The sequence below is a fragment of the Tenrec ecaudatus genome, chromosome 4 (genome assembly GCF_050624435.1).
Source record: "Tenrec ecaudatus isolate mTenEca1 chromosome 4, mTenEca1.hap1, whole genome shotgun sequence".
Classification (NCBI taxonomy): domain Eukaryota; kingdom Metazoa; phylum Chordata; class Mammalia; order Afrosoricida; family Tenrecidae; genus Tenrec; species Tenrec ecaudatus.
In genome coordinates, this window is record NC_134533.1 from 11897925 (window position 1) to 11970013 (window position 72089).

At 45.4% G+C, this 72089-nt stretch overlaps 1 pseudogene; it reads right to left on the reverse strand.

The window, feature by feature from the left end:
• Positions 1 to 28994: 28994 nt before the first annotated feature.
• LOC142446265 (cytochrome c oxidase assembly factor 3 homolog, mitochondrial pseudogene) lies at positions 28995 to 29330 on the reverse strand (annotated as a pseudogene).
• Between the last annotated feature and the right edge of the window lie 42759 nt (positions 29331 to 72089).

A 72089-nucleotide genomic window follows, 5' to 3' on the forward strand; every position in this document is an offset into this window, starting at 1 on the left:
GATTGGACTGGAAAACGCTCCTAAGGGCCAACAAATGATCCTTGAACTAACTACAAGCTTTTCTTTTGTGATGTGTTTTGTTTTGGTCTTTGTCAGTGGTTTGTTTTTGTTGTCTTGTTGTCTGGTTGTATACTGTTGCTTTGTTTTCCTCTGCCTTGTTTTCGTGCATGTTACGGTCTCCACAGGTCTGTCTGAATAGGACAGGCTGGATGAACTATCTGGAGGAAAAACAACGGGACCGACAGTTCCAGGGGGACTTGGGGTGGGGGAGTAGGGGGATAAGGAAGTGGTGTTAACAAACACAGGGATAAGGGAACAACATGGGACCAAAAATGGTAGTGAGGGGGGAGTGGCAGGCCTGGTGGGGAATGATCAAGGGTAAGTTTGCGTAGAGAAGAGGTATAGCTGTAGCCCAGGTGGGGACGGAGCATGGTAGTGGGGCAGGAGGAAAGTCAAGGGAGATGGAGGGAGGATCTGGAGTCAAGGGGCATTTATGAAGGTCTAGACAAAGACATGTACATGCAAATATATATATGAGGAAGGGGAAATAGATCTATAGGTCTATATTTATAGGTGTAATATTAAGGTGGCGGAAGGACCTTGGGCCTCTACTCAAGCACTCCCTCAATGCATGAATACTTTCTTTTATTAAATTGGCACTCTACGATGCTCATTCTCCCGACACAACTGCTGAAGCCAAAGCGGGTGAACAAGTAAATGTGATGAAGAAAGCTGATGGTGCCCGGCTATCAAAAGCGATACTGACTGCTGTCATAAAGACTTGAAGATAAACAAGCGACCATCTAGCTCAGAAGCAACATAGCCCACATGGAAGAACACACCAACCTGTGTGATCGCGTGGTCCCGAAGAGATCAGTTATCAGGCATCAAAGAACAAAAAATCATATCATTGGCTGCACACCTCCATGATACGATCGCCAAAGACAAACGGGTGCATAAGCAAATGTGGCGAATAAAGCTGATGGTGCCCGGCTATCGAAAGAGATAGTGTCTGGGGTCGTAAAGGCTTGAATGTGAACAAGCGGCCATCTAGCTCAGAAGCAATAAAATCCACATGGAAGAAGCACACCAGCCGATGCGATCACGAGGTGCCAAAGGGACAGTATAAGGCATCATACAAAAAAAGAATATATATATATATACCATAGTGAATGAAGGGGGAAGTGCAGTGTGGAGACCAAGGCCCAAATGTCGACCACTGGAGATCCCCTCATAGAGGGGTTTAGGAGAGGAGATGGGTCAATCAGGGTGCGATGTAGTACCGATGAAGAACACAGCTTCCCCCCAGATCCTGGATGCTTCCTCCCACCAACTACCATGATCCGAATTCTACCTTGAAGGACTGGATAGGGCAGAGGTTGTACACTGGTGCATATGGGAGCTGGAGGCACAGGGAACCCAGGGTGGATGATACCTTCAAGACCAGGGGGGTGAGGGGCGATGCTGGGAGAGTGTAGGGTGAGTGGGTTTGAAAGGGGGAACTGATTACAAGGATCCACATGTGACCTCCTCCCAGGGAGATGGACGGCAGAGAAGGTGGGGAGGGAGACTCCGGATAGGGCAAGATATGACAAAATAACAATCTATAAATTATCAAGGGCTCATGAGGGAGGGGGGAGCGGGGAGGGAGGGGGAAAAAAGAGGACCTGGTGCGGAGGGCTTAAGTGGAGAGCAAATGCTTTGAGAGTGATTAGGGCAAAGAATTTACGGATGTGCTTTATACAATTGATGTATGTATATGTATGGATTGTGATGAGAGTTGTATGAGCCCCTAATAAAATGTTTTTTAAAAAAAGAAAACTAAAAAAAAAATTATAAAGGAATATAAATGACTCAGTGCAACTCACTCCCGTGAGAGAGTTTTGAGACACTGGCAATTCTTCAAATCTTGAAGGCCGCCCGGGAGTCCTTTGTAGAGAGAGCTAGGCTATCCTAGCACAGGCAGCAAACAGCAACCATGTCACCAACTATCATCCAGGTCACCGACCATCAATCCCCAGCTCCAGAAATGTAGATTCCAATTATCTGGTGAGGCAAGTCTTAAAGGGACCTCAAATTAAAGCGGCACAGTTCACAGGTTAGGTGTCCCACAAGTAGTATAGCTTGCAAATTCAGGCACAGTACAAGCAAGGCAGCCACACACTTGTCCAATGATCAAAGAGCAGAGACAAGAAAGGCAAGGCTTTTCAAGCCATTTATCTCTCCGCCCTTCAATTAAGCCCACATGTGCTTATCGGCCAGGTTGGCACAATAAACTAACTATCTCACCATGTTTTGGGGAATAAAGATCGAGTTCACCATTAGAATTTTCAGTAGCTATTCCACATTGGCTCCTCTGATACTTCCACCAGTTTCTTCTTTAGCTAATTAACCTTTATATCTGGGTACTCCAGAGTTCAAACTCACTGCCTTCAAGTCCATGCTGACTCCTAGCGACCTTCTAGGATAGGGAAGACAGCTCCCATGGGTTTCAGAGACTGTCACTCTTTACGGGAGTAGAAAGCCTGGTCTTTCTACCTAGGAGCGACTGGTGGTTTTGGACTGCTGACCTTGTGATGGCCAGCCCAGAGTCTAACCCACTGCATCAGATCTCCTGCTTCAGAGTTAAGGTGCAGCAATAGAGGAGAGACAAAAGCATATAGAACATTCCTAATGAGCCACAGTGTTTTGTGCTTGGTTCAGTTTCTTTAAGTCTGACAGTCTTTCTTTCTTGGGACACTTTCAGTTTGCCATTCAGAAATCCCATCTTAGTCAAAACAAACATGCAAATAAGATACCCCAAACTCACTGCCAGAGAATTAATTCCCACTCATAGGCGCCCTGTAGCACTGTCCTAGTGGATGTCAGAGAAGGTCACTCCCCCCCCCCTTCACTGATGCCCCTGCCATTTTTGAAGAGGCCCAGCTGCTGAGACATTTGCCCCTTCCGGGAGTAGAAAGCCTCAATTCTGGTGCATTAAAAACACTGAAAGAATGCCAAAGGGGGTTGGGGGATTGGGGGGAGGGGGAGGCATGATAACAGCTGCAGAGATTCATAGACCTATGGGAAGAGAAAGTTCAGCCAGCACATAAGTCCTATATGTGCACAGAGGAAAAGGTAAAGAAATGCAAGCTATGAGAGAGGAGACAGGACCCCATGATACCTACCTAAAAGAACTTCAGAAGGAGAAACGTAAACGATGGTGGTGAGAAAATCACCAAAGAAACAATGCAAGAGAAATGACCAAAAACGAAGATTGTGAGATGGAAAAGGGGCCACATTCTTGCGTGTCTTTCCCCACAACGAAAACATCAGGGTTTCAAAAATAGAGTTGGCGAGAGAGGGGAAAACATGGCCATCAGATAGGACTCATCTCTCCAGAGCTCCTGCTGCCAGACCAGAAAATTGGAAGATAAGGCAAAGGAAATGGGGAGGAGGTGTCCTGAAATTAGAACTAGGGTTCCAGGGTCTCTCCTGAACCCCTTTTTGCATGGGATTTCCACTCACAAAGCAAGCCAAGAACGGTTTAAAGCACTCTAGTGTTGGCGAGCCCTCAGGCGCCAACTGTACCATTGCCAGATCAGTGATTCCTGCAGGCAGATGGTGGAGAGGGGACAGAATCCCAGACATGAGGGGAACCACATTCTGGAGCCCTCTGTGCGGTTGGCTGCCTTGAGCTCACAGCCAGGGGAGTGGTAGCGGGTAACCATAATTTAGAGTAAAAGAAAATAGGCGGAAATTTGGGAGTCCAGGGAGCAAATTTAGTTCCAATTGGCCGAGAAGGAAACAACCCCCCTGATAAGCTGGATCTCCCCTGTGGGGGTCAGCCTGACAGCCCCCAAATCGGAACACATCACAAGCAAAAACAGGGTGAAATATATATTTTTGGTTTAAAACTCAAACCCAAGTCTGGTTGCTCAGCGACAAGGAGCACATAGGTGGAGGCCCTTAATTTAAATCAGCATAAGAAGCAACCTAGCTAAGGAATGCCAGAACTCAGCTACAAGGCCTTGCAGCTTTTAGCATAACAAAGACCTGCTGTGGCAAGCTTCAGCTTCAAACAGCAAGGAACTGCAGCCTAGTGACTGTGAGAGACAATTTCATTTTATTATACTCTAGCTGGCCAGGGAGATAAAAAAATTAAAAACAAATCCTCTGATCTGTGGAGGCCCTACCTGTCCTGGGGACCTAGACAGAGCTGAGGGAACACCCCAGTTCCCCCTTCCCAGCACCTGCTGCAGTGCTATATACAGCACAAGGCAGGTACACTGGGAAACTCCAGCACCCAAGTGACCCCTGGCCACGGGCGCGATCTTGTTTTTGAAGTAATTCCACACAGCATCTGTGGAACCCTACATCAAACTGGTACACCACCCCACTACCTTGAGGAAGAGTTGGAACTCCAGCCTTACTAACGAGTGATCAAGTTCCAGCTATCTCCTTACCTACTACTCTATCTCTTCTCTCTTTATCCAAGAGCCCTTCTACCTTTTCCACCGCACTCAGTCTCAACGAGCTCAGGGTTGTGTTGGGGTTTTATTTTCTCTCTTCCTTCGTTATCCCTCTTTTTCCCCCTCTTTCTCCTTTTCTCTCCCACTCTCTCCTATCATATGCCACTACTGGCTTTCAGGTCACTACCCTCCGCTTAGGGCAAATCAACCCAAATAGCAGGAAGGACTCCAGCCTGCCTTCCGTGGCAGTGCTGTACACCACACAAGGCAGCTGGGACAAACACCTACACCAAGCTGCGCTGCTGAGGAAACCTCCGTCAGAAATCTAAGGCGATCTCGTCAACTAGAACATGTCTGGTCTTGGCACAAGGAACTCCATTTTGAGTCCGGCGCCTCCATCTTAACTCTCAAAACTTACCCCTCACCAGCCTCCCCTCCCTTTGCTTAACTGAAAATTCCTGCAACCAGATGTTCCCTGAGCCAGGATGTGCTTTGAAGATATGTTTACTCAACCCGTTCCTGACCTTTAGATAAGTTTAACAACTGTTTCCCTTCTTGAAAACCCTGTGTGCGCACTTCCCCCTACCCTAGCTTGCCTGAAAGCAGGGGGTATAAAAATGCCGCCAGAATTTCCTACTGCGTGGCTTCAATAGCTCAATACCCTGAGTTGCTGAACCCGCCCTCAAGCTCCTCAATAAAGCCTGCTTCTAAAAGCTCGTTAATTGGGTCTTTGGTTCTGTTTCACGCCCAAATAAACTTAATATTTGGTGTTGAAACCTGGGAAAGGCGTGTGGCTCCCCCCTTCTTTGGGGGGGTCCCCTGAGCGCCCCCCTATCTCCCCTAAATCTCCAGGACCTTTAGGCACGGCGCTTAGCTTCAGCACTCGGGCGCATTCAAAACCAATCTACAGCCGCCCTGGTGAATCTCTCTCTCTCTCTCTCTCTCTCTCTCTCTCTCTCTCTCTCTCTCTCTCTCTCTCTCTCTCTCTCTCTGTCTCTTCCCAGGCTTGGTTTCGGTTTCTCAAGCGCCTCGACTGGAATTCTCCTTCCATTGGCCCCAGGGGCCTTAGGGGAATGATTGTTCTTGAGACGTCTTGCCAATCCCTCCCTCTGTCCTTTACTGCCATCCCAGCCTGAGTGCCTCCTGTCTGGTCCTGCTCACCCAGAAGCCAAAGCCTTGTCTCTGTTCACTTCCTCTCCCTCTTCCAGATGGCCTTTTGTCTGACGTTCCTGCCACTGACGGGACTGTTGGCATTAGGCCTCGTGGCAACTGCCCCCTCAAACTGGACTAACTCTCAGAGGGTTAGCCCAGGTCTGTTTTACCTGGCCGTGTGTTTCCTATTCGCACTTCTGCAGTGCCTGCAAACTGTATCTCTTTATCTTCTCCTCCCTCTTACCCTCACCATGGGTGCAGGACAGTCTAAAATTAACCCATCAACTCCACTGGGCTGTCTTTCAAAAAATTTTTCTAACCTGGGATACACACAGACCTTGCGAAAGAAAAAACTTGTTTTTCTCTCCAAGGTTGCCTGGCCCCAGTACCAGCTTGACAACCAGTCACATTGGCCTCCGACTGGCACTTTCGATTTCAATGTTCTATAGGACCTGGACAATTTCTGCAAGAGGACTGGTAAGGATTCTGAAGTCCCCTATGTGCAGGCTTTCTGGGATTTGTGTTCCCGCCCCGACCTCTGTAGCCACTGCTCCACCCGCCAAATACTGTTAGCCCAGTCTTCTCAGCAAAAACAGACTGTCATCCAAACCCCTGAAGAACCAACTGAACTCCTCAGCGCGCCGCTCCCGCCGCCCTACCAATCCCCTCCACTCACTGCGCCATCTGATACCTCTCCCTTGTCCTCCCCAGTCGCTTCTCATACCCGCTCCCACAACCCTCCCGCTGCTCTTTGTCTGTTAAGAGTAGTTGCGGGAGTAGAGGGACTCGTTTGAGTGCATGTCCGTTTTTCCTTACAGGACCTGTCACAGATATAGACCCGCCTAGGCTCCTTCTCGGCAGACCCCTCTAAGTTTAATAAAGAATTTACTTACCTTACCCAAACATATGACTTAACCTGGAATGATATCCAAGTGATCCTTACTTCCACCCTCACCTCCGAGGAACATGCAGGCCACCAGTTGGCAGACAAAGACTATGCTATCGACTCAAATGTCCCCTTGGGGGCGCATGCCATTCCACTAGAGGACCCCGGTTGGAATTATCAGCCTGGCAGAGGGTCTGACATCCCCCAAAGAAACCTAATGCTCAGATACCTCATTAGAGGTCTGGAAACAGTCTCTAACAAGGTCGTCAACTATGACAAACTAAGAGAAGTCGCTCAAAAGGCAGATGAGAACTCTGATCTCTTCTTAACCGCCTCTAGAAGGCACTCACAAAGTACACTCGTTTAGACCTAGGGTCTAAAAGTGGGGCTTCTATTTTGGCCTCTCACTTCATCTCTCAGTCAGTCCCTGACATCAGAAAAAAAGCTTCAAAAGGCTGAGGAGGGCCCTAAAACCCCTGTACAGGATCTGGTATAAATGGCTTTAAAGTTTTCAATGCCCGGGAAGAGATGGCTGAAGCCACTCACCAGGCGAGGGTCCAACAGATGGTTAACCTCCATTCCCAAGCCCTGGCAGCACCTTAAGGCCGGCAGGTAATCCCATCCATTGCTTCGCTCTCCAGGGGAGCCAGCACCTACCGCCAGAAGCCTGCTTCAAATGTGGCCGAGACGGCCACTGGGGGAAAAGTCTGCCCCAACCCCAAGCCTCCTACCAAGCCTGGCCCGCAATGCAGACAACCGGGCCACTGGAAGTTGGACTGCCTGACCCTGGCTCTGCTCCCAGCTCTGCAAAGCCGAGGCGCCGAGATTCAGGAAACTCCAGACACAGAGTTGCAAGGTATGGAGTTGTTAGGGTTCATGAACTGAAGAGGCCCTGGCTCCTGGACTCCCGTAACCTTTGCCGAGTGCAGGGTCATGCTCCAGGTAGCAGGTAAATCTGTCTCCTTCTTGGTGGATACGGGGGCTACCTACTCTGTTATCTCCTCTTACTCGTGCCCTAACTTTCCTCCCCAGATCTCTGTTGTGGGGATTGATGGGCCCCCCTCAACCCCCAGGCAAACCCACCCCTGTTTTGCACATGTGACAAAACTCCATTTTCACACTCTTTTTTAGTTATCCTCTCTTGCCTGGCCCCATTATTAGGCAGAGATATTTTGTCTAAATTAAAAGCTACTATTTCCTTCTCTAACCCCCTAGCCTCCTCTAATCTCCTTATGGTCATGCTTAACAGTTTTAACAACCAGAGCCCTGTTGTTTGCACTTCACCACCCCCTACTGTCTCCCACTTACCAGGAGTGTCACCAGAGGTATGGGACACCAGTGCCCCCTCCATCACCTCCCATCACACCCCAGTATTAATTAAGCTAAAAAATCCTGAAGTTTACCCCAACCGACCACAGTTTCCTATTTCCAAGACCCACCAACTAGGCCTCAAGCCCATAATAGACAAATTATTAAAGCAGGGTCTGCTCACCCTTGTAAATTGACCCTGTAACACCCCTTTCTTGCCAGTAAAAAAACCTAATGGACAATACCACCTTGTGCAGGACCTCCACCTAATTAATGCTGCAGTAGTCCCCATCACCCCTGTAATCCCTAATCCCTACACTCTCCTTTCCCGGATCCCTGCAGGCACTACCCATTTTACCATCCTGGATCTCAAGGATGCTTTTTTTTTTAATATTCCTATGCACCCAGACTCTCAGTTTCTGTTTGCATTCACGTGGCATGATCCTGTTACAGACTTAGCTCAACAACTTTCCTGGTCCATCCTCCCACAGGGTTTCTGGGACTCCCCCCACCGTTTTGGACAGACTCTCACCAAAGATTTGTTAGTGTCCCTTGCCTCTGTCGGTCGAATTACAATATGTAGATGATTTACTGTTATGTTCCCCCCTCTGAATCTGATAATGTGTCCGCCGCCACTGCTCTGTTAAACTTCCTAAACTCCAAGGGCTACAAAATCTCTCCCTCCAAGGCTCAAATAACGCTCACCAAAGTCACCCCTACCCACCGGGCAATCACATATGACAGGATCAAGGCCATACAAGCTCTCCCCACTCCCCGGTCTACATCAGAAATCTCATCCTTTTTAGGTCTAGCAGGATTTTTTAGGCATTGGATTCCTAACTTTTCGTTTCTTGCCAAACCTTTGTACCAGGCAGCCAAAGAATTCCCCGTGGGTCACCTTGCCTCCCCTCAGACTGTACACCGTGCGTTCCTTTTGCCACAGAAAGCTCTCTGTACCGCTCCCGCCCTTGCGTTGCCAAACCCCTCTAGACCTTTCCTTCTGTACGTGGATGAAAAACAGCAGCTAGCACTGGGAGTCCTAGTGCAGCCTATTGGCTCTTCTCCCATCCCAGTCGCTTACCTCTCCAAACAATTAGACCCTACTGTTTGCGGGTGGCCGCTGTGTCTCCAGGCTCTTGCGGCCACCGCTGAATTAACCATTAAAGCTAGGAAAACCAATTTATTACAACCTCTCACCGTATTCTCCACCCATCGCCTTGCTGACCTTTTGTCTCAACAGACTCTCCCCCACTTGGGACCCTCTCATATTCAACTGTACCATCTACTTGTCCTAGAAGACCCCTCACTGTACCACTGTGGATTTCTTAACCCAGCTACCCTCCTCCCTGCTCCAGTACAGACCCCGCCACACACACTCATTCATGTGTGGAGGTTATTCACACTTTCCAGTCGCCCCGACCTGATCTCACAGATCAACCTGGTTGCTGAAATCACCCTGTTTGTAGACGGAAGCTCGTTACCAAATAATTCTGGAAGCCAACGAGCAGCCTATGCAGTAGTAATGCTTTCCAAGATAGTAGAGGCAGCCCCGCTTCCCTTAGGCACCATCTCTCAATAGGCAGACCTAGTCGCTCTCACCAGGGCCCTCACCCTATCCAAGGGACGAGTTGCCAACATTTACACCGATTCCAAGTATGCCTTTCTGACAGCACACACACTGCATGTTGTGGAAAGAAAGAGGCTTCCTTACCACAAAAGGAACCCCTATTATAAATGCGCAGCTAATCGCTAAGCTATTACGGGCTATCCTCTTACCAAAAAAACTAGCCATCATTCATTGCCGGGGACACCAGGCCTCTAGCGATCCCGTGGCCAAAGGCAATGCCTTCGCTGATCGTACTGCTCATTCTCTAACACAAATCCCCTCTCCCACTTCTAGCTCAGTATGATCTTTATTTCCCACTTACACTCCAGCGTACACTGATCAGGAAAACACTCAGTACTGCTCCCTTCCTCGACAAGAGGAAAGGGCATACAAAGGTAACTTGCTCATTCTCCCAAAATTACAACAGAAAACAATCATCACCAATATCCACAATTCTCTACACATCGGGCCAAAAGCTTTATACAAGTTTCTGAGCCCCATATTTCACCCCACTGGACTGTGGAACACTATCAACACAGTACATGCAAAATGCAACATCTGTGCCCTCTCCAATAGCCAGGGAGCTCAACACCCTCATAAACAGCTCCACCAGATGCGAGGGCATCTACTGGGACAGGACTGGCAGATAGACTTTACCCACATGCCAAAACATGTGCAGTTTAAATATCTCCTCACTATGGTTGACACATTTTCAGGATGGACCGAAGCCTTTCCCACCTCCTCTGAAAGTGCAAGTATAGTTGCTGCTCACCTTCTCCAAGACATCATTCCTCACGTTGGCCAACCTGCTTCAATCCAGTCGGCTAATGGCCCAGACTTTATATCTAAGGTTCAACAGGCAGTTAGCGCTTCACTGGGCATCTGCTGGAAACTCCACGCAGCCTACCACCCCAATCTTCTGGTAAGGTCAAGCGAGCTAACGGTCTCATAAAACAATAGCTTACCAAACTCTCCCTAGAACTGCGACTTTCTTGGCCTCAACTATTACCCTTCACTATTACTCACCTGCGCGCGGCCCCCCGGGAGCCTTCCAGCCTCAGTCCTTTCGAAATACTCTATGGACATCCTTTCCTTTTCTCGCCTCTTCCTGCAACTGATTGCCCTCCGCTAGCTTCATACCTTCCATACTTGTCCTTACTCTGCAACCTACTTAAACAACATGCCAACTCTGCTATCCCCGAATCCTCTCTGACCTCCGCTGATCACCTAAAACCAGTGCATCCTGGAGATGCTGTGTTAATCAAATCCCTATCGCTTAAACCTTTAGCACCTTGGTGGGAAGGCCCCTACACTGTCATACTTACCACTCCCTCAGCAATCAAGGTACTTGGAATAGATTCCTGGGAACATCTGTCCCGAGTCAAGGCAGCAGCAAAACCTAACCATGAGCCCCAGTGGTCTGCTCAGTCTACTGGTCCTATGTCTCTCCGCCTCACTTGCCTCACCAACCCAGCCAGCTAAATCAAGTATAATTTCTCCTTTTGCCTGGCGGTTTTACTTAACCGAGAACTATACCAATTATGACTATTTGCTGGCCACTGTTGACTGCCCACCCACAGGGTGCAGAACACCCATATACTTAAACTTCACTGAGTTTAAGTGGAGTCAAGAAAAAGCTGATCCCATCATTTGCTTCCTGTATGACCAAGAGCCACGTACTGGGTGCACAAACAAGTGGATACAAAAAAATGTAGGGTGCCCTTGGTCTTCCTGCAAAATACACTACCTTTCCCATAGTCCCCAGGGACGATTCTATTACCATCAATCAAAATACACTCTTACAATCCCAGACCCCTGGGATAATCAATGGAGGTCTCCGGTTCCAGGGGCCTGGTACGCCACTTGCCGAGACAGATATCTGGAATCCAAACTGTATGTCTGGAGATCCCTTGTGCAGGTTCAAACAGTAGTCCACCACAACATACCTACTCAAGAACACCAACTAACTCAGCAAATAAAAAGGCCCTCTGGCTCTCCATTTTCCTGGCTAGCGCTTTTAAAGCAAGGCCTTCAGTTAGCCAATTTTATGGGGCTGGGAAACCTTTCTGCCTGTTTAATGTGTGCAGCCCTTGAACGACCGCCACTCACAGCGGTGCCTGTTTCCCACATCCCCAAACCCTCTAATGCCTCGCTCCCACGCTCAGTCACCATTGAGAACGTCCCATTACATATCACCCTTGAATCCACGCAGTTTCCTCTGTGCTATTCTAATGCTACTACCCAGTTGTGCAACTCTACCAGTCCCCTCACGCAAACTCAAGCTGCCCCAAAGGGATACTTTTTTTGGTGCAACTGCACTTTGTCCAAAGTATTGTACCCCAACATGACAACTCACCACTTTTGCCTTCCTGTCTCCCTAGTCCCACAACTCACTATTTACACCTTGGCAGAATTCCAAGGAATATATACCCAAGCACACCTTCCCCCAACAGGAAAACAAAAGAGCCATTTTTCTTCCGTTAGTCTCAGGACTATCACTCGCCTCCTCAGCGGTAGCCTTGGGACTTAGTGGAGGGGCCCTGGCACATTCAGTTCTAACCACAGACAAGCTAGCCATGCAATTCCAACTGGTAGTCGATGCCTCCGCCGAGTCCTTAACCTCCCTGCAGAGACAACTAACCTCTGTTGCCCAAGTTGCCTTACAGAACCACCATGCTTTAAACCTCATCACGGCTGAAAAAATGAGGAACTTGCCTCTTCCTCCAGGAGGGATGCTGTTATTACATTAATGAGTCGGGAGTTCTGGAAACTAGAGTCCAGACCCTCAACAAGATAAGCAGTGAACCCCACTGAAAGAAATTTGCAGCAGAGACCTCTTCCTGGTGGACATCCTCCATGTATTCCCTCCTAGCCCCAATATTAGGGCCTATGGTTCTTCTTTTCAAGTTACTAATGATTGCTCCCTGCTTTCTCAGATTCTTACAGTCTCGTTTCAGGGAAATCACCCAAGTTACTGTTCACCAGATGATGCTACAGAAATACCAACCTCTTCGTCCTGTGCCAGACCAGGACTTCCAGTACTCTGCCTGATAACCAACTCCCCCCTGCCCCACTTTTTTTTAATCTTTGCCCACAACCAGCAGGAAGTAATTACCAAAGAAATTTATGTAGCCCTTTTTCCCTATATGGCAGAGTCTGGAATGTCTGGTCTTGGCCCAAGGCACTCCATTTTGAGTCCGGCGTCTTTATCTTAACTCTCAAAACTTACATCTCACCGGCCTCCCCTCCCTTTGCTTAACTGAAAATTCCTGGAACCAGATGTTCCCGGAGCCAGGATATGCTTTGAAGATATGCTTACTCAACCTGTTCCTGACCTTTAGATAAGTTTAACGACCATTTCCCTTCTGAAACCCCTGTGTGCGCACTCCTCCCCCAACCCCCAGCTGTGCCTGCCAGCGGGGGGTATAAAAACGCTGCCAGAATTTCCCACTGCGCAGTTTCAATAGCTCAATACTCTGATTTGCTGACCCTGCCTGCAAGCTCCTCAATAAAGCCTGCTTCTAAAACCTTGTTAATTGGGACTTTGGTTCTGCTTCGCACCCACATAAACTTAATAGGGCAATTCTACCCAGCACCACTGGGTCTGAGCTTTAAAAGGGCACACCAACCTACCATTTGGAGGCAAGGTATAAACCCCTCTGCCTCTCCCCATCCAAGGAATCAGGGATCAGCTATCTTGTTATTCTCTATTTCCTCCTTCTCTCTCTCCTCCCTCTTTACCATCACAGTCAATCTTAGTGAACTCAGTTGGGTTTATTTCCTTCTTTCTCTTTATCCTTTTTCTTTCTTTCCTCTTTCTGTCTTTGCTCTCTTCGCCCTTCTCTCTCCTTGTATGATTCTCTCTGCTTCCTCTCATTCCTTGCACATACCACTACTGGTTCCCAGACCCCCTACACTCAGCCTATGGAAACCCTGTCCTCCCAGGGGGCAGCCTGACCCCTAAGACAGTGCTGCACAAAGGAAGAGTCAGTGCTACACACAGCACAGCACAGTCAGCTATTTCTTTAACTATTTTTAAAATCCTCTCTCCTTCCTTTTCTCTTCTCTCTTTTTCCTTTCATTACACTCTTCTTACATGTTTTCTTCTTTTCTCCTCTCCTTCAAGTTCTTCTCTATTGTCTACCACAGCCTCAACAGATTTAGTTCTCCCTTTTGGTGGTTTTCTTCTCCTTCTTCTATTTATACTGTTTTCACCTTTGTTTACTCTGTGCATTTTAGTTGTGCGTGGGTGAGTGGGTGGTCAGTTTGCTTGGCATTATTGCCCCAGTCTGTGTCTTCCTCTTTCTCTCTTTTTACTCTCCTTACATTCTCTTTCCTACCACAGGACACTTGCGGCCTCCAGGCCACTCCCCTCTGAATAGGGCAACTCTGAAGGCCCAATTGTGGGAAATACCACCCGCATTTATTGGCGTGGCAAGCAGCTTGGGAGTTCACACCAGTCCTCGCTCACACCTAGCAGGAGGGGGTTCTCACCTAAAAAAGTGGGGGCATCCCCTGCCTAAATCCTGAGGTCCTACAAGTGACTGGGGGAAATACCTGACCACCACTTGTGGGGCTCCACGACACTGCAGGAACATCCACCCAACCTCCAGGGCGATCTCTCTGCCTACGGTATTCCCCTGCCAGCTACAGAGATCTACACCAAGGAGGTATACCTGCACACCCTCCTCAGCACCACAGCTACAGAGAAAAACACCACAGGACAGCCGAGGTGCTCCAAGAATGGTGAAGCCTACTTAGAGACAGGCCAGGGAAGCAACACCATCATGGGCCCACAACAGACCAACCAGTGTCACATGAGAGGAATATTCAACACACATTCCAAGTAACAGAATTCTTGGCGGCTAGCATGAGTGAAACCACAGGAAGATATAGTGATAGCCTGACCCCTCAGAATAGCTATCAGCAGGTAGTTCATAGAAGGACTCATACAAATGCCCTAGTGAGAGCCCAGGGATCTTCAACTCAGGAAGATGGCTCCAGGCTCCTCTAAAACAACACGTAAACAGCAACCAGTTCCAACAGCTTCAACAAAAAATCAGGAAAAACAGAAAACAATGACGGACAAAGTCATGAACCTAACAATGTGCATAGAAGAAGCAGATATTGACCTGCCACAAAAAGAAATTTTCAAAAAGTTGCTTAAAGTCATAAAGGATATGAGGGAAGCAATTCAGAAAAAAAAGATGAACTGATAGTGAAGATAAAGGCATCACACCAAAGGGAAATACAAGAGTTAAGGGATGAAATAACAGAATACAGTGACAAATTGACAGACCTTGTGAATAGGCTTGAGGAGGCAGAGAATCACACCAATGACCAAGAGGACAACCAAGCAGACCTCAGCAAATGGGAAAAACAGTCAAATAAGACAATCAAAGAAATTGAAGAAAACTTGAGAGCCATGTCTGATGCTATGAAAAGAAACAGTATTAGAATAATTGGACTACAGGAACAAGCCACAACAAAGAAGTCAACAGCAAAAATAGCAAGGGAATTCTTAGAGGAAAACGTCCCCAGATTAATAAATGAAAATCAACAACCATACAAGAAACTGAAAGAACAGCCAGATTGAATTCCAAGAAGAAGTCACCAAGACATATAATTGTCAAACTATCCAACTATCAGGAAAAGGAGAAGATCATAAAAGCAGCTAGGGAAAAGCAAACAGTCACGTATAAAGGTACCCCAATAAGAGTATGTTCAGATCTATCAGCAGAAATGATGAAGAAGAGGAGGGAATAGAGTAACATATTCCAAAAATTGAAGGAAAACACCGCAAACCCAAGAATACTTTACCCAGCCAACTTATCTATTAAGATAGATGGAGAAGTAAGAGAGTCTTCCCAGACAGGGACAACCTCAAAGAATACATAAAAACAAACCCAGCCCTACAAAAGATCCTTGCTGATCCAGTATGGGCAGAAGATCAACACTCACCGAGGGCAAATAAGAGACCATCACATAGAACAATTCCACCCATAGGACAACAAAGAAGAAACAGCCTCCAGAGTAACATCAGCTCAATAGTGGAAAGAAGCCAAACATAAACCACTCACACCAAAGAAGCGGATAAGACAGGTAGATAGAAAAATATCCATCACAAAAGGTACAATATGACATCACAGAGTCCACAGATAGATAGAAAAACACTAAATATCAATGCCCTGAACTCAGGTATTAAAGGCAGAGGCTAACAGACTAGCTCAGGAAACATAACCCATCGATCTGCTGCCTCCAGGAGACTCATCTCAAGCTTACAGACAAAAACAGGTTGAGAATTAAAGGCTGGAGAAATATATACCAAGCAAATGGTAATGCAAAATAAGCAGGGGTAGCGATCTTAATATCTGACCAAATTGACTTCAAGGTACAGGCCATAACAAGAGACAAGGAGGGGCACTATATAATGCTCAAGGGAACAACAGACCAAGAACCATTGAGCATAAGAAACATATATGCCCCTAATGAGAGACTTGTGAAATTCATAAATCAGATACTCCAAAAGATGGAAAAAGAAATCACAGGCTCAACAATTGTAATTGACGATTTTAATACACCACTCTCTGATAAAGACAGATCATTGGGAAAGAAACTCAACAAGGAGGCTACAGATCTAAATAGCACAATTGGACGATTTGACTTGATAGATATTTTCAGAGCTTTCCACCACATGCAAAAAAATCACATTCTTTTCAAGCTCACATGGGCACATATTTAAAAATAGATCACATGCTGGGACACAAGTCGAACTTGAGTAAATTCAAGGACATAGAGGTTCTGCAGACATCTCTCTCTGATCATTGTGCCATAAAACTGGAAATTAACAGAAAGACAGTGAAGAAAACAAAGGCAAACAATTGGAGGATGAACAATTTCCTATTGCAAAAGGAGTGCGTATTGACCCCGAGCAGGGATGAAATAAGGAAGTTTCTAGAAACCAATGAGAACAAAAATACGACATACCAAACCCTGTGGGATACAGCAAAGGCATTTATCAGAGGAAGGCTGATAGCAATAAACGCACACATTGAAAAAGAAGAGAAACTCATGGATGATATGCTGACACAAAACTTACACCAATTAGAGCAGAGTCAACAGAACAACCCTACTAATAGCAAGAAGATGGATATAATAAAAATCAGAGCAGAGATACAGGAGAGGATAAACAAGAAAACTATGGAAAAATTAATCCGCTAAAAGTTGGTTCTTTGAAAGAATTAACAGAATTGATAGAGAATCCTACCAAGCATTCAGGGAAGAACTGACACCAATCCTATAGAAACTCTTCCAGAAATAGAAAAAGACGGAAAACTCCCAAACTATTTCTATGAAGCTAGTATAACTGTGATACCTAAAGTGGGAAAAGATGCCACAGGAATTGAGAACTATAGACCAATATCCCTAATCAACATTGATGCAAAAATCCTAAAGAAAAAACTGGCCAATAATGCAAAAGCATATTGAAAAAATAATTCAACACAACCAAGTGGGGTTCATACCAGGGATGCAGGAATGGTTCAACATACGAAAGACCATCAGCATTACTCACCGCATTGGCAGGAAAAATGATAAGAACCACATCATAATATCAACAGACACAGAAAAAGCATTCGACAACATCCAACACGCATTCCTGTTTAAGACACTTAAGAAGATAGGAATAGAAGGAAAATTCCTCAATATTATACAAGCCATATATCAAAAACCAACGGCTAATGTGGTAATTAAAAGAGAAAAGACGAAAACAACTCCACTGAAAAAGAGGACCAGACAACGATGCCCCTTGTCCCCATTCCTATTTAACATCGTACTGGAGGTCCTAGCTAACAACATAAGACAAAGGAAAGATATTAAAGGTATTCAGCTGGGGAAGGAAGAGGCAAGATTATCATTATTTGCAGATGATATGATTCTATATATTGAAGATCCCTTAAACTCCACAAGTGGAGTGTTGGAAGCAATAGAGGATTATGGCAGAGTGGCAGGATACAAAATCAACAAACATAAGTCTATTGGACTGCTCTACACATCAAACAAGATCACAGAAGAGACGATGAAAAAGGTAGTACCCTTTACCATTGCCAAGCACAAATCGAAATACCTAGGGATATACCTGACTTAAAAAAATGAAAGATTTGTATGAGGAAAATTATAAAACACTACTTCAAGAAATCAAGAGTGACCTCAACAAATGAATTGGCAGACTGGATATAGTAAAGATGTAAGTTCTGCCTAAGGCACTATAAAAGTTCAATGCTAGCCCGATACAAATGCCACCATCTTTCTTCAAATAATTGGAAAAACACATTACCAACTTCATATGGAGAGGGAAGAAGCCCAGAATTAGCAGAGAACTCCTCAAGAAGAAAGGCAAAGTGGGAGGGCTTGCTCTACTTGATTTTAGCACGTACTATATGATCACAGTAGTCAAAACAGTCTGGTACTGGCATAATGATAGATATCCAGACCAATGGAAAAGAACTGAAGACCCAGAAATAAAAATATCAGCTTATAGGTAAATGATTTTTTATAAGGGCCCAAAAATATTAAATGGGAAGCAAATGGCATCTACAATAAATGGTGCTGAAAATTTGTACATCTACCTGCAGAAAAATGAAACAAGACCCTTACCTCACTCCATGCACAAGAATAAACTCAAGGTGGATCACAGACCTTGAGATAAAACCCCAAACAATTAGGGCCATCAATGAGGGAACTGGGACAAATCTGAGAACCTTGGCACAGGTATTACATAGGCTCTAAGAAATAGGGAAGGATACAAATACAGAGGAGTCACAAATAGACAAGTGGGAATATACTGAAGATAAGACACCTGTGTACATCAAAAGAATTCACCAAGAGAGTAATAAGAGAAAACATCTTTAGCAATGACACATCAGACAAAGGCCTTATTACTAAAATCTACTATACTTTGCAAGCTTACAATAAGAGAAAAGCTAATTGCCCACTGAGGAGGTGGGCAAAGGACCTGAACAGAAGTTTCACAGAGTCTGAAATCTGAATGGCCAAGAAACATATGAGAAAATGTTCCCGTTCATTAGCCATGAGAGAAATGCAAATCAAAGCAACTATGAGATACCACCTAACACCCTCAAAGGTAGCCCAATTCAAAAAATCAAAAAGCAACAAGTGTTGGAGGGGCTGTGGGAGACAGGAACTCTCATCCACTGCTGGTGGACCTGTTGGTATGTATAGCCAATATGGAAACCGATTTGGCGATTTCTCAAAAAGATGGAAATTGAGTTACCATACGACCCAGCAATCCCTCTACTGGGCATATACCCAGAAGAGGCAAGAAACAAACAATGGCCAGACATCTGCTGCAGTGTTCATTGCAGCACAGTTCACAATCGCAAGGAATTGGAAGCAACCCATATTTCCATCAACAGATGAATGGATTAAAAAACTGTGGTAGATACATACAATGGAGTACTATGCATCACTCAAAAGCAGTGATGAATGCATGAAACATATCGCCGCATGGGAAGAATTGGAGGAAATTATGCTAAGTGAAGTGAGCCAAGCACAAAAGGATAAGTATAAGATGAGTCCGCTGAGGTAAGTTTATATATATATATAAAAGAGAGAACAGAAAGGTGAGTGCAAAGGGGGCACATGGAAAAAGCTACTGTATACAAACACTCCAGGGGTGCGGTACAGATAACATGGCAGGGGCCAGAACAAACCCAGGGGTATATATGGTAGCCAACTAAAATGGGGGTGGAGGGAGGAAAGGGGAAAGGGAAAAAAAAGATGTGTGATGGGGGAATAGGGCACTGACCCACCCAAGGGGAGAGTATTGTTTGTGTCTCCACAGGGAAAGAGGGACCAGGTATAAAGCCAGTGCCAGACGAATGCAGTGTGCCGGCAAAGAGTGGGGAGCCAGTGGAAATGCCTGAGGGCTCAGTCCCCATACAAGCTACGTGGACAACTGCCCCTCACCCGAGAAGAATTGACTTGAGAGGACGGCACTGAAGCTGCAGCTAGGGGAGAGGGGCAGGTCTGATCAGCACAAATGGGAGCAAATGAAGGGAGAGGAAGAGAGAGTGGAGCATATCCTGGCCCATCAGGCTTGGAGGACGATATCCCCGCTCTGAAGAGCCAATGGACAGAGTGGACAATATGGCTGATCCCACTACGAGACACACCATCCCTTGATGGACCAGGGCCCTAAGGGGGACAACACTGGAGACTCAGGGCTGGGACTGGCCCAGACAGACCCTGTGACACTGAGGCAAACCACTAAAAGCGTGTGACATAGCAACAGTGGGAGCAGAGCAGGGAACCCCCGAGGGAGTACAAAGGACAGACTCTGGGGCCAAAGCATGGTAGCCCATTGGACCTGACTGAAGGACACACCTAGAGATAAAAAATCAGACCTTGATTTATTTCCAGGTTTCTCTTTCTTTAATTGTTTTTTCTTCAATTACTTTATTCTTCTATGGGCAATTGGTTTCCCTTTTAATTGTCATAGCCGTGTTCTCACCCATCGCCTATCTTGCTATGACTTGATTTTTGGTGCATATTATTATCTCTACAGATCTATCTAGATAAGATAGACTGGATGAATAGTCTGGAGGAGGAAACAACGGGACCAATGATTCCGGGGAAATATGGGAGAGAGGCAGGAGGGGACAAGGAGGTGGTGCTGACCAATCCAGGGACAGGGGAGCAATAAGTGATCCAAAATCAGTAGCAAGGAGGGTGTAAATGGTCTGGTAGGGATTCAGCAAGAGCAGGGTAACTTAGAGAAATTACTGAAATTCAAATGAAGGCTGAACATGATAGTAGGACAAGAGGAAAGTAAAAGGAAATAGAGGAAAGAACTAGGTTACCAAGGGTATTTATAGAGGCCCAAAGACTGGAATGTACATATGTAAATATATTTATATGAGTGTAGGGAAACATATCTATGTGCATATATTTATAGGTTTAGTACTAAGGCAACAGATGGAAATTGGGCCTCCACTCAAGCACTTACTCAATGCAAGAACACTTTGTGCTATTAAATTGACATTCCAGGATGCACACCTTCCCGACACGATTGCTGAAGAAAAATGTGTGCATAAGCAAATGTGGTGAAGAAAGCTGACGGTGCCAGCTAGCAAAAGATATGGCGTCTGGGGTCTTAAAGGCTTGAAGTTAAACAAGAGGCCATCTAGCTGAGAAGCATCAAAGCCCTCATGGAAGAATCAAACCAGCCTGTCTGACCACAATGTGCAGAAGGGACCAGTTATCAGACATCAAAGAACTAAAAATCATATCTATGGGTGCCCACCTCCCTGATACTATCAATGAAGACAAACATGCGCATAAGCAAATGTGGTGAAGAAAGCTGATGGTGCCCAGCTATCAAAAGATATAGCATCTGGGGCCTTAAAGACTTGAAGATAAACAACTGGCCATCTAGCTCAGAAGCAACAATGCCCACATGAAAGAAACACACCAGCCTGTGTGACCACGAGCTGTTGAAGGGATCAGGTAGCAAGCATCAAGGAACAAAAAATCATATCATTGAAAATGTGGGTGAGTGCAGAGTGGAGACTCAAAGCCCAATGGTAGCCACCCCTTACTCAAGGGTTGTGGGGAGGAGATGAGCCAGCAGGGTACAGGGTAGCAATGATGAAACATAACTTTCCTCTAGTTCTTAAATACTTCCTCCCTCCCCACTATCATGATCCCAATTCTACCTTACAAACTGACTAGACCAGAGGATGTACATAGGCACAGATAGCAACTGGAAGCACAGGAAATCCAGGACAGATGACTCCTCCAGGCCCAGTGGTGAGAGTGGCGATGCCTGGAGGGTGGAGAGAATGTGGGGTAGAAAGGGGGAACTGATTACAAGAATCTATGTATAGCCTCCTCACTGGGGGAGGGACAGCAGAGAAGAAGGCAGGGAGAGACATCAAACAGTGTAATATATGACACAACAATAACAATTTATGAATGATGAAGGGTTCATGAGGTAGGGGGGAGTCGGGAGGGAGGGGGAAAATGAGCAGCAGAAGGTAAATGTTTTGAGAACGATGATGGCAACAAATGTACATATGTTCTTGACACAATGGACGTATGTATGGATTGTGATAAGAATTGTACAAGCCCCCAATAAAATGATTTTAAAACATAGAGTTGGACAGAAAAAGCCTTTCTTCCAGAAAGAAACAGCAAGTCATGTATCCAAAGGTGGGGATTAAAAATGGCACCAAACACCGGTAGCTAGCTAGAAGGTCAAGGAACGACCATCACACAATTAGGGTTGTAATTCTACAGGGTGTCCACTATCATTCAAGCATGAAGATAAAATAGAGATATGTTCAGATGTGCCCATCTTCAAAAGTTTTATCTCCCATGAGTCCTTTCTGAGAAAAGTCCTGCGGGATTTGCTCCACCAGAAGGGTGAGTGGAGCCAGAGAAAGAAAGGCAAGGGAAGACAATAGACTGTTTAATACATTAGTTAATAGCTATCTGAGATAGAAGAATCCATAGATAACAACGTAAGTCAAATAGTTCTTTCCTGTGGGGCATTTATCGGCATCCTGACGCTTTCCTCTCTTGATATGAGCAGCATCCCCATACCCGATTGTCAAAACCACAACCATTTCCCAAAGTGGACAAATGTTCCCAGGGATGATGTCACTGGGTGTTGTGGAGACAAGTGTGCTCCCATGCCTGCCGATTAGACCTGTTCCATAGGGTTTCCACGGCTGTGACTTTTGGGGAGAAGAGTGTCAAGCTAGTCTTTGGAGGCACCGCTGGCTGGATTGGAAGCCCCAATCTTTCTGCTGGTAGTTGAGTGTGTCACTGTTTGCTCCACCCAGGGTTATTGGTGCTAGGTGCCACCCAGCTGGTTCCAACTCAAAGTGACCCCATGTGGCATAGAACCAAACACTGCCCGGGCCTGTGCCACCCTCACAATTGTTATCATCCCTTTCTCTTGTTTTGCCTACCATCTAGTTTACAAAGCATCATGTCTTTTTCCAGGGACTATCCCTGCCTGAAGTTCTCTCCATCCTTGTTTCTCAGGAACGTTCTGCCTGTACTTCTTCTAAGATAGATTTGCTTGTTCTTCTGGAAGTTCACAGTACTTTAAATATTCTTTGTCAACATATAATAATGCAAAGATATCAATTCACATTGGGTCTTCCTTACTCATGATCTATCTTTCTTTTTTTTGTTTGTTTAGTTTTGAGTTCCCAAATCTTTTTGTTTATTAGGACATAATCCAGACATCAGACCATTCAACAGTTTAGTCATATCAAGCAGCTTTGTACAATCGCTACCACGATCATTTTCAAAACATTTTCTTTCTTCTTGTACTCCTTGATATCAGCTCTCCATTACCCCCTCCCTCCCCTGCCGTATCCCCCAGGAATCTTTATTCTAGTTATTGTCTCTATAGATTCACCCAACCTGAGTTTCATATACCGAAAACCATAGAAACGTACATAACACAGAGTCAAGAACATTACTAAACAACAACAAAATACAGCAGGGATAAGCCCCGATCTGTTGGATTCTGGCTGGGGCAGGGAGAGGTTTAGATCAGAGACTCCACCTGGCAGCCCATGATCTATCTTTCACATGCCTTTGAGATCATTGCAAAATCCTATGACTTGAGTCAGGTCCTGAAAGTGATGCCTTACTTATGTTTCAACACTTTGAATAGCTCTTCTAAAGAAGAAGAAGAAGAAGAAGAAGAAGAAGAAGAAGAAGAAGAAGAAGAAGAAGAAGAAGAAGAAGAAGAAGAAGAAGAAGAGGAGGAGGAGGAGGAGGAGGAGGAGGAGGAGGAGGAGGAGGAGGAGGAGGAGGAGGAGGAGGAGGAGGAGGAGGAGGAGGAGAAGGAGGAGGAGGAGGAGAAGAAGGAGGAGGAGGAGGAGGAGAAGAAGGAGAAGGTCTTCTACAGAAGATTGGCCCAATGCAAGGCATCGTTCTATTTCTTCACTGCTGCATCCATAAGCATCGATTGTGGATCAAGCAGCATGAGATCCTTGGCACCTTCAACCCTTTCTCCCTTTATCCTGATGTTCTTGGTCCAGTGTGAGGATTCGGGTCTTCTTTACATGACGCTGGAATCCACACCGAGGGCTGCAATCCTTGGTCTTCATAGTCAGCAAGTACGTCAAGTCCTGGGTTTCAGCAAGCAGAGTTGTGCCGTCTGGGTATCACAGGTTGCTCATAGCCTGGCTCCCATTCTGATGGTGCTTTCTGTTTCATCTAATCCAGTGCCTCAGTTTCTTTGCTTTGCCTATAGTTTGAATAACTGTGACAAAAGGTGAGAACCCTGATCCATACCTATCCTCATTTTAAACCAGGAATTACCTATTCCCTTGTTCTGTTGAATGACTGTCTGTCTCTTGGTCCATCTAGAGTTATACAAAAGCACAATGTTACCCACTTTTCCCAATGTTATCCACAGTTTGCTATGATCCACACAGCCAAAGACTTTGCATAGTCAATAAAACACAAACACACATCTTTCTGGTATTCTCTGCTGTGGGAAACTGAGAACCTGGAGGAAAGTGTAAACAGCCTACTTTCTACGCTCATGAACACAGGGCTTGGAAAACCAGGCCTAGGGTTTCTGAACGAGTCCACGGCCCCAGGGTAATGGACAGGCCAAATGCACACTTTCTCCAGGAAGGACATCTGGCTCCTCATGGGCCAGTTAAAGGATGCCTGTCACCAAAAGTATCCGCTATCTTTGTCTTTTATTTATTATTATTATGTTTCCTTTCATTTAAAAAAATCATTGTATTGGGGGCTCTTAGAGCTCTTATAGCAATCCATACATAAATTGTATCAAACATATTTGTACATATGTTGCCATCATCATTTTCTAAGCATTTGCTTTCTGTTGGAGCCATTGGTATCAGCTCCTCCTTTCCCCCCACCCTCCCACCCTCATGAACCCTTGATAAATGATAAATTGTTACTATTTTCATGTCTTACACTGACTGCTATCTCCCTTTACCTATGTTTTTGTTGTTCATCCCCCTGCAGGGGGCGGGGGTGGATGCATCAATCATTGCGATAGGTTCTCCCTTCCTCCGCTTCCCCCACAACCATCCCCCCACCCTCCTGGTATCACTACTCCAATTTCTGTTCCTGAGGGGTTTATCTGACCTGGATTCCATGTATCATGAACTCTTATGTGTACCAGTGTCAATGCTCTGGTCTTGCCAGAACTGAAAGGTAGGACTGGCGTCATGGTAGTGGGGAATGAGGAATACTCAAAGAATCAGAGGAAGATTGTGCGTTTCATAGATGCTGTATTTCACCCTGGTTGACTCATCCCTTCCTTGTGACCCTTCTGTTATGGGATGCCCTATTGTCTACAGATGGGTTTGGGGTCTCTGTTCTGACTTCCCTCATTCTCAACAATGTTTTTTTGTTGTTGTTTTGGATCTTCTGATGCCTGTTAACTGGCCTGTCGATACTTCTTGATCACACAGGCTGGTGTGCTTCTTTCATGTGGGCTTGCTGCTTTGCTGCTAGATGGCCACTCATTTAACTTCAAGTCTTTAAACCCCAGATGCTGTATCTTTTGATAGCTGGGCCCCATCAGATTTCTTCACTACATTTGCTTATGCACCCATTTTGTCTTCAGCGATCATGCTGGGAGGGTGAGCATCACAGAATGCCAGGTTCTTAGAACAAAGTGTTCTTGCATTGAGGGAGGACTTGAGCAGGGACCCAAAATCTACCTACTACATCAATATATTGCATTTGTACATATGTACATAGGCCCAAAGCTCTATTTTTATGAATTAATATATTTACATATGTATACACCTATCTTTACAACTCTAACCATAGATTTACTTCCTAGATCTTTTCTCTGTTTCCTTTTAACTTCCTCCTGCCCCACCATCACTCTTGCCCTACTTCTACCTCTTAGTTATTCCTCTCAGCTAGATTGCTGTTGCTCCAACACCACCAGGATCTCTGTGTCCTAATCGTTGTTGGTTTTAATTCCCTAGTTGTTCCCCTGTCTATGGTATCGTTTGCTCACTGCTCCCTTCCCCTGTCTGCCGCCCTCCCACCCGCCCCCCAACCAACCAAGTCCTTCAGGAACTATCGGTCCTATTGCTTCTCCGCAGGCTTGCTCCCATGCCTATTTTATGTAGGTAGGCAAAACAACCACAGAGACAAAACAGAAAGAAAACAAAAGATCAAAAGAAGAGAGAGAGAAAAATACAAAACACAAACAAACAAGAAACCAAACCTCAAAAAAAGCAAACAACAAAAAAGGATACATAATTCCAGGTCTGTTCTCTGACCTTTATGGCGGCCTCCCCTCTGATCTTAGGAGGTTGTGTCAACTGATCTTCCTAGCCTGAAGTCTATTTTGGGGGCACCTCAGGGGCTTTATGGCTTGGCTTGGCTTCTGTTACTGATCTGTTATGTTCCCCTCTTGGTTTGCCCCACTGTGTGTGTGGGGGGGGGGTGTTGTGGGAAACAAAGATTTTGCCCAAGTCATCTCCCCCAAATATATGTTAGACTTAGGACAGTGCTTGTAGCTAATGGTAAATGATTGTCAAGTTACCTCCCTGAAGGTAGTCAGCTGCCAGACTACTGTCTGGTCCCACCACAAATACAGCCCACTCTCTGCTCTTAAGGACAATGGGCTACTTCTCCCTAAAGGTTTGCAGCCATTAGTCTGGTCCCTGTAGGTGGGTTTACACCCTAGTGATAATGGTCTCTATAGTAATTCAGAGAACAGGTCAAACCTGCTCAGTGACATGCAAAGTTAGGCTGCCATCCTGAATCTGGGATCCGACCATCCTGTCACATGTGTACCCCCATCACCTCCCCTCCCTTTCCTATTATGTAGATACACCTAGATCACCCACTTCCCATTACTGTATTACCTATAGCATAACCCTTCCCTGTGACAAATATCCTCCCTGTGTTTAGGGGGCTTGCACATCCCCAGAGCATATAAAAGCCTTGGTTAGCAATAAAGATCTCTCTCTCCACGTGGACCACCAAGTAAGGCTGAGGTGAGCATGCTACCATGAATTGTGTTTGACTCTATTATTTCAATCTTCTATCTCTCGTGCTCTCTATGACTTTACTACAATCCTTGCTTATTATCACTGTATAATTGTGCCTATTGAACCCATGATGATCTGTTAGGGCTGGGTACCCTGACAGGGTGAGTGTTTTTCATTCTTGAAGAACGATTGACACCATTTGTTTCTTGCTTGACAGACACTTCCTTTGAAGTGTTCTCCTATAGGACTCAGAATATTCAAGATTATTCACACACTGTCCATTTTATCGCATGCACTAACAAGAAACTTGCAAGCCCCATTATGATAAAGTCTTATTGTTGAATAAACTCAAGACTCTTCTCCCAAGGTTGGCAACCATGCCCTGTGCTCTGCTTCTCTGTCTCCTTTTATTCCCTTCTATACTTGCGTTGTCATTTCCTCAGGACCCCGTTCGACTCTGGGGCTGGTTCCCACACTCTGCTTTCAGCCCAAATCCATCTGACCTTAGCAATGAGATCCCATGTTCCATTCCTTCTTCCATCAGAAGATATCTCTTCTGAATCCCGATTGAATTTTTGGCTGTTACCTCTTGATGTAATGTGCAACAGTCATTGAATGATCTTCAACAACATTTTACTTGATATAACATTAATGATCTTAGTCGATCATTTCTGTACCTTGTTGGGTCACTTTTCTTTGGTGCGAGCACAAATACGAATCTCCTTCCGTTTGTTTACCAGGCAGCCAGCTTCCAAACTGCATAGGTGACTGAGTGTTTCCGTGACTCTGAGTGTTTGCTGAGACATCTCAGGGGACGATGGAAACCACTGTGTGTCCAGATAATGTAATTCCCACTCTTGCAGTCAGAAATACCGTGTATGATCTCCCCCTTGCATTTTCAGACCAGTCGATGGAAAAGGACTTTAGGCTTGGTGACACAGACGGGCAGTGAAGAAAAGGAAGCCCTCAAGGCGATGGAGGGTCATGGTGGCTGCCACCATTGGCTTCAACATAACAAGTATGCCCATGGCACACGATTGGGGGATGACTCCTTCTGCTCTACATACGATCACTAGCAGGCAAAACGAACTTGATGGCAACCAGCCACCACGACAACAACCTTAAGCTCGCAGAAGGATCTTGGCTGAAAGTATGTTGTGTAAGTTGTTGTTATGTTCAAGGGAACACTGTACCGTCCTCACCGCTATTGCTCTGTTAGAGCCATTGTTGCAGCCACCGTGTCCATGGAGCTCATTGTAGACCTTCCTCTTTCTCTCTGCCCCTGCCCTTTACCAGGCATGGTGTCTGTCTCCAGGGACTGCTCTTTCCTGACAATATGTCCAGAGTCTGTAAGATATCTCACCATCCTTGCCCCTCAGGAGCCCTTGAGCCCTCCTTTTCCAAGACAGAGCAGTTTGTCCACTTAGCAGTCCATGGTAATTTCAATAGCCTTCTCCAGCACCAAAATTCAAGTGCATCACTTCTTCTTCTATTTTCCTTATTCAATGTCCAGTATATGAGGCAATGAAAAAGACTGTGGCTTAAGTCGGCACACCTTAGTGTTCAAAGTGACATTCCTGCCCTCCAATACTCTAAAGAGGTCTTATGCAGCAGATTTACCTAATGCTACATATCTTTTGATCTCTTAACTGCTGCTTCAGTGAGCATTGATTGTGCATCCAAGCAATACAAAGTCATTGACAGCTTCAACCTTTTCTCCATTTAACATGAAGGTACTTTTTGGTTCAGTTGTGAAGATTTTGGTTTTCTTTACATTGAGTTACAATCCAACTGAAGGCTGAAATCCTGGATCTTCATCAGCAAGTGCTTTAAGCCCTCCTCACTTTCACCCAGCAAGGCTGTGTCATCTGCATATTGCAGGTGGTTACTAAGCCGTCCTCCAATCCTCATGCCACACTCTTCTTCATAGTATCGAGTTTCTGTGATGATTTGCTCAGCACACAGATGGAACAAATATGGTGAGAGGATCCAACCGTGATACACACCTTCCCTGATTTTAAACCATGCTGTCTTACCTGTGTCTGTTTGCACCACTGTCTCTTGTTTATGTACAAGTTCCTCATGAGCACAATGAAGTGTTCTGGAAGGCCCATTCTTTCAAAGGCTATCCATAGTTTGTTTGTTTTTTAGGAGAGGTGACTCAGTTTATTTTCAAATGGGCCCCATCATTCCCACATCAGGCTCCAACACGGCTAGGAGTTTCCACCTCCCAACCCCCATACCAGTCACACCCCAGAGGTGTGAAAGGGGCAAACCAGTGAGAGCTCTTAGGAAAAACCAGGGCTATATAATCATGAAACAAGGAAAGCAAACTACAGGATGGGTCTGGTCACTGGACATGGTGTGTGAGGTGGACAGCGTCCCTTTTGCAGCTGCAGACGTCTCCAGCTGCTGGGGCTCCAGGCATGGCGTAAGGTTGGTGAGGGCAGCAATGCCATGAGCAGCTTCATTTTCTGCGGGACCACGGAACATCATCCAGCTTGTGAAGGGGCTCGGCAGGGTCGAGACCATGACACCCATCGGTGTCAGGGGCCTGACGCTCTAGCCAGGGCTCGGCTAGGGCAGCTTTGGCCTCGTCCTCCAGCTCATCTAGGAAACGCTCCTGCGACACCGAGTAGAAGGTGTACCCTAAATAGCAAGCACCAGGGCCCCGATTTCCAGGCTGGTCACGATGTTCCGGTTCCGCCACTGGGGCAGCATCTTCTGCCACTGGGCGAGTTCCACCTGTCGCATGAACTGCACCTGCGGCGCGGGGGGGGGGGGTGGGGGGGGGTCTCCCGGGCTGGGTCGATGCGCTGGGCCACGGGGCCCTTCCCATGGCTACCAGTATTTAGAGGGTCTCCAGTGCCAGGGGCCGCCATATTGCTATCTCTCCATAGATTTTTACAGTCCACATAGGCGAATGCTTTTGCATAGTTAATAAAAAAACAGGTCAACTTTTGTCTGGCATTCTCTGCTTTCAGACAAGATCCGTTTATCATCAGCAATTCCCCATCCTCTTCTGAATCCAGCCTGAACTTCTGGCAGCTCCTTGTCAATGTACTGCTGCAACCATGGTTGGGTGGGCCTTCAACAAACTTTTACTTGCATGAGAAATTCATGATTTTGTTCAATTGCTAGATCCTTCGGTTGGGTCCCCTTTCTTTGGAATGCACGAAGATGTGGCGTTCTTACAGTCCATTGGTCATGCCGCTGCCTTCCCACATTCCCTAAAGATGTTTACACATATCTCCCACGTGTATAAAACTTGTTTTATGCCACTTTATGTGGGGTATAAAAAGACTTTCCCCAGCTTCTCTCACAAATATATGTCAGACCTAGAGCACTGCTTGCAACTCATGGTAAATGCTTGTCGAAGTGATCTCCCGGAAGGCACCAGCCACCCAGAGCAAGCACACCCTATTGTCTGTCCCATCATACGTGTGGCTCACGCCCCACTGTTAAGGACAGGGGAGTGCTCTCTCTGGAAAGCTTAGAGTAAATCAAGTCTCTAGCTCAAGGACAAGCAAGGTTAGGCTACCATCATTGATCTAGGACTCACTGAAATTGTCACATGCATACCCTTAATCCCTCCTCTTCTTATTGGTGTATACCCCTAGATTGTCCCATCCCACTACTGTATTACCTATAGTACAACACCTTCCTGTGACTTCTGTCTTTACCTGTAATCAGGGGCTTGCACACCTACAAAAGATATATAAGCCTTGGTGAGAACTAAATCTCATTTCTCCCCCTCACCTCTGCTCACACTGTGCACGGACTTGGCTGGTGAGATCATGGTTGTCAAGGAGGTGAGCATGCTACCATGAAATGTGTCCAATTCCTTTATTTTACATTCTCTTCTAAGTCACTTATTCCCTATGACTTTATTATAATCTTTATATACCATAACCATACAATTTTGCTTACTGAACCGTGATTAGTTATGGGGAGCTAGTTTCCCCCACAAATTTACTATGAGGAAAGACCAGCATCAGTATGACAAAGAGCCTCTGTGACCCTGTGGGGTAAGCTGTGGGGAGCTAACCCAAAGAAAGATTGGTGGTTGGAAATCACTACCCACTCAGTGGGAGAACAAGGTGTCAGTCTGCTTCCAGAGAGATTCAAAGTCTTGGCAATGCTACGTGGTTCTACCCTGTCTTATAGCACTGCTGTGAGTCAGAATTGACGGCAGAGGATGGGACTTTTGGTTTACGTTGGATTTTGGTCTCCTTTACATTGAGTTGCAATCTGTACTGAAGGCTGGTTTGGATAACTGAAATACACCCAAAGAGGATATTTGCTTTTAGGATCAAAAGGAAGAGGGTTTCTAAGACTAAGCCTTTCAATGCACAGACAGTCTCATCTTCTCCCAGTGGGGCAGCTGGTGGGCCAACCGCCATGCAAGCCAGCCCTTGCCCCAAGGGCTTGCCCCCAGGGTTCCTTCAGATTTACTCTCTGTCACTGGCACTGTACATTTGATGTGCTATTTAGTAACATTTAGTAGTTTATTTGTGTGTTTCTGGGGACCCACTAAAATGTTTCCAATGCCTTTCTCTGTAATTGCTTCTCTGCTTTACGCTATTTTCACTTTTGAAAACCTCATAGCAGTGCTCCACATTGGTTGGGGAGATTTATCTGCTATGGAAAGGCAATCAACTCTGTGGATCACAACACACTCTAGGTAACTGGACAATAGACATTCCGGAGCACTTCCTTGTGCTCAAGAAGAACCTGGACATGGACCAGGAGGTAGTTGTTCAAGCAGAACAAGAGGGTACTGAGAGGCTTACAACTTGGCAAGGTGCGCAGCTGAGTCATATCCTTTGGCCTATGTGCTCTGTGTGCATGCTGAAGAAGTCACCCGAGGAGCTGGACCCCATGAAGAAGAACATGGCATCAGGAACATGGAGGAAGGACCGTGCATTCTCTGCAGTATGCATGGGATACAAACTTGCTCTTGAAAAATGTATATGACTTGAAGCCTTCAGAAATGAAAGGCAAAGACAATAGCCATCCATCTGGGCCATACCTGAATATAAAGAAAAAAACAAAGAAGTGAAACAATGAACACATGATGCTAAGTGATGAAGGAATGGAAATGGTCAAGGATTCCATTCAACTTGGATCAACCTTCAATGTCCATGGAAGTACAACCCAAAGCCAAACTCACTGCCCTTGAGTCAGGAAATTATGCAGTGTTTTGCATGGAGGAAAGGATCCAAAAGGAAGTATGTTCCTTAAGGTGGATTTGACCCAAGGCAACAGTCTTCTGAAAATCCCCTTCCGTACTGGTGTAAGTTGGACCACGAGAAAGGAAGGGCAGGGAAAACCAAACTCTCGAACTGTGGTATTGATGAAAACTACAGAAGATACCGTGTCCAGCCAGGAGAAGGACCAGATCAGCCTGTAGGAAGTGCACACAGAATCCTCCTTAGGCATGAAGAAGGCGAAATTTCAGCTTGCTTACATTGGACGTGCCACCAAGGAAGTCCATGTGCTAGATAGGGGCCTTCTGTTTAGCCAAGTACAGGATCAGCAAAAAGAAGGGCAGTCCCCCCCTCCACATGCCCACAGTGAGACAGATTGACGCCAGAGCTGCAGGCAGGTGCTCGAACATAGCCATGATGGTGGGGATCCTGCAGCTGCTGGTTACCTGTCATCTTGGTCATACATAAAGCTGTCTGTGAGTTGGAGCTGAGCTTCCCCAGAGTGGGATAATGTGAAACCAGTCGGGCTACCCGGAAAATGTGGTTCTCAAATCGAAGGGACAAATGGCTAAGTGACTGGTGAAGCGAGTAGTGCAAATACCTCATGAACCGAATCAAGCTGTCACAGGTGTAACATCACACATTTGGAGGAAAGGTCAAGTTGTGTAAAGTTCAGAGTTTGGGTGAAGGAGCCAAGTAAAACTGGCCAGCGGCTGCCCTGTGACACTGGCTCGGCTTCCCAACATCCGGCTCTTCTTCCCAACTCCTAGGCTAGATCCGGGTAAGGTTGAATCATGGTAATGGAGGCCCTGGGTCTGGATGACAGGAACTATAATGAACTCTTGCCCTCACCTGAGAGTTCTTTATTCCTGACTCCAAAGTCCTCATGTGGGAAAGTTCCAGAGAGTCAGGCTGATTTGTGGTTTTAGTGTAAGAATCAAAACGCCCTGTCATGGTTTGCATTTGCAGGTGCTCATGTTTGTCACTAGACTGTGCTTATGTTTGAATGAGCCTGTGTGAAAGGACACACTGATCTGTCTTGGAAGAAGTAAGATCAAGGGGCTCCTCAGAGGCAAGGATGGCCAACTTGGTCTTATGTACTGTGGACAGGTGGTCAGGAGAGACCACTCTCTGGAGAAGGACATCGAGTTGATAATGTGGTGGGGCAGCAAGACCGACGGACACAGTGATGGCAATAATGGGCTCGGACATAGGAACAATGGTGTGGGTGGCACAGGACCGGGTCATGTTTCCTTGTGTGGAGAATACGGTCACTGTGTTAGTCTGGGATCACTTGAGGAACAAAATCATAGACACTCATATGTGTATAACAAAGTGTTTTATATAAAAGAGCAATTATATATATAAAAACATCTCAGCCCACTCCAGATCAACTCCATAAGTCTGTTAGTAGCCCATATGTCTGATACCAGTTCATAAATGCCTCTTTAGACTCACACGGTCATTGCTCAGTAAGGAGCTCTGGTACAAAAGGCAAAGAGCTCAACTCGTCATGACAAAGCTGGCAGTTCAAGCCCACCCAGTGTCTCTGCAGGACAAGACCAAGCATTCTCTTTCATGATGATGACAGCCAAGGGAACCCCACAGGGGCAGTTCCACTCTGCCACTCTGCGTTGGAATCAGCTTGATGATACTTATCACACAAAAAGGGATGAACACTTGACATCTCTATTTTTCTTTTTACCGTAATCTGGTGACTTATGTAGAATTTACGACTTTTGGGACAATTGAGGAAGTGGACCTTTGCTTGTGGCACTCCCGTTTCCTTCTTTCCGTGCTCACTTGGAAATTGGTCTTTTCTGGGTTGGGTTGTTTTTGATTCAGCCAAGAATGATCACTATCAGATTCCAGGATAGACCATGGAGAGTAAAGTTCACACAATCTCTTTAGTACTGGGTATAGTGACCATGATGTAGGATTAAAAAATCATGATAATGGATAAGAAACCTTTAAAGGAGTCAGTGTCCTGGTAGATGACAGGGAAGGTCTATAGAAAGATAAAAAATAGTCCCATTGTGATCACGAGGTGTCGAAGGGATCAGGTATCAGGCATCATCAGAACAAAAAATCTTACCATAGTGAATGAGGGTGGGCAATGGAGAATGGAGACCCAAAGCCCATTTGTAGGCCACTGGAGATCCCCTTGCAGAGGGGTCTCGAGGAGGAGATGAGCCAGATAGGGTGCGATATCGCAATGATAGAAAATACAATTTTCTTCTAGTTCCTAAATGCTTCTGCTCCCCCCCCCACCCCAAATAGCGTGATTCTAATTCCACCCTGCAAGTCTGGCTAGACCAGAGGATGGACACTAGTACAGATAGGAACCTGAAACACAGTGAATCCAAGGCAGATGATGCCTTGAGGCCCACATGTGTGAGTGGTAATACTGGTAGGGTAGGTTGGAAAGGGGGACCTGATTACAAGGATCTACATGTGACCTCCTCCCTGGGGCATGGACAACAGAAAAGTGGGTGAAGGGAGACGTCAGACAGAACAAGATAGGACAAAATAATAATTTATAAATTATCAAGTGCTCATGAGGGAGTGGGGTGGGAGGGGAAAATGAGGAGCTGATGCTCAGGGCTTAAGTGAGAGCAAATGTTTTGAGAATGATACAGGCAATGAATGTACAAATGTGCTTTACACAATTAATATATGTATGAATTGTGATGTGAGTTGTATAAGCCTCTAATAAAACGATTTTTTTAAAAAGAGAAAGAGTCCCATTGAGTCCTGCAAGGATACAGTCTCTGTTTCACTATCAAAGCCCCCCATTAACTATGAATAATGAACACCCATCAGGAACAGCTTCATGAAAGCCCTCAGGGGCAGACACTCGCCTCTCTCTTGCTGGCCTCTTCCTAAGACTCTTTGCAACTCATGATCCAGCTGGCTGATGGGGTAAAGAAAGATGTCACAAATAATCCAGAGAGCAAATATCACATTCACGCGTGATTAAAAACTCCTCTGGTTCACATAGCCATCTGTTCTTTTTTATTTGCTTAACTTTAACTTTCTGTTTTTTATCACTTATTGTCTATGACTTTACTATAATCCTTACATAGCATAACCATACAATTGTTCTTACGGAACCCGTGATTTGTTGTACAGGGCTGGTTTCCCCCACAACTTTACTATTAAGAAAGACCTACATCAGTATGACAAGGAGCCCCTGTGGCCCCGTGGGGTAGGCTGTGGGGAGCTAACCCAAAGAAAGATCGGTGGTTGGAATTCACTACCCACTCTGTGGGAGAACAAGGTGGCAGTGTGCTTCCAGAGAGATTGAAAGTCTTGGCAATGCTAGGTCGTTCTACCCTGTCTTATAGCACTGCTGTGAGTCAAAATTGACGGCAGAGGATGGGACTTTTGGTTTATCTTGGATGTTGGTCTTCTTTCCATTGAGTTGCAATCTGTACTGAAGGCTGGTTTGATAACTGAAATACGCCAAAGAGGATATTTGCTTTTAGGATCAAAAGGAAGAGGTTTTCTAAGATTAAGCCTTTCAATGCACAGACAGTCTCATCTTCTCCCAGTGGGGCAGCTGGTGGGCCACACGCCATGAAAGCCAGCCCTTGCCCCAAGGGCTTGCCCCCAGGGTTCCTTCAGGTTTACTCTCTGTCACTGGCACTGTACATTTGATGTGCTATTTGGTTACATTTAGTAGTTTATTTGAGGGTTCTGGGGACCCTTAAATGTTTCCAAAGCCTTTCTCTGTAATTGCTTCTCTGCTTTACGCTATTTTCACTTTTGAAAACCTCATAGCAGTGCTCCACATTGGTTGGGGAGATTTATCTGCTATGGAAAGGCAATCGACTCTGTGGATCACAACCCACTCTAGGTAACTGGACAATAGACATTCCGGAGCACTTCCTTGTGCTCAAGAAGAACCTGGATATGGACCAGGAGGTAGTTGTTCAAGCAGAACAAGAGGGTCCTGAGAGGCTTACAACTTGGCAAGGTGCGCAGCTGAGTCATATCCTTTGGCCTACGTGCTCTGTGTGCATGCTGAAGAAGTCACCCGAGGAGCTGGACCCCATGAAGAAGAACATGGCATCAGGAAATGGAGGAGGGACCATGCATGCTCTGCAGTATGCACGGGATATAAACTTGCTCTTGAAAAACGTATATGACTTGAAGCCTTCAGAAATAAAAGGCAAAGACAATAGCCATCCATCTGGGCCACACCTGAATATAAAGAAAAAAACAAAGAAGTGAACCAATGAACACATGATGCTAAGTGATGAAGGAATGGAAATGGTCAAGGATTCCATTCAACTTGGATCAACCTTCAATGTCCATGGAAGTATAACCCAAAGCCAAACTCACTGCCCTTGAGTCAGGAAATTATGCAGTGTTTTGCATGGAGGAAAGGATCCAAAAGGAAGTATGTTCCTTAAGGTGGATTTGACCCAAGGCAACAGTCTTCTGAAAATCCCCTTCCGTGCTGGTGTAAGTTGGACCACGAGAAAGGAAGGGCAGGGAAAACCAAACTCTCGAACTGTGGTATTGATGAAAACTACAGAAGATACCGTGTCCAGCCAGGAGAATGACCAGATCAGCCTGTAGGAAGTGCACACCGAATCCTCCTTAGGAATGAAGAAGGCGAAATTTCAGCTTGCTTACATTGGACATGCCACCAAGGAAGTCCATGTGCTAGATAGGGGCCTTCTGTTTAGCCAAGTACAGGATCAGCAAAAAGGAGGGCAGTCCCCCCCCCCCCCCCCCGCATGCCCACAGTGAGACAGATTGACGCCAGAGCTGCAGGCAGGTGCTCGAACATAGCCATGATGGTGGGGAGCCTGCAGCTGCTGGTTACCTGTCTTCTTGGTCATACGTAAAGCTGTCTGTGAGTTGGAGCTGAGCTTCCCCAGAGTGGGATAATGTGAAACCAGTCGGGCTACCCAGAAAATGTTGTTCTCAAATCGAAGGGACAAATAGCTAAATGACTGGTGAAGCGAGTAGTGCAAATACCTCATGAACCGAATCAAGCTGTCACAGGTGTAACATCACACATTTTGGAGAAATGTCAAGTTGTGTAAAGTTCAAAGTTTTGGTGAAGGAGCCAATTAAAACTGGCCAGCGGCTGCCATCTGACACTGGCTCAGCTTCCCAACATCCGGCTCTTCTTCCCAACTCCTTGGCTAGATCCGGGTAAGGTTGGATCGTGGTAATGGAGGCCCTGGGCCTGGATGACAGGAACTATAACGAACTCTTGCCCTTACCTGAGAGTTCTTTATCCCTGACTCCAACATCCTCATCCGGGAAAGTTCCAGAGTGACAGACTGATTTGTGGTTTTATTGTAAGAATCAAAACTCTCTGTCATGGTTTACATTTGCAGGTGCTCATGTTTATAACTAAACTGTGCTTATGTTTGTAATGAGCCTGTGTAAAAGGACACACCGATCTGTCTTGGAAGAAGTAAGATCAAGGGGATCCTCAGAGGCAAGGATGGCCAGACTTGTCTTACGTACTGTGGAGAGATTGTCAGGGGAAACCACTCTCTGGAGAAGGACATCGAGTTGATAAAGTGGCAGGGCAGCAAGATGGATGGACACAGTGGTGGCAATAATGGACACGGACATAGGAACAATGGTGTGGGTGGCACAGGCCCGGGTCATGTTTCCTTGTGTGGAGAATACGGTCACTGTGTTAGTCTGGGATCACTTGAGGAACAAAATCATAGACACTCATATGTGTACAAGAAGGAGTTTGATATAAAAGAGCAATTGTATATAGAGAAACCATGTCAGCCCACTCCAGATCAACTCCATATGTCTGATAGTAGCCCATATGTCTGATACCAGTTCATAAATGCCTCTTTAGACTCACACAGTCTTTGCTCAGTAAGGAGCTCTGGACGTGCAAAAGGCGAAGGGCTCAACTCTTCCTGACAAAGCTGGCAGTTCAAGGCCACCCATTGTCTCTGCAGTTCAAGACCACCCAGTGTCTCTGCAGTTCAAGGCCACCCAGTATCTCTGCAGTTCAAGACCACCCAGTGTCTCTGCAGTTCAAGGCCAACCAGTGTCTCTGCAATTCAAGGCCACCCAGTGTCTCTGCAGTTCAAGATCACCCAGTGTCTCTGCAGTTCAAGAACACCCAGTGTCTCAGTGTCCCAAGCATTCCTCTTTCATAAGGATGACAGCCACGGGAACCCCACAGGGGCAGTTCCACTCTGCCACTCTGAGTTGGAATCAGCCTTATGATACTTATCACACAAAAAAGGACGAACACTTGACATCTCTATTTTTCTTTTTACCGTAATCTGGTGACTTATGTAGAATTTACGACTTTTGGGACAATTGAGGAAGTGGACCTTTGCTTGTGGCACTCCCGTTTCCTCCCTTCCGTGCTCACTTGGAAATCGGTCTTTTCTGGGTTGGGCTGTTTTTGATTCAGCCAAGAATGATCGCCATCAGATGCCAGGATAGACCATGGAGGGTAAAGGTCACACAATCTTTTTAGTGCTGGGTATAGTGACCATGATGTAGGATTTAAAAAATCATGATAGTGAAAAAGAAACCCTTGAAGGAGCCAGTGTCCTGGTGGGTGACAGACAACAGAAAAGTAGGCGAAGGGAAACGTCAGGCAGGGAAAGATAGGACAAAATAATAATTTATAAATTGTCAAGTGTTCATCAGGGAGCGGGGTGGGAGCAGGAAATGAGGAGCTGATCCCAGGGGCTTAAGTGGAGAGCAAATGTTTTGAGAATGATGAGGGCAATTAATGCACAAAATGCTTTACACAATTGATGTATGTATGGATCATGATATGAGTTGTATAAGCCTCTAATAAAATGATTTTTTTAAAAGAGAGGGATATAACCCCATTGAGTCCTGCAAGGATACAGTCTCTGTTTCACTATCAAAGCCCCCCATTAACTTTGAATAAAGAACATCCATCAGGTACAACTGCATGGAAGCCCTCAGGGGCAGACACCCTCCTCTCTCTTTCTGGCCTCTTCCTAAGCCATAAGTCTCTGGGCAACTCATGGTCCAGCTGGCTGATGGAGCAAAGAACGATGTCATAAATAATCCAGAGAGAAAATATCACATTCGCGCATGATTAAAATCACCTCTGGTTCACACATCCATCCCTTCTTTTTTATTTACTTATCTTTAACTGGAACCAGATTTATTTTTTCATCCCCATTGTTCTTATCGCATACGACTGTCCTACCCACTCTCTCTGTGTGCCTTAGCAACACTTTCCTCATTTTCTTGGACTGTGCCAAGCACCATGTCCCCTACGGCCTGTGTAATTGTTATTCCTTCTGCTTAGAATGCTCTTCCCCACCCTCACTTGATGTTGCTGCTGCCCACTCCGTTGAAGTCCGACAGCCTCACCTGGGCTCTCTTAGACCCCTCTCCCAACACTGATCCCAGCCTAACCAGTCAACAGCCCCCTGCAGCTTTTGAGGTCATTTTGTGTTCTTTCTAGTGCTTCCAGTTCTCCATGATCTGCATCTGCGTAGTTTTGCTATGTCCCCCCTCATTACAAGGTGAGCTCCACAAGAACAAGGTTCTGTGCCAATGACCTTAAGCCAAGATTGCCAGCCCCAGGACCACCAGCACTTGGATCACGCCAACCTCATCCACGTGGGCCCCTAAGTGGACAACCCCTCCCAACAGGGTAGGAAGGATGTGGACCCCAAAGCCCCACACTGTGTCCCTTTTGTCAGCAGAAGGCAGCCAGAGATGTCAGCACCCAGTACCCCCCAAAGATTTGGGTCTGTACTCCGTCAGTGGGGAAATGTTAGGTAGTTAACTGAGGGACAGGCTTTGCTCCTCCCATGCTGGCAAAGGCCCCCATAAAGGCGGTTGGAACGACATCAGGCCACCATTAGAGCCCTATGAAGACCCCAAACTGAGCATGCTCACACTCAAGTGGGAGGGACACCTGGGTTTGGGATGAACTGGGCCATCACCCAGCAGGGCTTAACTTAGAAAATGAGGGCAACTTATACCTCCAACCATGCCTTTCCCCAGCCAGGGGTGGGCTAGAATAAAGGCAGGGAGCACACTCTCATGGCCCGTTGCCACTTGCTCCCCTGACCACTCGGTTCCAGTTCTGTACGTGTGGGTGCTCTTTTCCACATGGATGCTTGTGCCCAGTTGTGGCCCCTTTAAGACTGTCTATTTTGCAACTTGTCCATATTTCATAAAATCCACTTGAATTGCAAAAAAGAGCAAGGAACCGGTCTAACGTGACTGCAGAATGGAATGTATCACATTTTGCATGGGGTCCTCCACATAGGAAACCCTCAACAGGCATTTGTTGAAGGAAGGATGGATGGATGGATGGATGGATGGATGGATGGATGGATGGATGGATGAAAGTTTTCATCACTCAAGATCGCCAAGCAAGGTGTGATAGTTAGGCTGTGTCACCTTGGCTTTGGTGCTGGAGTTTGGCAACTTGGCCTCCCTGCTGTGTCCCTGTGCGTGGTCCAGCCCAGCATTGCAACCTGATGATGCTGCCTTGGGAGTGTGGCCTACTTTGTAGGTATGAGTGCATGCTTTCAGGGGCAGTCTCCCTTCTTGCTAATGTGGACTGTGCATCTGTGCCGCCTATCCCCACCTGCGATCACATGGGGCTGCCATGACGGCCCTTCTGCTTCCCACTTCTTGGTCCTTTCCTGTAACCCAGCAACCAAAAGCATCATGAAGGAGGTTGGTGTGGCATCTGATCCACACCCTCGAGCAAAATGGGCTGGTCTACTCTGTGTCTGTGTGAACCTCTCTCATGATTTGATATCTTTTCTTGATATGCACTTCTCCCTTTCACTTCTCTAGAAAACCCAGCTTAACGCACAAAGTCGTGTGATAAGAAGCCTTGGCATCTTAAAGTTAGGCGCTCACAAAAAGGTCAGGGGTTCAAGGCAACCGGCAGACCTCCCAAGCTACTTCTGAAATGTTTACAGCGCAGGCCACCTTGTGGGGGCAGTTTCGTGTGTCATCCAGGGTCACTGTGCGTTGAATGCATCTTATAGCTACACTAGGAACAACGGGTTATATGATACTTTCTTCACACAGAGCACCTACACTCTTTACAAAAACTCACCTGGTATCATTTGTACCCACTTTTTGAGATCAGAAAGATCAGCAGTGTAACTCGCCCATGCACTGGGGACTTATTTCCAATTCTTTTTGAGCTGGAGGTCAAGTCCCATGATCTTTCCATCATTCCACATGTCCTCCCATAGCAGAGAATTGTCAAATTATACGCATCATCTGCTGCATTCAAGGAAAAAAAGCTAACAAGCTAGCAAAAATCTAAAAGAAAATGAATTTGGCTCTTTATACTTCAGCGGGTCTGTGAAGTTGAGTAAACTGAGATATTTCTTGTTAGAAAAGCAACAAAATACAAATAAAAACCCCAATGGTGGTTGGATGTCATTTAGGTTTTCACCTGAAAGGTAAAGCACCTTATAATAAAAGAGAAGTTTGTGCACCCTGGTGTAATGACAGACACACAGAACAAGGGGACAGACAGAATTGAGAAACCATAAAGTAAGTCCAGTTATCTATTTATGGACACTGGATTTTTAGGCCAAAATGCACTAAAAACATCAGAATATTTCTGACAAACGGTGCTGGCAAAATTGGATATCCCCTTGTAGAAACATCAACCAAGACTCATACCTCACACCACATATAAAAACAAGCTCTAGACCTAAATGTAAAACCAAGAACTGTAAAGATCATCAGTGTAAAAATAGGGACAAACTTATGGGCTATAATATACAGCATATATATGCTGTCAATCATAATTGACAACACACAAAAAACTGAAGATAAAATAGATGACAGGAGCTTCCTAAAAATTAGGTATTTGGCTAACAACATTCCTTCCAATATCTAGAGTGTTTTCTTTCTTTCTTTTCAGTCATTGGTTTGTTATTGTTTGGTCTTGCTCTGTCTTCGTTTTGTGCATGTTATTATCTTGGCAGGTCTATCTAGAGAAGATAGGCTGGATAAACAATCTGTATGAGAAAACAACGGAACTGACAGTTCTAAGGGGACATGGGAAAGGTGGAGATGCGGGGGTGGGAAGGATGCTTGTTTACCAACCCAGGAACAAGGGAACAACAACAAGCCATCCAAAATCGGTGGTGAGGAGGGTGTAGGAGGCCTGGTAGGGCTGGTTCAGGGTAATGAAAGTGAGAGGAATGACTGAATCCCAAATGAAGGCTGAGCATGATAGTGGGACAAGAGGAAAGTAAAAGGAAATCGAAGGAAGAAGCAGGAGACAAAGAGCATTTGTAGAGGTCTACATACAGGTATGTACATTTATACATGACAATGGGGAAATAGATCTTTGTACATATATTTACGGGCTTAGTATTAAGGTAACGGATGGATATTAGGCCTCTATTCAAGTACTCCCCCAACACAAGAACACTTGTTCTATTAACCTGGCATTCCATGTAGCTCACCTTCGCAACACTATCACTGAACACAAAGTGGGGCATAAGCAAATGTGGTGAAGAAAGATGATAGAGCCAGGCTATAAAAAGATATAGCATCTAGGGCCTTAAAGACTTGAAGGTAAACAAGTGCTCATCGAGCTCAGAAGCAATAAAGCCCACAGGGAAGAAGGACACCAGCCTGTGTGATCATGAGGTGTCAAAAGGATCATGTATCCGGCATCAAAGAACAAAATATCGAATAATTGTGAATGGGGGGGGGGGGTGCAGACTGGGGACTCAAGACCCATCTGTATACATCTGGACATCCCCTTACAGAAGGGTCACGAGGAGGAGACAAGCAAATCAGAATGCAGTGTAGCAACGATGAAACATACAACGTTCCTCTAGTTTCTAAATGCTTTTCCCTCCCACTATCATGATCCCAATTCTACCGTACAAATCTGGCTAGACCAGAGGATGGAAACTGGAAACACAAGGATTCCAGGATAGATGATCCCTTCAGCACCAGTGGTGTGTGTGGCATTACCGGGAAGGTGGATGAAGGGTAAGGTAGAAAGGGGGAACCGATTGCAAGGATCTACATATGACCTCCTCCCTGGGGAATGGACAACAGCAAAGTGAGTGAAGGGACACATTGGACAGAATAAGATATGAAAAAATAATAATCATTTGTAAATTATCAAGGAATCCTGAGGCAGGGAGGGTGGGGGAAGGAGGGGGAAAATGAGGAGCTGATACAAAGGGCTAATGTAGAAAGCAAATGTTTTGAGAATGGTGATGGAAAAAAATGTACAAACGTGCTTGACACAATGGATGGATGGATGGATTGTGATGAGTTGTTCGAACCCCCAATAAAATTACTTTTTTAAATTGGGTACTTATAAGCGTCTGAAGAGCTCACCAAGACAGTGAACAGGGAACCCACAGACTGGGACATTTTCTGGCAATGGCATTGGACAAGGGACTAATGTCTAAAACTCATAGAAAACTTCCACACCTCAACCAGCAAAAGACAAATAATCCGGTGTCAAAACAGGCAGAGGACATCGACAGACGCTTCACCAAAGAAGACATTCAGGCGGCAGACCCACATTTGAAGACATGCTCATGTTTAGTAGCCATTAAACTCAGACTCTGAACTCACAGCCATTGAGTGGCTACTGAGTCATAGTGTCTTCTTAGACATAACCAAACACCTCAAGGGAATGAGGCATGGATCCTGGTGGCTCAGGACTATGATTTCGGGGATCTCCAGGTCTATTGGCATAATATGTATAGACAAGGCTCTTCAGGCTTCTTCCTACTTTGATGAGTAGCAACCGGAATCTAAAAAGCCCAGGATCAGCACCACCTAAGGAAACAATCTTGGAGTCTCTGCAGTGAAGAAAACTGAAGACACCTGGAAACAATTAGTCCAATGATGAGTGGAGCTCATGACCATCGGTCTCTACAATCCTGAGAACAGAGCTCGATGGTGCCCAGCTACCAGTGCTTACATTCTGAATGAATCGTTTCAGAAAGTTCTGAAGGAGATGATGTTGATGGAAATCAAGATCGTCAAACCAACAATGATGGCAATACTACCAAAGGCCATGTGTCTCAGAAAGTCATCTTGGGTCGCAAGGTCCTTGTCTCCTTGGTTTTTCTATGAACAGAGCATTGGTTGGCTGGGTTCCTCTGCTCTGTTGTTTTTTGTTTTGCTGCCAATTGGATCAGGAGACGCCTTGCCCCTGCCTGGGAGGGATTAAGGCAGCTCCTGGGAGAATAAATAGAGTTCTGAGCGCTTACTCCCAAAGCAAGTTCCTTGATTGCTCCACATTAAGGCTGAACAGTTAACAACAGCCACCTCAACCATGAAGCTGGTAATGGTCCTTGTGCTGGTTGCCCTTCCCCTGTATTGCTATGCAGGTAAGTACTGTGGGGGGAAGGCAGTCTTCAGGCCCAGGGTCCTTGATGGAAGACCTCCCATTCAAGTACAGTCAGGCCCAGTACAAGGATCTGGGTCTAATGGACCCTGTATTCCTAGAGAATTTAGAGAATGAAAGACATGCTTCTTTCCTGAGTTTTGCTTCTGTCGTGACGTTCCATGTAGTTTGTCTTGCTGTGATTCAGGATGACAATCTGCGGTCACAATTACAAAGAGAAACAGGAGGAGATCTTAATTAGATAGTCAGTGGTAGCTGGCCGGGGTGGGGTTGGGGGTGTATTTGCATTCCGATGAATTATTTCAAAGAAACACTTGTGGGACTTTGCTAATGTGGAAGGGAACTTCCCAGGTGCAGGCAGGTACAAGTGGTAAAGCTTTCAGCGCCAAGTAAGGTCTACTGGGCGTACATTTGGAGTTGATTCAAGCTTTTTAAAAATCATTTTATTGGGGGCTTCTACAGCTCTTATCCATCCATCCATTGGGTCAGGCACATTTGTATGTTTCTTGCCATCATCATTTTCAAAACATTTTCTTTCTACTTGAGCCCTTGGTATCAGCTCCTCAATTTTTCCCTCCCTTCACCACCCTCCCTCCCTCGTTAACCCTTGATAATTTATAAATTATTCTTATTTTTTCATGTCCTATACTGACTGGTGTCTCCGTTCACCCACTTTTCTGTTGCCTGTCTCCCTGGGCAGGGTTATATGCAGATCTTTGTGATAGGTTCCCCTTTCTCGCCCCACCTTCCCCTTACCTTTCTGGAATGGTTACTCTCAATATTGGTCTTAAGGGGTTTATCTGACCTGGATTCCCTGTGTTTCCAGCTCTTACCTGTACCGATGTACGTGCTCTGTTTTACCTGGATTTGTAAGGTAAAAATGGGATCATGATAGTGTGGGGGAAGAAGCCTTAAAGAACTAGAAGAAAGTTGTATGTCCAGCAGTGCTATACCGGACACTGACAGGCTTGTCTCTTCCGTGTCTCCCTTTTGTAAAGGATCCCAATTGTCTATAGATGGGTTTTAGGTCTCCACTCTGCATCCTGCGTCATTCATAATTATATGAGTTTTTGTTCTTTGATGCCTGAGACCTGATCCCATTGACACCTTGTGATCCCACAAGCTGGTGTGCTTCTTCCATGTGGACTTTGTTGCTCCTGAGCTAGATGACTGCTCGTTTATCTTCAAGCCTTTAAGACCCCAGATGCTATATCTTTTGATAGCCTTGCACCATCAGCTCTTTCACCACATTTGCTTATGCCTCTGCTTTGTCTTCAGCCATCGTGTCAGGAAGGTGAGCACCATGGAATACCAGTTTAATAGAACAAAGTGTTCTTGCATTGAGGGAGTACTTGAGTGGAGGCCCAATGTCTCTCTGCTACCTTAATACTAAATCTATAAATATATGCACATAGATCTATTTATCCATCATCATTTATAAATATATTTATATAGAGACACTCCTTTATTTAGACCTCTATAAATATCATTTGCCTCCTAGTTCTTTCCTCTATTTCCTTTTACTTTCCTCTGGTCACACTATCATGCTCAGCCTTCATTTAGGTTTCAGTAATTCCTCTCATTTGCATTGCCCTTGATCAAACCCTACCAGGCTTCCTACACCCTCCTTGCCATCAATTTTGGATCACGTGCTGTTCCCCTGTCCCTGGGTTTGTGAACACCCAATTCCTCTCCCCTGCATTCCTCTCTCCCATGTCTTCCTGGGAACCTTTGGTCTCCTCCAGATTGTTTTCTCCTCCAGATTGCTTATCCTGCCTATCTTATGTAGATAGGCCTGCAGAGATGATAATATGCACAAAAAGGAAACAGAGCAAGACAAAGCAACAAAAGAAAACAAAATAACAACAGCAACAAAAATAAAACCAATGATAAAAAGAGAAAAGCCTGTAAATAGTTCAAGGTCTTATGTTAGGAGTGTTTTCCTGTCGAGTCTGATGGGTACCATGGCCTGGCCCCAAAGTCTATTTTTGGTATTCCCTTGGAACTTCCTTGCTCTGCTCCCTTTGCTTTCCTGTTGCACGCCCTCAGTGTTTTGCCTCCAGAGTGTTCCCCTTAGGGATATGGGTCTGTGAGGGATGTGGTGTCTCATAATGGGGCCGGCCATATGACTCTCTCTGTTCATTGGCTACTCTGAGAGGGAATATCATCCTCAAAGCTTGGTGGGCCGTGATGTGCTCCACTCTCTTTTCCTCCCACTTCATTTGAACATGTGTGCTCTGATCAGACTTGTCCCGCTCCCTGAGCTGTAGCTTCAGTGCTGTCCTCTGAAGTAAATTCTTCTGGAGCAAGGGAGAGGGCTGTCGAAGTAATTGGGATTGGAGCCGACCCCTCAAAACTCCCTACTGGTTCCTTTCTTCATGCTGGTATGTTGTGTTCACATCTTGGAGCACCGGGTTGAAGTCTGGTCCCTCTTTACCTGTGGAGATATAAACAATATGCTCCCCTAGGGTGGGTTACTGCCCCATTCTCCAGCTGCTCATATTTCCTCCCATCTTTTTAGTTGGTCATGCTCCTGCCACACTACCTGAACCTCACCCCAGGAATATTTCTATACAGTAGCTTTTTCACTATGCCACCCCCCAACTACTTTTTTTAAGCTGACCTCAGCGAACTCATGTTGTACTTCACCTTTTATCCTTGGCTTAATTCACTAAGCATAATTTCCTCCAGTTCTTCCCATGATTCAAGCCTTTTATACGTGTCTTTTGACCCCGACTTTCTCAACACTGACTGAGGAGGAGGTCCCCAGCCGTCAGGAGAGGGCCTTGTAGTGTGGAAGACCAGAGAAACATAAGTAGCAGGAGCTGACTGTCAATAAGACTTCCCACACACAGCTAGTGAGCTTTTGAACATTGACATAGCTCTTTCACACAGGCTTCGGCATCTGCTACCCAGAGAGTGTTCCTTGTTGGGTTGTTGTTGCTGTTCGTTGCCATGGAGGCAGTTGCGACTCATGGCAAAAGAGGTGTGAAAGGACTACAATGGTGACAGTTTGAAAGTCACCCCAAAGCCAGGGATAAAGAAAACTCAGCCCTCCTGGGTCCACATCCAGAGCTCTTTCCCCGATAACACCAGTGTGGCCATCCTCCATTCATACTATGAACCAGAATCTCTGTTTTAGGCTGTGTTGTTGAGGATGATAGTTAAGAGTCAATAGAGAGAAGGGAGACCATTTTGGACCCATGATGCTTGCAATCTTGAAAACCCTCCCTGATGTGCTGTGATTGGGTGAAGCCTTGCAGGCTGTTGAACAGGGAAAGTTAAGCTCTGGCACCGAGTAAGAGCATCTCATTTCTTGAGCACCCTCATTAACAGACTGGCATCTGGGTTCCTGGGCTGGAGAGGTAAAGGGGAGGAGTCACTGGCTTCAGGGGCACTGGCTGGGGAGGAGGAATAACCCTGAGAGTGAACACCTGTAGGTGATATTCTGTCACCTTCCTGATGCCCACCCTAATCGGGTGTGAGACAATGGCGAGCATCACAAACGTACCCACCAGAGGATGTAAGCAATGGACCCATTTTCTAATGATTTCTTCCCAGGTTCTGGATGCGAATTGCTTGAAAGATTGATTAACGAGACGATCAGTTCTGAAATATCAGTAGACGACTATGTACGCATTATTGATCAGGAAGCAATAATGGATGATAATACTAGAGCAAGCTTCAGAGATCTCAAACAATGTTATCTCGACCAGTCTCAGGAGAATCTGGACAACATCATGGCACTTGTGGTAATTTTGGTTTCTTCCTATGCGCTTCTCCAAAACACTGACCAGGGACTCCCTGGCTCTAAATTTGCCTCTAACCCCACCAAGGCAACCGGTAATCTGGAATATCTCTTTAATATATATGTTAATCTTTTATATATATACATACACATATATATATAATTAAAGATATCTATGCAGGTGTGCATAGATCTACTGAATTTGAACTTGATATTTTAAAGACAGCTGTATAGATATTTACTTTTACAGGGAGTCTCCTAACCTGGACATGAAGGGAGCATTTCAGGGCCCCCAAACTGATTTGAGCTTTACTCTGTGGTCCTCATTGCCCGATAGACAAGGCAAGGCAAGGCAAAGCGAGACGAGGAAGCACAGAGAAATGCTTCCCTGCTCCCTTAGCTTCGCCTGTGCTCACACACACACACACACACACATTCACATTCTCTCTCTCTCACACACACACACACACACTCACACACACACACATTCACATTCTCTCTCTCTCACACACACACACACACACACACACACATTCACATTCTCTCACATTCCATCAAGAAGATCCAGTTTGTAGGAAGCCTCTCTCCCTAGGAAGAGTCAGTAGAGAAAAGTCCCTTTCTTCACAAAACCAAGTTGTTAAAATCCATTTCCCTTTTCTCAAGTAACAATGAGGCTTTATGGGAATCCAGGGATTGTAGAGGCTCATCCAGGAGACTGGGGACAGCTCCTGGGCAGTGTCACCCCTGCCTATTTCCTCTGTGTGTTAAAAACACCTTTGTTATTGTGAGTTGGGGGAAAGAAGGCTGAGCAGAGCATCGGTTTTACAGCCACCAAGTCATTCCCAGATTGTTTGGTTTCGTGGACTGCAATCTGCACTCTGGAACGTCACATCCTCAGCCCACGTTGTTGCGTTGCCCTCTCCCCCCTTCCTTCTCTCCTGATCCATTGGCATTTGTCCTTGGGCCAATGCTGCCCTTTCGCACGCTCATGGTTGGTCACTCTGAGGTGTGATTGCCCGCGTGCACACCTGCCTATTGCTGGGCTGACAATTGACCCAGGGGGAGTGAGCTCATTTCCAGCCTTGAAGGGTGGCCAAGGAGGAAAATCATTCTTAAGAATCTTATTGACTGGTCTCAGAAAGTGTCATTTGGGTAAGATCCTGTAGTATCTGAAAAGATATTAAAATGCTTGCTGAAGCAATCCATAGTTAAGAGGCTCTAAGATGGGAGATTAAGGATCACTTAATTAAATGAACTAGTGCTTCAAGTGACTCATGTGTGAACCCACAATGGGGAATAAATGGTTTAAAACAACAGCAAGAACAAAAGAATCCCGACACTTAAAACTGTTCCTGGGGAGTGTGGAGGGGGTGGGTGGGACCTGATTTGTAGCCACTCACACCTCCCTGGTGTCCATCAATGTCACTTGTCAATTGAATCCATCACTCTGTAATTGCTTACACTCTCAGGATAACCTGCTTGGATGTTTGCTGCTTGTGTGCAGACCCCAGAGGAGGAAAAGTTGGTTACACTTCAATAGCTTACTCTGTGAGACAGAGTTGAAGAACCTAAGTGACATCTCAGTTTTGTTTTTGACATCTCTGTTTTTTGTCTTCCAGAATATGATATACAATAGCAAAAATTGTGCAAGCTACTAACTTCCCACCAGATTTCGTCTCAAAGGGTTACAACGCAATGGCTACAACGTGACTGCTGAGTTGCTCTCACTCCCATCCTTTCTTTTTATTGTTTGTCTCTTTCTCTACAAACTGCAAGACAATGGTTGAAACCTCTAAGACATTTTCCATTTTAATAAACTAGTTGCAGACACCTCAAGTTCTTCTTTATTTTACCATTAAAATGGAGGTTTTATAATGCCTGGCCTATAACACACACACACACACACACACACGAGGTTCCAATGCATAGCAATGCATGCACTCAAATACACACACGGGAAGCCCCTACTTCCTTGTCATCTGAAGCCCACTCATCATATTGTGCTGCATCTCCACCATTTCCCTACGCTGAAACTACAATGCACACCAGTTACCTTTAAGCCCCTTCTGATGCATGGACACCCCCACCTGTTCCAGAGCAGGGCTGCACTCCAGGAGGTAATTCAAGGTTATGACTTTTGAGAACCAGAATGCCAGGCCTTTCTTCTAGATGCTACTAAGTGCATTTGAATCACCAGTCTTTGGGCTAGTTAATCGCATAGCCATTTGCTATCCCCCCTCACCACCACATGCCCGCCACCCCCACACACCCCGACACAACATTGGAAGTCCTCAGGCACTTATACCTTAATGGTCTGGTCAAACTCAGTTACCTACCCTCTTCTCTGAGCCCTGAAATCCTTGCTCTGCTCATGAGTGGATTCTGACTCATACAGACCCTGTAGGATGGAGTGGACCTGCCCCTGGGGGTTTCCAAGGCTGTAACTCTTTACATAAGCAGATGTCTTCCTCTTCCTCTGATGAAGCAGCTGGTGGCTTCAAACAGTTGCCCTTGTCATTAGCAGCCTGACCCGTAACCTGATACTTCACCTGGGCTCCTTAATGGTGTTGTTGTTGGGTTGGTTCAGACGCACACTTACCTTCTCTGCAACAGAAGGAGAACCTCCCAGTCCCACACCATCCTCACAGTTGTTCCCACGCTCGAGCCCATTGTGGCCGTCATGGTCCCAACCCATGTCTTCGAGGGTCTTCCTCGTTTTTGCTGCCTCTCTCCTTCACCAAGCAAGATGCTCTTCTCTGGGGACTGGTCTCTCCTGGAAACATGCCCCAAGTCTGTGAGACAAAGTCTCGCCATCCTTGCATCTAAGGAACACTCTCACTATACATCTCCCAAGGCAGCTTGTTTTGTCCTTTTAGCAGTCTGTGGTATTTTCAATATTCTTCTCCAGAAACACACTTTAAATGCATCAATTCTTCTTTAAGCTCCGTATTCAGTGTTCAACTTTCACACCCCATAGGAGGCAATTGAAACTCCCAAGGCTTGGGTCAGGCCCACCTTAGTCCTCAAAGTAACATGCTTGCTTTTCAATACTTTAAAGAGGTCTTGTGCAGCAGATTTAGCTCATGCAAAGATTGCTCTGATCTCTGACTTCTACTTCCATGAGCATGGACTCTAGATCCAAGCAAGAGTAGCAATATCATGAAAGTAGGGGGATGGTGGCGGGGGCGGGGGAGGAGGAGAAAGGGGGAACCCATCATAAGGTTGGATTAGAGGCCCTCCAGGGGGACAAATAACAGAAAGTTGGGTGAAGGGAGACAACAAAGAGTGTAAGACAGGAAGTAACAATAATAATGTACAATTGATTAAGGATTCATGAGTGTGGGATAGAGGGAGGAGTAAAAACAGGAGCTGATAATTGTTTTGGTAATGTAGATGGCAACATATGTACAAGTGCCCTTAATTGGGTCCCTTGAATGATGGATTGTTATTAGATTTGTAAGAGCCCCTCCCCCAATATAATAATTAATTTTAAAAATCCTTGACATCTTCAATCATTTCTCCAACGATCATGATGTCACCTATTGATCCAGTGGTGACAATCTAAACTTCTTTTCTTTTTATGCTTTTAATTTTTATTCATTTGAATCATTTTATTGGGGGCTCATAAAACTTTGATCACAATCCATACATATATCCATTGTGTCAAGCACATGTGTACGTGCGTTGCCATCATCATTCTCAAAACATTTTCTTTCTGCTTGAGCCCTTAATATCAGCTTCTCATTTCTCCCCTCACTCCCCCACCCTCTCTCACAAATCCTTAATAATTTATAAATTATTACTATTTTTTCTTGTCTAACCCTGTTCGATGTCTCCCTTCAACCACCTTTCAGTTGTCCATCCCCCAGGGAGGAGATTAGAGGTAGATGTTTGTGACAATCTGACACTGAGTTGGCACCCACACTGAAGGCTGCCATCCTTGGTCTCCATCCTCCAGTGCTTCAACTTCTCACGTTCAGCAAGTAAGATGCTGTCACCTGCATATCACCAGTTATCCATCAGCCTTCCTCCGCCCGCATGTCCCTTTCTTTTTCTTTTCACCCAGCCTCTCTGATGATTTGCTCAGCATACAGATTATACAAGTAAGGCGAGAGCATACAGCCCTGATAGAGTTTAAGCCACGCAGCACACTCCTGTTCCACTAGCACAGCTGTCTCGATCCATGGACACATTTCTCAGGGGCACAAGGAAGTGTTCTTGAATTCCCGTTATTTCAAGGTTCTTCATAGTTTGTTATGAACCTGAGATAGTTAACTTGTATTGTGCCAGCCTGGCCGATAAACACCTGTGGGGTGAATTGAAGGGCAGAGAGATAAATGGCTGGTGAGCCTCGCCTTTCTAGTATTCAGGTCTCTTGCTTTCTGATGGTCGGACCAGGGCGCAACCGCCTTAGCCAGTTCCCTGCTTCAGCTGGCAAGGTTTACTTCCTGCAAGACATCCCTGAGGAGAAGCCACATGGACTTAACCTGATGCAGTCCTAGGTGCTGGAGCAGTCATGTGGAGACCCTTGCCAATGCTGAAATGCTTACACATCCACTGATTTGGCTTTCCTCCTGCAGTCGGCATTATTGCGTGTGTTTTGTGGGTGCTTTGTGGGATGGAGGAGGACTTTGTGGATTGATGTCGGGCATATAGGCTAATGTTGGACTTGTGGGTTTGGGCAGCATTAGGTTGGGATGTTTTCTTGAGGTACACTTACCCTTTAGGTAAAACTCGCTCTCTTATACATATGGGTTGCTATAGATTTGTTTCTCTAATGTACCCAGACTAACACAGACCCACACAGAGAAATGCCTTGGCATAGTCAATAAAACACAAGTATGCATATTTCTAGTCTTCTCTGCCTTTAACCAAGATTCATCTGACATCCGAATGATATCCCTAATTCTATGTCTAGCCTGAACCTCTGACAGCTCCCTGTCATATATTATCAGGGAAGTTACAGGTTATCAAAAAATCAGAATCAATAAAGGTACAGTCACTGGTCCACAGCAACACCTCTCCCCTGCTAGAAGCCAAGTCTTTCGCTTGTCCTCAGCCTCTCAGCCATGGTCTCTTGGCAATCCTAAGTCTCATGGTCTAGTCTCTGCTCCTCTATGTCCCATCGTCTCTGTGCTGGAATCTATGGTGCCTCTGGTCTAGACTCCGCCACTTTGGGTAGACATCTGCAACGTGCTCTTCTGGTGATCCTGGGCTGGATTTTTCATTCTCTATGTGTCTGAGATGGCTCTTTCACAGAGAGCAATAGCTTCGATGGAGTGGTCGGTTTTTTTTCCTTTGAGCAGACCATACCCCCAAATAAATCAAGGATGGTGACTTAGGGCACACTCTCTAGTAAAGTACTTCACCCTCTTCATCCTGTAACAGAGGACTCCCTCCAAAATGGGATTATAGCCACAAGCATGGAGTCAAACACTTACGGAATGATGAGTAGACTGGCCATATTCATTGATGACATCTCACATATGAATTTGGTTCTTTGTAGGATTATGGACATTCTCCTATCTCTGACAGGATAGATTTTTTTTAATTTATTTATTTTTGGTGAGGAAAGACCATTCCACTTCAATGTGTCTCTTCTGACTATGTCTATCCTATGACTGCCTGATTAAAAACAGCCCAGACTGCCAACTAACAATCCTTGAAGTAACTAAAAGCTTTTATTTCTTGATGTGTTTTGTTTTGTTCTTTGTCAGTGTTTGTTGTTGTTGTTTTGTTGTATACTGTTGCTTAGTTTTGCTCTGTCTTGTTTTTGTGCATGTTATTATCTCCACAGGTCTGTCTATATAAGATAGGCTGGATGAACTATCTGGAGGAAAAACAACAGGACCGACAGTTCCGGGTGGACATGGGATAGGCGGGGGTGGGGGATCAGGAAGTGGTGCTAACAAACCCAGGGACAAGGGAACAACAAGGGATCCAAACTGGTGGTGAGGTGGGTGTGGCATGATCAAGGGTAAGGTAATGAAGAGGTACAGCTGAAACCCAGGTGGGGATGGAGCATGATAGTGGGACAGGAGGAAAGTCAAGGGAAATAGAGGAAAGAGCTAGGAGGCAAAGGGTATTTATAGAGGTCTAGACAAAGTCATGTACACATGCAAATATATATATATATGAGGATGGGGAAATAGATCTATGTGCCTATATTTATAGGTTTAGTTTTAAGGTGGCGGAAGGACCTTGGGCCTCTACTCAAGCACTCCCTCAATGCATGAATACGTTCTTCTATTAAATTGGCATTCTATGATGCTCACGCTCCACACACAACCGCTGAAGCCAAAGCAGATGAACAAGCAAATGTGGTAAAGAAAGTTGATGGTGCCCGGCTATCAAAAGATATAGCATCTGGGGTCTTAAAGGCTTGAAGATAAACAAGCGACCATGTAGCTCAGAAGCAACAAAGCCCACATGGAAGGAGCACACTAGCCTGTGTGATCATGAGGTGTTGATAGGATCAGGTATCAGGCATCAAAGACCCAGAACAAAAAAACATCATTGTGATTCAGGGGGAGTGTGGAGTAGAGACCCAAAGCCCATCAGTAGACAATTGGATATCCCCTTACTGAATGGTCACAAGGAGAAGAGAGCCAATGAGGGTTCAGTATAGCACCAATGAAACATACAATTTCCCTCTAGTTCTTCAATGTTCCCTCCCCTCCACTATCATGACCCCATTTCTACCTTACAAATCTGGCTAGATCAACCAGAGCATGTACATGGGTACAGATAAGAGCTGGAAACAGGGAATCAAGGACAGATAACCCCCCAGGACCAATATTGAGAGTAGCCATACCAGGAGGGTAAGAGTAAAGTGGGGGGAGAAAAGGGGAACCAACCACAATGATCTATTTATAACCGCCTCCCAGGGGGATGGAGAACAGAAAAGTGGGTAAAGGGAGACATCCGTCAGTGTAAGACATAAAAATAAATTATAAATTATCAAGGGTTCATGAGTGAGGGGGAAAATGAGGAGCTGATACCAAGGGCTCAGTAGAAGGAAAGTGTTTTGAAAATGATGGCAGCTGTAGGAGGCATCCAGCTGATCCAGGTGTTTACTAATGGGTGATCAATGACTCCCCTGTGCCCCTGTGTCTTCACAGACAGAAGCATTGCAAAATGACTGTTATTTGTGACTTTGCTGCTAAAAACATTGAGAGATAACTCAATTATTTACGATCTCTTTGAGGCTCTCTTGAATCTTGCATATCCGTGTGATTGTCTTTGAACCTAGTGCTTTTATTATCCTAAGGTTAAGAAACTGTGACTAGTTAAGTAACATTTGCATAGATAAGAGTTTAGGAATGTTTAAATTCTTTGATGTTTGTTTTGTAACCAATTCCCTTGTGTAAGAAGAGTATAAAAACCAAGCTTCAAATATACTCCAGACTTCAGTCCATGAGATTGGAGTCCTCCCGATCCCATGCTTTGTACATAGCTCTTTCTTTTCCTATCATCCACACGCCTCATTTTGAACCCAGCTTGATGCGGGATAGCTGGTCTAATCCCCTGCAGGCAGCAAATGTACAAATGTGCTTGATACAATGGATGGATGGATTGTGATGTTTCCCCCAATAAAATGACTTTTTTTAAAAAATTATGAAACAAAAATACAAACGTGCACGCCATTATGCTTCATGCATATCAATGTCAAAATCCTTAACTGAGTTTTCGTAAGTCATGTCTATGGAAAGGGTGATACACCCAAAACCACATGGGATTTACCCAGGAATACCAGGTAGGTTTCACATATGGAAATCATACTATTGACCACATTAATAGAATACAGGAGACAAATTATATTAAATCAATTGGTGTAGAAAATGTGTTTGAAAGTTCAACTATTCGTGGGGAAATTAACCAAGAAGTAGGAATTAGCATGATTTGATAAAGTGGTTTTTTTATCCATTTCCAACATTTCCATACTCGTCAGCAGCCCTGGTGGCAGAGTTGTTACATGCTGGGCTGCCAGCAGTTCAAAACCACCATCTGTTAGGTTTCTCTCTCCGGCCTAAATTTCAGCCTCAGTCCTTGGCTCCGCGCAAGAAAGATTTCACGCTGAAGCCGGGCTCGTGATCCAAGTGAATTTAATGAAAGTTCAAAGAAGCATCAGGTTTTACGCGGCACCCATTAGGATTCCTTTGTCCGTGCGGCCTGGCAGAGACTGCTCCGGGTCACACAAGGATCTCTCCCCTCCCACGAAGACGACCACACCGCACAAGCAAGCCAAGACAAGACCCCTCTCCCTCTCAGTCCTTGCCTTTTAAGGGTTCCCAGGGGAGGCGTGGTGAACGACCCCAGGTTGATCCCATTGGCTGAACTGCAGTCACCTGGCCCAGGTGGGCTGCTCCAGGTGTAACGCCCATTTGGGCCCACCAGCGGGAAAATCCAACTTTTGTCCTTTGCTGGCTCTCGGGGGCATGTGTAAATGGACTTCCCAATTCCCTAGGCTAAGCTACCTAACACATCCACGCAGAGGAAGAAAGATAGGACTTTCTACTCTGTCAACAGTGTCAGAGCCATTCCACCCTGTCCTGTAGGGGACATTCCACTCTGTCCTATGGGGGTGTTGTGAGTTGCCATCCAGTCGATGGCAGTGAGTTTGTTTGTATTTGTTCACCAGACTCCAACGTCTGACACTTAGTAAGGGGTTATTTGCAGGGTCAGCAGTTTGAAATGCCAGCCGCTCCTTGAGAGAAAGATGAAGCTTTTCACTAATTTTTTTTCATTTTGTTTTTGTGAGTGAGAGAGTGAGTGGGTGACAGTGAGTGAGAGAGTGAGTGTGAGAGAATGAATGAGTGAATGAGAGTGAGTGAGTGAGTGAGTGAGTAAGAATTGAAGCTTTCCATGCCTATAAGGATTTACAGCCTCAGACATCCGCAGGGGCAGTTCTCCTCTGTCCATGGGGTTATTCTGAGTCAGAATTGAATTGATGGCACTGAGGTCACTCTTTAAAAAAATTAATTAGGATTAATTCCTATATCAAATCATTCCCTAAGCCGATCATGTCCAGCAGAATTGTGCATTTGCTACCACAGTTTCCAAACATTCCTTTTCTATAAGAACCCCTTGACGTCATCACCCATTTATCCCCTCAGCCCAACCCCCTTATTCTATTTTCCAACACGATAGGTTCGTCAACCTGGTTTTCATACCCCCCAAAATGAGAAAACCAAAAACATATGGCAACTTCATGACCACACTTGTGAGATGCCCTTAATATGTACAATCAAATTCTTAGTGGTCAATGTCAAACTGTCTCTACAGTCAGGACCAGTGCCCAGATATCCTCTCATCACTATTGTGTAACATTTTGCTGCAGGCAAGGCACTGGAGAGGAAGAATTAAATTACTTGAAACTAGCATGCAGAAAATGTGATGGAATCTACAAAACAATTACACCTAAGTGAGTTTAGCTAGCGTATAGATGACACAATAGAAAATTCAATTGTCTATTCCAGCCATGTTCAGTCAGAAATTAAGATGAATGAGGATATAATTTGTAGTTAGGTACCATTGTTTCGCTGTAAGGCTCACCTTCCACCTAGCACAGGGATTGGCCTCCAGCAGGAACACCCAATGTGTTCTCTTACACTCAACTGCTCAGATGGGAATGTCAAGGTGACCTTTCCTTGTAGAATATGGCAGTCTGGAGTGGTTTTACATGTGACTAAAATGGAATGCGTGTTTCACTGGGATTTGTATTCATTTCATACAACTGACAGCTCTGGTCACCTGGGGAGAGAGGACTTTTGTATTTTCACAGCAGGCGCACAGAGGGCTTTCGTCCTGGCTCAGCACCATGGGGGAGGCGGTGAAGAAATGGAAGTGTAGGCTGATGGAATGGTGAGACTGAGGCTGAGGAGGAATCCAGGGGGCTGGGGACCAAGGAATAAAAGCGCGGATGCAGTTGTATTGGTGGTAGGGGCTGAAGGAGGAGGGCGTATTTGCAGGGTGAACTGCAGAGGGCATCGGCGTGGTTGAAGAGTGTCTGGAGAGGAAGGGGAACATTGCAGGTGCACCTAGGGCCGGGTTCAATGCTTCATGCACACATTCTCATTTCATCTCCCAAGGGGACACTTCAGTCACTGAGATTAGGAAAGGCTGCGTGGCTTTCCCGAACTCAGAGCCCCGAAGGCCCAGGGGTTGAAACTTAAGGCCAACGTCCTCGCAGCCTCTCCTCGACCTGTTGGTCTTGGTAACTCACGAGGGCACGCGGGCACTGCCCTGCATTATGGGGAAGCTGAGCTGATGTTCCCCCTTAAGCGACACAGAAGTGTGTTCATATTGCAACACCTCCTTCACGTAGACTTACTCTCTTTGCCAACACCACCAAGTGTGAACTTACACTTTCTCTTCTTGACAGTAAACGTCAAGAAGAGTTTCAGAAGGAAGTCTATTTGCTTCAAGGAAAGGAGACCAAACTGCCCTGCAGCCCAAGCCCACAGTGGTCACAAGGACCTATCCATATTCCCAGCTGCCAACAATGAAACCCAACAAGCCAGCACCCCCCTGGGGATTAGAGGGAGTTGGTAGAGCATCGGTGTAAACACCGCCCAAATTAGGAAATCTACATTCAAACCAGCCCCAAAGAGCTTCCCATCACACTGCAGTGGAGGCAGGGAAGGCCATGGTCTGAGGAGAAGCATTTAGAATTCCTTGACAGGTAGAAACTTTTGGAGAGCAAGAACATCAGAGGAAACTGAAACTCACGCGGGTGCTGCAAGACCCCCTTCGGTGGCAAGAGCTAATCCTTCAGAACAGGAGACAACAGACGGTGGAGGCTAAGGCTCTGATCACCACTCGTGGCAGAGAGGGGAAAGGACAGAGAGAGAAACATACAACCAGAGACTACACACCCCCTGAGCCCTCTGCTGCCTCACACAAAGCATGGTTGCTCACTACACAAAACAAACAACAACGAAATAAAGAGACTGTGAGCATGTAGGGCTGTAAAGAGGAGGAGGCTTCCCAAAGTTCAGGACAAAATGGAATGAAAAGCTGATAGAACTTTCCCACAAACTTATTGAAGCCCCTCCTAGGTTGCTCAAAGCGTCTTAATTCCAGCAACAGAGAGATGAACTCTGGACCTCAGGAAACATGGGCATGAGGGACCAAAAACAGAGGAAGCCCTGGACGCTAAGGTGTCTGGCTAGTAACGGAAGAGTCCAACCCCACCATCGGCTCCGTGGGAGAATGACGTGGCAGCCTGCGACCTTGAAGAATACAGCGGTGGAAACCTGATGGGGTGGATCCACTCTGCTCTGAAGGTTGTGTGGGGGCTGGAATTCACTGGGCAGCAGTGGGCATGTGCCACACAGTGACTGCAATGTCGAGCGCCTTTTTTTTTTTCAGGGTCATTTGAGTTTTGGGGGAAGCCACAGTGGGTAAATTGGCTGCTGACCCCTTGGTAAATAAGATTTGAATCTCAGGGTGCATCCACTAACGAAACACATAAGCTTTATTGAGGAATACCCCAAATCGTCACCACTGGATCAATAGGTAGCATCCTGCATAATGGAAGGGAGCATTGAAGTTGTCAAAAAAAATTTGTCTTGCTTTGATCCATAGTCAATGCTCATGGACGCAGCAGTCAAGAGATCAAGGATGTGCTGCTTAGGTAAACCTGCTGCACAAAACTTCTGTAGAGTATTGAAAAGCAAGGATGCTCCATTGAAGACACAGGTGCACCTGACCCAAGCCAGGGTATTTCAATGGACTCATATACATGTGAAAGTTGGTCACAGACTAAAGAAGACTAAAGAGGTACCGATGCACTTGAAATGAGATACTGGACTTCCGGGAAGATGGCGACGGAGTGACACACACCAGAGGGACTCCGCAGAATCCAGCCCAGGAGAGTTGCTCAGAGTGAAATTCAACGCCACTGGATCGCAGGAGGTGCATCATAAAGATAAGTAGGCACAGATCCACGGGGTTTTGAGGGGCTGGGGGCTTTTGGCTTACCTCAGTGGAAGCCGGCTGGGGCTCAACCCTAGTCCAGTTGCCGGATCTGCCCAAGCCGGGACCATTTGGAGCCTGTAGCAGGGCTTGGTCTCAGCACAGCCACAGTTTTTCCCTATCTGCCTCAGGGCAGGAACAGGACACTTGTGGCTCCACTGGCAGGGATCGGGGTTCATCTACATTGTTGCTTCTGTTTGCGTCTCTGCTTTATATTCCCACACAGCCTTGGAGGGCTGCGCAGGGGTTTTTTCAAGGCACAGCCGCAGCCGCAGCCGCGCCGCGTGGTCTGAGCAGGGAATAAACCCAAACCCCCACAGCTCCATAGGCAGGGATCAAGCTTCAGCTATACGGCGGCATCTGTAAACATCTCTGCTCTCTGTCCCCCCATTTCTCTGGGGGCGGCTCAGCAGTTTTCTTGCGACCCTTCTTGGGGCTCAGCTGCAGACTACCGCTGGGGCTTGGGGCAGGGAGTAAGCCCTTGTAGATCCACAGGCAGGGAGTGGGACTCAGCTACATAGTTTCTTTTGCTTCCCTCGCTTCCCTGTACCCCTGCACAGTCTAGTCTCACTTTTTTATTTTTCTCACCCCCCCCCTTGATCCTGCCCTGCTCTCTCACACTCCATTTCGGACTTACAGGGCACTCCCATTGCCCTAGGGCATTTGCGCCTGGGTCACACCCAGCTAGGTGAGCTCCACCATGCATAGATAGCCCAAGGCTAGGGTAAGGCCTGCTTGCTCTCCAGGGGATACTCCTCAGACTTCTCACCAGGGAGTTCCTGCCTGTGTACCTGGGGACATAAGGCAGCTCAGCCAACACTTATCAATATTCAAACTAATAGCAGGAACTTCAGCCCAGCCTCTGCAACACTGGTGCAGGCAGTCGATCTGCCATCTGGGGCACTCCCCTGATAGGGAAGCCACAGGAAGATAAAGTGGTAGGTTAATCCCATAGCAAAATCAGCTGTAGACAGATCTAAGAAGAATTCCTATAAGTCTTCCAGAGAGAGACTAGAAAATGGCACCTGGTCCCTCAAAAACAACTCAACGCAAACAGCCATCACCCCCAACGACCTCAACGAAAAAACAGGAGAAACAAAAGGCAAAGGAAGAAGATGTCCTGAACATAACAACATACATAGAAGAAGCAGACATTGAGATGCCATACAAAGAAGCTCTCAGAATGGTGCTTGGAGCGATGCAGGATATGAGGGAAACACTACAGAAAAAGGATGAAATGATAGAGGAGATAAAAGACATATACCAAAGGAAAATACAGGAGTGTGAGGAGCAGATAACGAAAAACAATAGCAGAATCATGTTCCTTGAGAATCGATTGGAGGAATCAGAGAACCGCATCAGTGTCGTGGAGGACAGCAAAGCAGACTTTAATAAACGTGAACAAAAATCTAATAAGAGCATCAGAGAAGCCGAAGAAAACCTAAGAGCTATGTCTAATGCTATGAAGCGGAACAACATTAGAATTATTGGCCTGCCGGAGGAAGACACAACAAAGAAGTCATTTGCAACAATAGCGAGAGAATTCTTGGAGGAAAACTTCCCCAGCCTAATGAATGAAAACCAAGCAACCATCCAGGAGGCTGAAAGAACACCAGCACGACGGGACCCCAAGAAGAAATCACCAAGGCACATAATAGTTAAACTTTCAAACTTTAAGGAAAAGGAGAAAATCATGAGAGCAGCTAGGGAAAAGCAAGCAATCACATATAAAGGTTCCCACATAAGGATATGCTCAGACCTATCAGCAGAAACTATGAAAAAAAGGAGAGAGTGGAGTAACATATTCCAAAAATTGAAAGAAAACAACGCAAATCCAAGAATACTCTACCCAGCCAAATTATTGATCAAGATCGATGGAGAAGTAAAAGTCTTCCCAGACAAGGAAAAACTAAAAAAAAATACGTTACAACAAACCCAGCCTTACAAAAGATCCTCGCCGACTCAGTATGGGCAGAAGAACAACACTCACCAAGCACAAATAAGAGACCAACACATAGAACAACCTCACCCAGAGCACAACAAAGAGAAAACAGACCCCAAGATAGCAATGGCTTAAGGATGGAAAGAAGCCAAGAATGATACACACACAAAACACACACTAATGAGAAAGGAAAGTAGGAAAACTCCCAACACAAAAAGTATAAAACGGCATCACAGAGTCCGCACATGGAGATAATAACCCTGAATATCAATGGCCTGAACTCAGGCATTAAAAGACTGAGACTAGCAGAATGGCTTAGAAAACACAACCCATCAATTTGCTGCCCACAGGAGACACATCTCAAGGCTACAGACAAAAATAGTCTGGAGAAGGACCTACCAAGCAAACAGCAATACAAAAAAAGCAGGGGTTGCAATCCTTATCTCAGATAAAATTGACCTCAAAGTGCAAACCATAAAAAGAGATAAGGAGGGACACTATATAATGCTCAAGGGAATGATAGACAATGAACCACTAAGCATTGTAAACATATATTCCCCGAATGAGAGACCAGCTCAATACGTGAACCAAACACTCCAAAAGATTAAGAAAGAAATCACAGACCCGACAATTATAGTGGGTGACTTCAACACACCACTCACTGAGAAAGATAGATCACAGGGAAAGAAACTCAACAAGGAGACTAGAGAGCTAAACTCCACAATTAGACAATTTGACCTAATAGATATTTACAGAGCTTTTCATCCAAATACAAAAAATTTCACATTCTTTTCAAGTCCTCATGGCACATATTCGAAGATAGACCACATGCTGGGGCATAAGGCAAATCTACATAAATTTAAGCACATTGAAATAATACAGATCTCTCTCTCTGACCACTGTGCCATAAGACTGGAAATCAACAAAAGGAAGACAAAGAAAATAAGAGCAAATAATTGGAGGATGAATAACTCTCTACTGCAAAAGGAGTGCATACTGGTGCAGATCCGAGACGAAATCAGGAAATTTCTCGAAACCAACGAAAATGAGCACACGACGTACCAAAACTTATGAGACACAGCAAAGGCAGTCATCAGAGGAAGGTTCATAGCAATACAAGCACACCTAAGAAAGGAAGAGAGACTCATGACGGATACGCTGACACAAAATTTACAAAAACTAGAGCTGAGTCAGCAGGACAACCCTACTAATAGCAAAAGAAAAGAAATTATAAAAATCAGGGCTGAGATTCAGGAGAGGGAAAATAAAAACTCTATGGAAAAAAATAATATCGCTAAAAGTTGGTTCTTTGAAAAGATAAACAGGATCGATAGACCATTGGCAAACCTAACCAAAGAAAGGATGGAACAAATCTCAATAGCAAAAATAAGGGATGAAAGAGGGGTCATTACAACAGACCCTAATGAAATCAAAAGGATAGTTACACAATACTATGAAGGATTGTACTCCAATGAATTCAACAATTTGGAAGACATGGACAAATTCCTGGAAAAACAATCCCTCCCTAGACTATCCTCGGTGGACATCAAGAATCTCAACAGACCCATCGCAATAGAAGGAATAGAAAAGGTTATCAAGGGATTACCAACAAAAAAATCCCCTGGACCAGATGGATACACTGGAGAATTCTATCAAGCATTCAGGGAAGAACTAATACCAATACTACACAAACTTTTCCAGAACATAGAAAAAGATGGCAAACTCCCAAACTCCTTCTATGCAGCTAGTATAACTCTGATACCCAAACCGGGCAAGGATCCCACAAGAATCGAGAACTACAGACCGATATCCCTAATGAACATTGATGCAAAAATCCTTAACAAAATACTAGCCAACAGAATACAAAAGTATATAAAACAAATAATTCACCATGACCAAGTGGGATTCATACAAGGGATGCAGGGATGGTTCAACATACGAAAGACCATTAGTATTATTCATCACATTGACATGAAAAAGTATAAGAATCACATGATAATATCAATAGACGCAGAAAAAGCTTTCGACAACATCCAACACCAATTCTTGTTTAAGACACTAGCGAAGATAGGAATGGAAGGAAAGTTCCTCAAGACAATACAAGCTATATATGAAAAACCAACAGCTAAAGTGGTAGTCAATGGAGAAAAGACTAGCACAATCCCACTGAAAAAGGGAACCAGACAAGGATGCCCCTTGTCTCTACTCCTATTTAATATCGTGCTGGAGGTTTTAGCTAACAGCATAAGGCAAAGAAGTGACATCAAAGGTATTCGTCTGGGGAAGGAAGAGGTGAAACTATCGTTATTTGCAGATGATATGATTTTATATATGGAAAATCCCAAAAGTTCCACAAGGGGAGTACTGGAAGCAATAGAGGAGTTTGGCAGAGTGGCAGGATACAAGATCAACAAACAGAAGTCCATCGGACTGTTATACACATCAGATAAGACCACAGAAGAAGAGATCAAAAAGGTGGTACCCTTCACAATAGCCAAACACAAGCTGAAATATCTAGGGATACACTTGACTGAAAAAACAAAAGATCTATATAGGGAAAACTATAGAACACTATTACAAGAAACCAAGAGCGACCTCAACAAATGGAAGAATATTCCATGCTCTTGGATTGGGAGACTTAATATAGTTAAGATGTCAGTTCTGCCAAAAGCACTAGATAAGTTTAATGCTATCCCGATACAATTACCATCATCTTTCTTCAAAGAAATGGAAAAACTGATTACCAACTTCATATGGAGAGGGAAGAAGCACAGAATTAGCAGAGAACTCCTCAAGAAGAAGGACACCGTGGGAGGGCTTGCTTTACCTGCCTTTGGCACATACTATGCAGCCACAGTTCTCAAAACTGCATGGTATTGGTACAATGACAGATACTCAGACCAATGGAAAAGAACTGAAAACCCAGAAATAAAAGCATCAGCATACACACAGCTGATCTTTGACAAGGGCCCCAAAAAGATCAAATGGGAAGCAGATGCCCTCTTTAACAAGTGGTGCTGGAAAAAATGGATATCCACATGCAGAAAAATGAAGCAAGACCCTTATCTCACTCCATGCACAAGAATAAACTCAAGGTGGATCACAGACCTTGAAGTTAAACCCCAAACTATTAGGGCCATCAATGAGGGAATTGGGACCAACTTGAGAACTTTGGCTCAGAGAATACACAGGCTATCAGAAATAGGGAAGGACACAAACACAGAGGAGGCACAAATCGACAAATGGGATATACTGAAGATAAAACACTTGTGTACATCTAAAGAATTCACCAAGAGAGTAATAAGAGAGTCCACAGACTGGGAAAACATCTTTAGCAATGACACATCAGACAAAGGCCTTATTACTAAAATCTACAGTATTCTGCTAGCTTCCAAAAAGAAAAAAAACCAATAGCCCACTTGAAAGGTGGGCAAAGGACTTGAACAGAAGTTTCCCGGGGGCAGAAATCCGAATGGCCAACAAACATATGAGAAAATGTTCCCGATCTTTAGCCATAAGAGAAATGCAAATTAAAACAACAATGAGGTACCACCTGACACCCTCAAAGGTAGCCCAATTCAAAAAAACAGAAAGCAACAAGTGTTGGAGGGGCTGTGGGGAGACAGGAACTCTCATCCACTGCTGATGGGACTGTAAGTACGTACAGCCACTATGGAAATCAATCTGGCGATACCTAAAACAGATGGAAATAGAGTTACCATATGACCCAGCAATCCCCCTACTGGGCATATACCCAGAAGAGGCAAGAAACAAACCAAGACCAGACATCTGTGCTCCAATGTTCATTGCGGCACAGTTCACAATTGCAAGGAGTTGGAAGCAACCCAAATTTCCATCAACTGACGATTGGATTAAAAAACTGTGGTATATACATACAATGGAGTACTACGCATCACTAAAAAGCAGTGATGAACGTATGAGGCACATAGCGGCATGGGAAGAACTGGAGGGAATCATGCTAAGCGAAGTAAGTCAGGCACAAAAGGACAAGTACAACATGAGTCCGCTGAGGTAAGAATTTAAATTTTTTTTTAAAAAAGCAAAAGTGGCATAGGGAAAAAAGCTACTGTATACAAACATTTTAGGGGTGAAGACTGTGTAGTATGGAAGAGACCAGACCGAAACCAGGGATGTACATGGTAGACAATGGTGGAGGAGGTGGGGAAAGGAAAACAAAAGGATGAATACAAGGAAGAAAAGGGTAGTGGGGTCATGGGGCATTAATCCACCCAAGGGGAGGGTATTGTTTATATCTCCACAGGGAAAGTGGGACCAGACTTCAACCCAGTGCCTCAAGGTGTGAATGCAATATCCCGGCGTGGAGTACGGAACCAGTGGAGATGTCTGGGAGGCTGGCCCCAGCACCATAAATTAAGTGGATTCCTGCCCCTCCCCCGAAAAGAATTTGTTCCAAAGGACGACATTGACTCTGCAGCTCCGGGAGATGAACGTATCTGATCAGAACACACGGGAGCAGATGAAGGGGCAGGAGGAGAGAGTGGAGCACAGCCTGGCCCACCAGGCCGTGATGATGATGTTCCTGAGTAGAGCAGCCAGTCCACAGAGAGAACAACATGGCTGGCCCCACTATGAGAAATGATGCCAATCAGTGACTAAGGGTGATACAGGGGACAGCACCGGAGACACAGTGTGAGAATTGCACCTGACCTGATCCCACCACACCGAGGCAAATCACTGGGGGAGTGCAGCGGAACAGCAAGGGAATGGAGTGGCAAGGTCCCCAGGGAATGCTGAAAGTGGACTTTGGGGCCAGGGCGTGGTGCCCCAACAGACTGGACTGGAAAATGCTCCTAAGGGCCAGCAAACGATCCCTGAACTAACTACAAGCTTTTCTCTTGTGAACTGTTTTGTTCTGTTCTTTGTCAGTGGTTTGTTTTTGTTGTTTTGTTGTTGCTTTGTTTTCCTCTGTCTTGTTTTCGTGCATGTTAGTGTCTCCACAGGTCTGTCTGAATAGGACAGGCTGGATGAACTATCTGGAGGAAAAACAACGGGACCGACAGTTCCGAGGGGACTTGGGGTGGGGGGGTAGGAGGGGTAAGGAAGTGGTGTTAACAAACCCAGGGACAAGGGGAAAACATGGGACCCCAAATGGTAGAGAAGGGGGAGTGGCAGGCCTGGTGGGAAATGATCAAGGGTAAGGTTGCTTAGAGAAGAGGTATACTCTAGCCCAGGTGGTGACGAAGCATGGTAGTAGGGCAGGAGGAAAGTCAAGGGAGATGGATGAAAGACCTAGGAGTCAAAGGGCATTCATGGAGGTCTAGACAAAGACATGTACATGCAAATATATATAGGAGGAGGGGAAATAGATCTATGTGTCTATATTTATAGGTCAAGTATTAAGGTGGCGGAAGGACCTTGGGCCTCTACTCAAACACTCCCTCAATGCATGAATACCTTCTTTTATTAAATTGGAACTCTATGATGCTCACTCTCCCGACACAATGGCTGGAGCCAAAGTGGGTGAACAAGTAAATGTGGTGAAGAAAGCTGATGGTGCCCGGCTATCAAAAGAGATAGTGACTGGGGTCTTAAAGGCTTGAAGATAAACAAGCGGCCATCTAGCTCAGAAGCAACAAAGTCCACATGGAAGAACACACCAGCCTGTGTGATCGAGTGGTCCCAAAGGGATCAGTTACCAGGCATCAAAGAACAAAAAATCATATCATTGACTGCACACCTCCATGATAGGATCGCTGAAGACAAATGGGTGCATAAGCAAATGTGGTGAAGAAAGCTGATGGTGCCCGGCTATCAAAAGAGATAGTGTCTGGGGTCTTAAAGGCTTGAAGGTGAACAAGCGGCCATCTAGCGCAGAAGCAAAAAAGCCCACATGGAAGAAGCACACCGGCCAGTGCGATCACGAGGTGCCAAGGGACCAGGTATAAGGCATCATGCAAAAAAAAAAAAACGATATAAGTGTGTGTATGTATGTGTATATATGTGTATATGTATATATATACCATATTAAATGAAGGGGGAAGTGCAGAGTGGAGACCCAAGGCCCAAGTGTCGGCCAATGGAGATCCCCTCATAGAGGGGTTTAGGAGAGGAGATGGGTTAATTAGGGTGCGAGGTAGTACCGATGAAGAACACAGCTTTCCCCCAGATCCTGGATGCTTCCTCCCACCAACTACCATGATCCGAATTCTACCTTGCAGTCCTGGATAGGACATAGGCTGTACACTGGCACATATGAGGGTTGGAGGTACAGGGAATCCAGGGTGGATGATACCTTCAGGACCAAGGATGTGAGGGACGATGCTGGGAGAGTGGAGGGTGAGTGGGTTGGAAAGGGGGAACTGATTACAAGGATCCACATGTGACCTCTTCCCTGGGAGAGGGACAGCAGAGAAGCGGGGAAGGGAGACTCCGGATAGGGCAAGATATGACAAAATAACGATGTATAAATTACCAAGGGCACATGAGGGAGGGGGGAAAGAGGAGGGAGGGGAAAAAAACAAAGAGGACCTGATGCGAGGGCCTTAAGTGGAGAGCAAATGCCTTGAGAATGATTGGGGCAGGGAATGTATGGATGTGCTTTATACAATTGATGTATGTATATGTATGGATGGTGATAAGAGTTGTATGAGTCCCTAATAAAATGTAAAAAAAGAAAAGAGGAGAAAAAAATGATTAGGGCAAAGACTGTACAGAAGTGCTTTATACAATTGATGTATGTATATGTATGAACTGTGATAAGAATTGTATGAGCCCCAATAAATTGTTAAAAATAAAAAAATAAAATACCAAAAAAAAAAAAGAAATGAGATACTGGAGAAGAATATGGAAAGGTCCACAGACAGCTCAAAGGACAAGTCAATCTGTCTTGGGAGAAGAAGGTACAGCCAGTGTGCTCCTCAGAGGCAAGGGTGATGAGACTCAGTCTTACCTACTTTGTGCGTGTTGTCAGGTGAGACCAGTTTCTGGAGCAGGACATCCTGCTTGGTAACATACAGGGTCGGCGAAGGAGAGGAATGCTCTTAAGGAGATGGTCGGATGCCATGGCTGCCCCATTGGGTTCAAGCAGAGGGACCAATGTGAGGTTGAGGCAGGATCAGGCAGTCTTTCTATCTATTGTCCTTAAGGCCACCATGGGTCGGAACCGATTACATGACGTCTATCAACACCACCAACAACATTGAGGATCAATAACTCCAAAGGACAGGGCTTCTATTGTTCCCACCCCTGCACATCACTGCTGTGGCCCAAAGGTCTGTCTGTGGAACAACAGCAAAGCAAACAGTGAAACCAAACAAAGACACTGAAGGATCCTACAACTTCTAGTGCAACAGGATCCTGGCCTGTCTCCCAAGGAAATTTTCCAGTTCCTTCCTGCAGTTCTTCCGGGATGTCTACCTCTAGCTCTATAGCATTGTAAAAGACACGAAACACTTCATTGCTGTGGAAGCTACAGGGTCACCCCCTTTCATCTCTAGGCAATTCTTCCTCCAGATTTTCTTGAGGTGAATTCCCTTGTCCAAGGAGAGATGCATTGGTAATAGCCCGCATGCTGGTGAGTCAGCCACCTCTCACGCCATAAAGCATCGTAGGATGGAAGCGTGTTCAACGTGGAGGAAGAAAACTTCTGGGGTGCTATTTGTGACTCTCCTGGGCTGGGCTAATTTCCTACCAGCAGAGCTCAGCAGATCGTTTGAATGCAGCTGGCTTCACCAGGATTTGGGGAGAACTTTAGGACACTGGAAAGCCTCCCATTGTGTATTTCATCGTTGCTTCACCAGTGATTGTGTGTTGGCTCTTGCCAGAGCACAGGGGCTGATGTGCGGTATAATGGTTGTAATGTGATGTTTAAGCCTTTGTCCCACAAGAGACCCTAGCTGGTGCCCGTGTTGGCTGGAATTCTCAAAAAGAGACTGCTGAGTGAAGCAAATGCCAACAATTGGTAAATCTGCTTTAAAGTTTGCAGACATTAATTCAACTCCACTGATCACTGCCAATTTTCTGGACGTTTGAAGCTCCCTTCCAATACAGGAGATTGTATTCCTGGGGCACGACATATGGTGAAGAACCAAGCTTCCACCTTCATTGAGGAGAAGGTCTCAGGCCACCCAGAGATTGTACATGTCATTGATGGTTCACATTATGCCCTTGATATGAGATGGGCTATGAAGCACATCTGCAGGCATGAGAAACTTCCCTAAATTCTAGGTTGTGTTCCAAATGGTACCTGGGCCAGCCTCCTAGCAGGATGGATGACACAAGGAGGGAAGTGTAGCCAACAGAATCTACCCCTAAATCAAAACCCACTGCCATAGAGGCAAGCCCGATTCATAGCAGCCCTATGTAGGCTTTCTGACATTGTCAGTCTTTATGGGAGCAGATAGCCCCATCTTTTCCCCAGGGAGCACCTGAAGAGATGATCCCAAACCTTACCTGTTTCCCAAGTGGCACCTGGTGGTTAGGGTAGCATCCCAACTTGGAAAATGCTGGTGTAAGTCAAGCATTTCTGATTTTTTCCCCGACACATCTCAACCTTCCTAATGCCACGGCCCTTTAATACAATTCCTCAAGTTGTGGTGACCACACCCACAAAATTATTTTCTTTGCTACTTTGTAACTGTAATGTTGTTACTGTTGTGACTCTTAATGTAAATATCTGATATTCAGGATGTATTTTCATTGTTACCATTTGAACATAATTAAAGCATCATGATTTATCAGAAAACAATGTCATTATATATTATGAAATATTTATTTCTAATTACAAATAAATGAAATTATGTCTTGAATCATGGTGTATCATGGGTAGCAGTCTTAATATAACAACAGTAAACTACATTGCTACATTTTGCGACAGTATGCGTAAAAGGCCAACATCAGTGCGAAGGTTGAGAGAGAGCTTCTTTCTCTCCACATCAGAAATTCTCGGGGCAGTTTTTGCAAGAGCACAGCGAAGATCATCTTCCACAACAAGTCTGCTTCTGTATTTAGACTTGATAACCAACAAGCTGGAAAACCCTGTTTCCAAAGATATGCTGTTAGAAATGGAATATGGAGGCACAGCACAGTCTCAGACAGAACAGGATATGACTGCAAACACTTGATCCAGAACTTTGTAACTGTCATTGTAGAAAAATCAGTTCTCACTGCATCACTGTTAATAAGTTCAATGAACTCCTCTTGTGCAGTCTCAGGAATATCTGTAACTTTGACAGTGAATGGGCTTCTGGCAAGTGTAAATGGGGTGTCAGGTAGATTTGGAAAGTATGATGAAATTTCGTCTGCAAGCATGTGCAAGTGTTCTTTCACAGAAATTATCATCATAATCTTTAATCCTTTTGTCTGGTTCAATGTCATGTTCCTCAAAGAAATCAGAGAAGGTAGGCAACGTGTAAATTTTTTTTTTTTTTTTTGCCAAAGCTGAAGTTTCATTTGGAATGATCAGATCTGTTCAGACAAATCGAGGCATGTTGCATTTGGTCCCGGCAGTGATAAATTTAACTCATTCAAGATGGCAAAGATGGCAACCAAGTAAGCTATTTTCTGCAGTTCACTTTTAAGGTTGAAAAGTAAGAGGAACAGTGTCTCAGTTCCTAAGACCATCAGAATTATGTGTTTTCTTTTTTTTTTTTTTTTACATTTTATTAGGGGCTCATACAACTCTTATCACAATCCATACATATACATACTTCAATTGTATAAAGCACATCTGTACATTTCTTTCCCTAATCATTTTCTTTTTCTTTACATTTTATTAGAGGCTCATACAACTCGTATCACAATCCATACATATACATACATCAATTGTATAAAGCACATCCGTACATATTTTGCCCTAATCATTTTCAAAGCATCTGCTCTCCACCCAAGCCCTTTGCATCAGGTCCTCTATTTTTTTCCCCTCCATCCCCGCTCCCCCCTCCCTCATGAGCCCTTGATAATTTATAGATTGTTATTTTGTCATATCTTGCCCTATCCGGCATCTCCCTTCACCCCCTTCTCTACCGTCCATCTCCCAGGGAGGAGGTCACATGTGGATCCTTGTAATCAGTTCCCCCTTTCCAACCCACTCACCCTACACTCTCCCAGCATCGCCCCTCACATCCTTGGTCCTGAAGGTGTCATCCACCCTGGATTCCCTGTGCCTCCAGCCCCCATATGCACCAGTGTACAACCTCTGCCCTATCCAGTCCTGCAAGGTAGAATTCAGATCATGGTAGTTGGGGGGAGGAAGCATCCAGGATCTGGGGTAAAGCTGTGTTCTTCATCGGTACTACATCGCACCCTGACTGGCCCATCTCCTCTCCTAAATCCCTCTATGAGGGGATCTCCAGTGGTCAACACTTGGACATTGGGTCTCCACTCTGCACTTCCCTCTTCATTCAA